The sequence below is a fragment of the Bidens hawaiensis genome, unplaced genomic scaffold (genome assembly GCF_021521415.1).
Source record: "Bidens hawaiensis isolate Kalapana, Puna unplaced genomic scaffold, B.hawaiensis_p1.1 tig00000820_1, whole genome shotgun sequence".
In the NCBI taxonomy this organism is placed as follows: Eukaryota; Viridiplantae; Streptophyta; class Magnoliopsida; order Asterales; family Asteraceae; genus Bidens; species Bidens hawaiensis.
In genome coordinates, this window is record NW_027491048.1 from 2,146,094 (window position 1) to 2,218,182 (window position 72,089).

General features: G+C 35.0%; 3 protein-coding genes and 1 pseudogene across 5 annotated transcripts; 2 read left to right on the forward strand and 2 right to left on the reverse strand.

The window, feature by feature from the left end:
• The first annotated feature begins 5,180 nt into the window (after nucleotides 1-5,180).
• On the forward strand, nucleotides 5,181-7,961 carry LOC143539892 (large ribosomal RNA subunit accumulation protein YCED homolog 1, chloroplastic-like). The gene is made up of 3 exons (XM_077033081.1): nucleotides 5,181-5,233; nucleotides 6,308-6,989; nucleotides 7,083-7,961. Exons 2-3 carry the CDS (start codon nucleotides 6,448-6,450, stop codon nucleotides 7,459-7,461), a joined length of 921 nt encoding a protein of 306 aa, XP_076889196.1. The 5' UTR covers nucleotides 5,181-5,233; nucleotides 6,308-6,447; the 3' UTR covers nucleotides 7,462-7,961.
• Nucleotides 7,962-17,016: 9,055 nt separating this feature from the next.
• On the forward strand, nucleotides 17,017-19,707 carry LOC143542412 (delta(24)-sterol reductase-like). The gene is made up of 2 exons (XM_077035005.1): nucleotides 17,017-18,274; nucleotides 19,240-19,707. Exons 1-2 carry the CDS (start codon nucleotides 17,030-17,032, stop codon nucleotides 19,684-19,686), a joined length of 1,692 nt encoding a protein of 563 aa, XP_076891120.1. The 5' UTR covers nucleotides 17,017-17,029; the 3' UTR covers nucleotides 19,687-19,707.
• Nucleotides 19,708-19,937: 230 nt separating this feature from the next.
• LOC143539903 (transcription initiation factor TFIID subunit 15-like) lies at nucleotides 19,938-21,855 on the reverse strand. Of its 2 annotated transcripts, none has more exons than XM_077033100.1 (7): nucleotides 21,712-21,855; nucleotides 21,242-21,603; nucleotides 20,923-21,120; nucleotides 20,760-20,843; nucleotides 20,592-20,673; nucleotides 20,394-20,520; nucleotides 19,938-20,298 (listed from the first exon to the last, which is right to left on the reverse strand). In XM_077033100.1, the coding sequence occupies exons 1-7, from the start codon at nucleotides 21,829-21,831 to the stop codon at nucleotides 20,102-20,104; spliced, it is 1,170 nt and encodes a 389-aa protein (XP_076889215.1). In that variant the 5' UTR covers nucleotides 21,832-21,855; the 3' UTR covers nucleotides 19,938-20,101. The 2 variants fall into 2 exon arrangements, with proteins under 2 accessions (XP_076889215.1, XP_076889207.1); XM_077033092.1 differs by having other exon boundaries at nucleotides 19,938-20,301.
• Nucleotides 21,856-25,192: 3,337 nt separating this feature from the next.
• On the reverse strand, nucleotides 25,193-27,631 carry LOC143542402 (small ribosomal subunit protein uS3z-like; annotated as a pseudogene). The gene is made up of 6 exons (XR_013136897.1): nucleotides 27,546-27,631; nucleotides 27,309-27,456; nucleotides 25,995-26,166; nucleotides 25,858-25,912; nucleotides 25,640-25,771; nucleotides 25,193-25,546 (listed from the first exon to the last, which is right to left on the reverse strand). The product of XR_013136897.1 is annotated as a small ribosomal subunit protein uS3z-like (transcript).
• Nucleotides 27,632-72,089: the final 44,458 nt, after the last annotated feature.

The following is a 72,089-nucleotide window of genomic DNA, read 5'->3' on the forward strand; positions in this document are numbered from 1 at the left end:
TTTTAGTTTCATTGCAGGCGGTGTACTTTAAACTTTTTTTTTCTACACGTTATGTCCTTTACGCTAACTGGGTTAGAAAAACTCAGTTAAATGCTCTCACGTGAGGCGCATGTGAGGGCATTTTTGTCTTTTCGTCTACCCTGCAACTTCTTCTTCCTCTTTTCTTCTTCATTTTTGTATGACTCTCTCTCTTTCTCCCCCCCCCCCTCTCTCTGTTTAAACCACCACCACACCACTAACGGCCACCGGAGACCATGTTAATCGCCACCACCACACCAAATCAACCACCACGCCTCCACCATATACCTAGCACCTGCAACCTGGCTACCCAACCCATGCAACCTGCCCCCCCCCCCCCCCCCGGTGATCCCCTCCACGTCATCTACATCATCGTCACCACCACAACCGATTTTTCGACAAGGAGATCGATGATTGCACTGGTGGTGGTCACGGCGACGGTGACGGTGAGTATTCCGGCGACCGGAACAAAGCTCCAGATCTAACTCGCAGAAATTTACAGTTAATTTGAAGTCCAAACCAGCGATAACGGTGCCCTAACCACAGGAAAAAGTCCGTCGTGTATCACCACCTCTTTACTGCACTCTCTCCACGACCACTTCACGGCCGCCGCCACCACCGCCGGAAACCACCTCCTCTCCACCCTAACTGATATCCAGAGAAGTGATTCAAGTGTGAGCATTTTAGGATCCGGTAATTGGGGATTTGGATGCTAGATCCGCAATTTATGAAAGCTCTAAAACGGAATTAAGTCGTCGGAAAACAGATTGTGACGGAGATTGATTCATCGGCCCGACCTAACTCGTTTCGACTCCCCAGGTCTGACCCAGGTATTGTTGGCCGGAAAATCGATTGTGATGGAGAGGGTTTGATTCCGGTGAAGTAGAAGATAGGGGGACGGTAGTGATGGCTTCTTTTTAAAGTGTTAATGATGGCATGTGGTGGTGTAGGGCGGTTGGTGATGGTGGTGGCGTGTGAGTGTGGGTGATGTTGGTGGTGGGTTGTTTGGGAAGAGAAAGGGCTGAGGTGTAGGTTAAGTTATATCTTATTAATTGAGATCTGCAAAAATGAAATAGAAAAGAGGAAGAAGAAGTTGCAGGGTAAACGAAAAGACAAAAATGCCCTCACATGCGTCTCATGTGAGGGCATTTAACTGAGTTTTTCTAACCCAGTTAGCGTAAAGGATATAACGTGTAGAAAAAAAAAGTTTAAAGTACACCGCCTGCAAGAAAACTAAAAAAAAAGACATGAACCGTAATTTGGCTTCTTTTAAAAGACAAAATTTGTAATTCTTTCGTCTACAAATTGATAAAATAAAAACAAAAACAAAAAAAAATGGTCCAATAACAACGCAAAGACGTGAATATGAATATACACAATGGATCAGTATTCGTACAATTTTACGTTGAGGCAGGCATATAACTTGGCATGGTCTCCATCAGCGCACTAGACAACAAAACAAAACAAAACACAGTCACAGTTTATTCTTTAATTTCTCCGGCAATGAGAAGCCATCTCCGCCGTTGTTCATCATCATGCAGCTACTTCTGCTGCTTCTCCTCATCTCCTTTATAACATGTTCAAATTCCAAACCCTACACTAACACCACTGAATTAGAAGAAGTTGAAGAACCACCACTTCAATGGCAGATTCTCACTAATTCCATCTCTTGAACCTCAACTGAATTAAGTTGTTTATTTATTAATTGGATTTAACGTACACCTGCATGGTTGTATCTGGCATATTTTATAATTTAGGGATTTATGTTGCTATGTGGAAGTTAAGTTTACTCTCACTATGTATATATATCTATTGATTTCATATCAGATAACTAATGAGAACCTATAGTATGAACAGAACAGTACGTTAATGCGACAGATCGATTTTATGTATTAAGTGTACGCAGGGCCATTTAGGTCTTTTATTTGTTATCAGTTTGTTGTTGAGAGTAGGGGTGTAAACGAGCCGAGACGAGCTCGACTAGACTCATTTTGACTTGCAAGAGCTCGAGCTCAGGCTCAACTTGTTTCGAGCTCTTTTTCTATAGCTCGAGCTCGGCTCTCGTGAATCATTTTTTCAAACTCGAGTTTGGCTCGTTTATTATTTATTAAAATGTACATGTTTAATTATTTTATATATTTTGAGAAAAAAACCTGAACGAGGCTAAGTTTGGCTTGAGCTCGTGTGTCGTGCTTAAACGAGCCAAAGCTTGGTTCGAGCTTGGCTGGTGGAGTGTGTAAATAATTGCATAGAAGTACAAAAGAGATACAACTTGAGAATACACTAGGCTCGACGAGCCTAAACAATCTTCCCAGGCTATGCTTGAGCTCGGGCTCGATAACTAAAAGAGCTTTATTTGAGGCTCATGCTAATTGGCTTTGGCTCGTTTTGAGTTTTTTATCGATTCGATCTCAAGTAGCTTGTGAGCGTCTCGGCTCGTTTGCACCACTAGTTAAGGGTTAGTGAAAGAATATTATTTTCACAATATCATTGTGAAAATAATATTCTTTTAATTAGTTTGTATCTATTCTTTGCAGATCCATTATATATTGAGGCCTACTTTGTATTGTAAATTGATTTGATTGATTATATTTTTAAGCATACCTTGTAATAATATTATGCAACCTACATTAAACTAAGGATTTGTTGGATATCTGCTTAATGTCTATGGAAACAGATAGCCTGTGTATTATTGTTGGCACAAAATGAGGATTTAGAATAGTCCAAATGTTGCAGGTGTATATAATAACACATACATGTTCCATACTTCCATTTAGCTTTTTATAACTTTTATGATGTAGATACCTTATGGAGTGAAGCTGAACATGGAGCTAGGAACGAGAAACCAAAAAAGGATGCACCAGAACCCGAAAAGCAGAAGGAAAACCTTGAGATTTACATAATCCACACCCGAACCAGCCAGGCGTATACCCAAAAGTTAGCAACCGAGAATGTGCCTCATACGCCATACGATTCCAGTGGACCTAGACCAGAAATAACGCCCGGTTCCATGCTCACTGCAACAGAAAAACTTACTGATGTAAGTCCATTAGAAGGATCCAAAATTCTCATAGTGAAAGCGGACAAGACCAACGGATTTCAGGGTCTGATAATCAACAGGCTTCTCATTTGGGACATCATGGAACCGATAGAACAGGGGTTGGATCCCCTGAAAGATGCACCGCTGTCTTACGGTGGTTTTCTCATGGCACCTAAACTTCCTCTTGTCGCTTTAACTCGTGTCAGAGACCAACACCCTGAAGTTTTACCAGGCGTTTACTTCCTTGACCCGTTGGCTACACTCAACTTAAGGCAAAATTTAGAATCACATGACTGGCCTGTGACTGCATACTGGTTTTTCTTTGGGTACTCGAGATGGGGCTGGAATCAGTTGTTTGATGAGATTGCTGATGGATCATGGAATTTATTCAATGGAACAGTGGAGCAACTTGACTGGCCTGTGAGATGATGTAGAAGAGGTTAAATCTGCACAAGTTTTTCTTGGTTAAAAATGACTACTTGTTACATGTACATAAGATCAAAAAGGTGTCACTTTTAAATGATTAAAAAGGTTGTTTCTGACTTTTGACTTTCGACTTTATGAGTTAGATTACAAATAGTTTAAAATGCTGAATCTTTGGTTGTTGAAAAGTTACTTTGGAATTTGTCACCATAATTAAATTTATCAAGTGAGTCCAATTTGTTAAAATTGCTATTTTAACTAAAATTATCATTCTTGCAGTGTAATCACGTAGATTCAAAATCCTTATCATAGTGATTTTAGTATGTTTCCTGTGATGGCTGTAACTTCATTTTGCACTAAATCCACATATTTTGTTATGAGTTCTAACAACTTTTATAATCATATACAACGATTATATACTAATAACTCTAATTTGTTCACATCTGAAGTACATAAAAAACAAACAAACAAACAAACAAATATGCATACATAGTAAAATCCCACTCGTTGAAGTAGAATCCGGAAAGAGTAAGACGAAGACAATCAGACATACATTTCCGTATCTCATTGTTTCAATGTTTGATTTTGGATTATGTTTCATTTTCAATCTTTTTTATCGGGTTATGGTTTGTATTTATGAACTCTGATATCTGGTCTTTCGTTAATTTATATATATACATTTTGTAGGGAGTTGTGCAATAGAGTCTGCACCTTCTGCTTTATTACTTGTAACATCTTATTGTGTTCGGTATCTGTTTGGCCAATGCCCACCTACTTTTACACGTGTAATTACTAATTTAACATTTATTTGTTTTTTGATAATAATTATTGAGATTGCCTATTTTACCTCCAATGAGGTAACAAGCAACCCAAATTACTGTATTGATGTAGCTGATTAACAAGAGTTAATCATGCATGCCATTATAAACCCGATCAATCTATTCTAACATTAAAGTTTGGATAAAATAGTTAAAAAGTTTGTAAATAAATGAATACCATCTAACATCCATCATGGATCATAAGCCCATTAGTTATGGCCCAAACATCTCATTAGCACCCTGCTTGGGTACATGATTTCTCAAACCATTAAGGATTGTTCATGAGCCGAGTCAAATCGAGCGAAGACTTGCTTGTTATTTGGCTGGTTTACAACTGAACTAAATCAAACGGTTGAAATTCGAATCAAGCGATTTTCGAGCATTATTTATTTCTTATCCACTCTAAATATCAATAAGAAAGAAGTTTGAAGGCTGTAAATAATATATTTTGTAAACAAATTAGTAGTTTTTAGACAAGCATACAAGAAATTGTAAATTTTTAGGAGAAATAAGTTTTAAGTGAAATATAATGAATATGTAAACAAATTTCTAGTATTCTGAAAACTTGAAGCGAACTAACGAAACTATAAAATTGACAATAGGAATATTTTAAACATGTTTAAAAAATGTATACTTATATTTTATGTGTATTGTCTATATATATATTTATATATTTGTTAATATATAATTATATATATAATAATAAATTAAAAATATTCGAGTCGAACCGAATCAAGCAGATCTTTACTCGTTGCTTAGCTTGTTTACAAACCGAAACAAGCAGAGCGACTCATTTACAATCGAGCGAAAAAACGAGCAAACATTTTCCAAACAATTTCCGACGTACCGCACTAAACCATATCATTATTACTACTTATTGGGGTTTTACAATCCAATCTCCTAAAACCTTTCCTTGCTACATCACCAATTGCAGGTACTCTCGCTCTCTATCTATATCTATCTGTTTCTCGTTATCTCTAATATTAACATCTCAGTTCTAGGGTTTCTTTCATTACAACGACGGTTATATACTTACATCAATGTATCGAACGTTATTTACTCCATCTTATTAGTTTGTTTTAACGATTAGTGGTATAATTTATACAAATTTAGCTCCAATTGCAATCGTTTCGTTCTGTTTTTATGTTAATTTCGTCGGATTTAGGAAATTAGTGAAAATTGTAGCGAGTTTTTGAAATTTGTATGTATAAATGGAATCTGCTTTGAGTTTGAAGTATGTAGACGTTAGGTTTCTGATGAAGTTCATGTCAATTTGAATTTGGAAAGTCTAGGTGTGTAAAAGAGCCAAGCCTGAGGCCCCGAGCTCCGCTCGTTTTGACTTAGTTTGAGCTCATTTTCTAAAGCTCGAGCTCGGCTCGTGAGTAGTTTTTTCAAGCTCAGGCTTTGCTCGTTTTGAATTACGAGAGCTTGAGTTCGGCTCATTTTGAGTTCTTTTTCTAAAGCTCGAGCTCGGCTCATTTATTATGTATTAGTTAACTTGTATACGTTTTTTTATTATTTATATCTATTTTGAGAGAAAAATAATATTAAATAAGCTTAAGCTCGGCTCGGGCTCGTGTACCTTAAACGAGCCAAATCTCATCTAGAGCTCGGTTGTGCAGTGAGAGATTAATACATAGAAATCCAGAAAAGGTAAAACTTAAAAATAAACACAAGGCTCGATGAGCCTAAACGAGCTTTATTTGAGGTTTGGGCTCGGCTCAAGCTCGGAGAAAAGCTCGGCTCATTTTGAGCTTTTTATTGATTCGATCTCGAGTAGCTCGCGAGCAGCTCAACTTGTTTGCACCCCTAGTCATAAGTCATAAATATATTAAAAGGCTATAATTGCATAGAGTTTTGAACAGATATGTCGTACTGTTGCTTCTGTTCTGCATGCTTTTAGGTTTACAAAAGTTAATCATGTGTCGGTGTATCTACATAACACATATGTTTTGCTTTTTTTTCATATGATTTATATTTTAATTATCTGAGCTGAATCATCTTACAGGGGCTGCTTGTTATCATTGGCAACATGACTTTCACCTTGGTTCCAGTTTCGTAAAGTTTCAGTAGACTTTAGTCAGTTGCATACTGAACAAAATTATTAGTTACTTAAAGGTTAGGAGTTAAGTATAAGTAAAGTCAAGAATGCCTCTAATTCTATCTTCTTCCGTCTTGACCCCTTGCTTTTGTTTAAATAATGTCAAAGCATCAGTATCACTCCCGCATTACAATTCTACCATCCGCTGCAACATTCTTCAGAAACAGTTAGTTGCTAATAAGCATACATCAACGGGTTTGAAACATAAGTCACATTTAGAATTTGTTACAAGAGATTCATTCAACTCCAACTTTGAGCTAGCCGGTGACGAGAATTTTATGGAAGACGATTGGATAGATCAAGATGACGATGATCTAGATTCACCTTGGGAAGGAGCTATTATGTACCAAAGAAACCCTTCAATCTCTCACCTTGAGTATTGTACAACCTTAGAAAGATTAGGACTAGGTCATCTTTCAACCCAAGTTTCGAAATCCCGGGCCTCTTTAATGGGCTTACGCGTCACAAAGTCTGTTAAAGATTTTCCAGACGGAACACCTGTCTTCATATCCGTTGATGTAACGAGGAAGAAACATAACTTGAAGCTTGATGGGATCATACGCACGGTCCTAACCCTCGGATGCAATAGGTAACCTTTGGTTCTTGAAATTATTCAATTATGTTAATATAATCATGGCTACATGTTTAAGGATTAATAAGTTAGTGTTTTGTTTGATTTAAGGTGTGGTGGACCGGCTGCAGATTGCGTGTTTTCAAATTTCTCGCTTGTACTAACTGAAGAGCCGATAGAAGAACCTGAAGTTATAAACATGGGAGTGATTTATGGTCAAAGTGAACAAGGAGACGACGAAGAGTCGGTTGACTTAGATGACTGGCTGTATTTTCCACCTGAAGAGAAACAGATAGATATATCTAAGCATATAAGAGATATGGTTCATTTGGAGATAAAGATCAATGCTATATGTGACCCAATGTGCAAAGGTTTGTGTCTAAACTGTGGTCAAAATCGTAATAATAGTAGTTGTAATTGTAGTCAACAGGGGTCAAAGTCAAAAAGTTATGGGCCTCTTGGAGGTCTGAAAGAGAAAATGCAACAATAGGGCTGAAACATTCTTTAATTTTGTTTTTTTTTTATGTATGGTTGTAAGAATTTTGTAAACTTTGGATCTTGTTGATATGTAATTTAATAGTGTGTTTGTGTCGTACGAGGAATGATCTTTAAACTGTTTTTTTTAAAACGACGGTTAAAGTTATAGATATAAACATAACAATTTGCAAAATCTTACCGAATAGCAATAAACATAAGATTTCAGGTATTTTAAAAAAGATATACATAATATCGGGAATTTCTTAAAACTTTTGTGCTCCTGAAATAAACATTCTCCTGCCAGGTGCGCACATTGTCCGCTCTCATAGCCTCTTCTGCTCACAAGGTAATAAACTAATAATCAGTGGGTACTCGGACCTTATCAATAAGACTTGTGAATTGAAAATGCCAACCAAGTCATGATGAGGCATTACTTGCAATGTCATCGTTAGAGACATCAATTTCTTCGGAAGGTTGCGAAGAACTTGATATATTTGTTTTCAATAAGTTATTCTATTTTAAGGAATTCGTAAGAAAAAGAAATCGATAAGAGTTGCTCCAGAGATTCATATGGAATCGCTTTAAATGACAGACATCCAAAGACTATGTGATTCGATTTTTTTTCTCATGTTCATGCCACCTTTATAGAGTTTCCCTAACTCATTCAAAATTTCTTTAAATGACAAGGTCGGAGACCTGGTCGTTGAACAAATGCATAGATGCTCTGTTTGATCTTCTAAAGTATATTTTTCTTGTATGCTTGACCGGATATATATGGATCCCTAACCCATTCCATAAAACCTCAAACCTAGCATCAATAACCCGTTATCTACTTAGACCAATATTTATTTTAACTCATAACGGTTCATGCATAGTAATGTTATGACTCAAAGATTTACCAATGTAGTTTTTAAAAGATTAAGTTTTCTAATTTAAAAGGGCTTGCGGCGCAACTTGTTGCTCGTTTGTCTTCTGTCTTGATATATAAACACTATATTTTAGTAGATTCAAATTACCTCATATACCCATAATTAAATCATCCACCATCAGTTTGAATTAGGGCGGTTCAAAAAGCCCGCGGCTCGTGGCTCGCTCGAAAATAGCTCGAAAAAAGCTCGGCTCGAAAAAGCTCGATTCTAAATGAGCTCGACTCAACTCGGCTCGATTTTTAAACGAGCCGAGCTCGAGCCAGGGTCAACTCGGCTCGTGGCTCGATCTTGGCTCAACTCGTTGGCTCGTTTATATTAAACCCTAAATTTTAATATCTATATATAATAATATTATACCAAGAAAGAAATAAATAAAAATTCTACATATATTATGTTACTCGATACCTAAAACCTTATAAAAAAGTAACGGAAATAAAGCAAATAAATTTATAAATTCTCTAGTTTATAAATTTTACATAATATGTATGTTAAAATTATATCTTTTGTATTTTATATATCAAAATTTGTAAAATATAAATAAAAAATAATAAATAAAAAATTAAAAAAAAATTAAAAAAATTAAAGGAGTCCTACTCGACGAGCTCGATTTTTCAGCTCGATAAAGAAAACGAGCTGAGCTCGAGCCAGCTCGATTAAGTTCGAGCTCGAGCTCGAGCACACTCTGGCTCGACTCGACTCGACTCGACTCGTTTGCAGCCCTAGTTTGAATAACTAAATTCATTTCACAATAAATTGGATTTTATGACAACGTACATGGCTCACAATACATTAGTCGTCTCACCAATTTAGTTACTGATTAACCCAGTTAATAATTATATGCTTAAATTGTAAAACAAAGAGTCCATGTGTCACACCCCGACCAAAGGCGGCAGAACATGCCGGGGTGCAACGATTGCCCATAAGCGCATGACACTATTTAAAGCGACAATATTTAACAAACTCATTTCATTTCATAACATCGAAAATGTCACATAACCAAATATTCATAAGTCAAATACAACAAAATATAACAAAATTTAGCAAGTTAAATATTGTTCATTTTTGCTAATAACTTAGAGGTCTTGACGTTCGTTTTCACCACAAGCATCGAATCAACCAAGATGTAAACCTGTAACATTTCATAAAATAAAGTTTGTCAATACAAAGGTTGGTGAGCAATTCATAAGTTTGAGCAACAATAGTATATAGTAAGAAAAGCCACAAAACTAGTATACGAAACATAAATAAAATCAACAACTTGGATAAATTGACAATCGCTAATAGAATTACGTTAGCGCCACCTAGCTACAAGGGGTTGCCAAGTAGTCTAGGATTTAATAGATTATCGTTAATTGCATTACGTTAACGACACCTTGCTACAAGGGGATGCCAAGTAGTCTAGGATTCATAGATTCAACCAACCGAAATCGATAAACACATAGGCATATAAGCATAGAACACCAAATCGAGCAAGTATTTAAGTAAAGTATACAACAACGTTTGTGGTTTAAGACCCAAGTATAAAACATTTAGTTTAGATAAGATGAAATGTCACCCCCAAAACAAAAGATAGAAAACGGGGTATGAAGTTACTCACGTTCAAGTAATAAAACTTGAAAGATTGATTATTTGTAGATTTTCCGGAAGGATAAGTTAACGGATGAAGCCTAAAATAAAAGAAGTCTTGGATTTAGAAAGGTTGCCTTGAAGATCTTTAAATAAAATAATTGTTGCAAAAAGTAAACAATTTAAAGTTCAAGGTTAAAATGTAACTATTTAAGAATTTATAATAATACCCTTTAAAAATGTAAGTTTGCTCGAAACCGGGTTAAAGTATCTAACCTTATATTTACTTAACCAATGTTAAGTAATAAGGTGGGGAAATGCTAAAATGCAAGTTCCATTGGGCTAAAGATACTAAAACGGGTCTATAACGAGTGTTCGGGTTGTTGGTTCGGGTCTTGACGAATGGTCAAACCCAAAGTCAACTTTCCAAAATATTAATTGTTATGAGATAACTCACAAAAACTTTATAGGACTTAACCAAGTATGTAGATCTATTGTTTAGAACTAACAACGTACATTAAGCAAGTGTTCGGTTTTGTCGGTCCAAACTTAGTTATGAGATCAAGTTGGATCTAACATTTCCAAGTACTTAAGAAAATAATAAAAATCAGTTTGTAAACTATTTTTAAAGAAATATACAAGTCTTGATAGCTAAAAACACACTTGTGTGTCTTAAGCGAGTAAAAAAATCGGATCGGTTCGGTTTCCATCTCACAACAAGTTCATAGATGGATTCCACATACCCATATATCATAGATCTTGTATAATAATGTACAAATGAAAATATTTAAGTTCTACTACTAAAAAGTCAACAACAAGTCTTTTTAACAAAAGTTCGGTTTGGTTCGGTTTCCATCTCACAATGAGTTCATAGATGGTCTCCACATACCCAAGACTTGTAAATGTGACTAACAAACTAAAATGAGTAGAAGTTAGACATAAATAATATGTATAGATAAGTTATGTGTGTGTATATATATATCAAGAACTCGAAGTCCTCCATGAAGTCTTGCCTTATGACGTTCGAAACTCAACCAACCGGAGTCGGTGAAGTAACTAACAAAGGTAACAAGGGGTGTGTATTATATATATGTTGTACCACCATATTCAAGAGTTAGTAATGTTAGATGAACAAGTTAGAATTAAAGATAAAACTTAGTTTGACTTTTAGAAGTCAAACCTTCAAGAACACAATGAAAATAACCTTAAGATCTTTGAATTTGTGAGAGAAATTTGGAGTTGTAGCAGAGATTAATGGATGGAAAGGGTGGTGTATATATAGGGTAAGTTGAAATGGTCAAGCATAAAGGGTCTTGTATAAAAATGGGGTGTTTTGATCACATGTATGCATAAAAATAACCAAAAAAACGTGCAGCTGCAGACCTGCCTTCGCGCCCCGCGACCATTTCGTCGCGCCCCGCGAAGGGGTTATTTCCTTTTTCAAAAATGGCAGTTTTGGTCCCCGAAGTTCGTTTTAAGTGATTTTTAAGCGTTTTAAAGACCGGAATGAATGTTTTCAAGACCCAACAAGTGTAAAACAATATTGTAGCATAAAATCCATCATTTTTATTATATCAAAGGTTTCGGTTTACAAAACGGGTCGGTTTACATCAATAAAGTTTACAAAACGAATACGAATTGAGACCCGAAATTGACGAATGTCACACCATGCTAATAATTCATAAAAGTTAATTTGGTCACTATGCAAATATGAAAGCAAGTAAATTTTAGCATGCATGATTTGTTGGGTTATTTTAAGGTTTTTAATATAAACATTTAATACACAATTTTAGGTGAAGAATTTTGTTGCCATCAATTATAGGTATCTACAGCAACAAGTTAATGAATGGACGAAACGATCAACTAATGACATGTTAATTTATTTACAAGTTTTATAGTTTTAAATTTATTATGTACTTTTTTATATGGGTCATTATATTCAAACACGACCCTCATGGTATATGCTTTGAGGGTTTTTTTTTTACTTATTATTTGTTCTAGGAGATGGACATAGAGAAGGATGGAAATGATTCTTGGTAATAATATTTAGAGTAAACTGCGGTTTTTGTCCATGTGGTTTATTCAAATCTGTGGTTTTAGTTCAATAGTTTCAAATTTACAATTTCCGTCCCTGTGGTTTCATTTCACTTGCATTTAAACCCAAATTCATTAACCCCGTTAAATCTGGTCGTTAAACCCATCAGTGTGCCCCTCACATGAGAGACAACTTTGTCATTCTTCTTTCCAAATAAACCCCAGTTGTAATTCGCAAGCCCCCTCACATGAGGGCTGGGGTGTATTTGGGGAAAAAAGGGCAAAACTGGCCTTCATGTGAAGGGCAAGCTGATGTGTTTAACGACCAGACTTAACAGGGTTAATGAATTCGGGTTTAATTGCAAGTGAAATGAAACCACAATGATGAAAATCACAAATTTGAAACTACTTGACTAAAACCGCATATTTGAACAAACCATAGGAACAAAAATCGTAGTTTACTATTATATTTATAAGACTTTGGTACTCATGTCATGTGGAAGCTCTCTTAGAACTTGGTTGACAAGAATTTTATTAGCCACAACCCATTATACTGGAATTACAAGGTGAATTATGGTTTCACAACACATTATATAACAATAATAAACTAAATACACACTTTATTTCATGATAACTTAAAAACATTACAAGGGTTTGGGCTCTAGGCCACCTTTTACATATACAAAACCTATCAACCAAGTCTTTCTGTCATAGATAAGTCCACTTACTATTGCTCCAGACCTAAAAATACGAGATTGGAACGGTTAACTATGAAGTTGGTGAGTTCGCTTGTGTTAAACATTTACAAAGAGGCCGCGGTACTCACTTTCGTACGAAGCCGGTGGATGAACCGAGAACGTTTTGAATACCAGGATCCTACTCTACAAATATGATCTAATTAGATTTTGGATCTAACTCAACTTTCGTTGGTTTTAAAGAATTTGGTTTGTTCGGTTCGATTTGTAAAAGTTAATTTCAACATAGGTATTTTGAAAACTAACTTAATAACAATTACTAAAAAACATCCTTTATAACCATGATTTGGATCAAAAAGTAGTATTTATAAAACTAACTTTATAGCATCCATTAGTGTTGTAGTTTGAAAATATTTTTATATCTATAATTAAAAAAGAAAAAAAAAATCACATGTAATCTGAGATTTTGATGATCTAAACATGGCTTGATCTTGAAATCCACCCTCTAATGTCATTTAGTATCATTGTTGATCCAAGTGTATGTTTACAAGATCATTCATGCATTTTAAATACCACGATTTTTTTAACCAAGCTGTAAAGAAAAACAAAGAAATAAAACACTATTTTGGATGTGTCATTGACATTTGATCATTTGAAAGGCTTAAAGAACATGATGAATGACTTTTAATACAAGCAATGATCATAGGCCACTAACACTCAACAAGTAGCAAATGTCTCAACTAGGTGAGTTATGACACTTTAAATAGGCTTAATGGTGAAACGAGGTGGTTAAACTATGCTTACCATTTGAAGGAGATTAGGATTAGTGGCACTTAGGTGGTCCAGTGACATTAAAGTGAACTGATGATTAAGCCTTGAAATTTTAAGATTTTATGTTCGAAACCTGATTCAAATGGGTTTTCTAGCATGTGTAAGTTTCCTTCTTGATAAGATAATTGAATCCTCATAACTGGATCTATCAAAGTAGTATATATAATAATTTGATAAATTACCTTAAAGATAAAAGTTAGCTATTATTTATATATGTGTTTAAGGTCATGTGTAATGGGGGGACTACAAAATGAGGCGTTTTGTATCATGTGACGCTCATTTAGCAAATGATGAGTTTTTGTTTTAAGAGTGTGATGGTGTTGTAGCTCTACACACACACAATATATATATAAGAATAATAAAAACAAAACACAACCGGCGACAAATAACCCCCTCCCCTATTGTCGTCTCATTTATCGGCCGGAGAGGGGGGGGGGGGGCTCACTTCAAAAATCGCCCTTCTCACCCCACAAATTCGATCAACTACAAATAGCCTAATTAGTAGATCAATAGGATGATATAATTTCAAAACTTAGATTTTTAATTCTTTTTACATAATTTACTAATATCTATATCTATACTATATATAAATATAAAGAGAATCCTAAAGACCTCTTAAATTTTAAGAGGTACCATCAATCACGCAAATAATACAACACATGATGCATGAAATTATAAGATATTAAGGGCATTTTTGTCTTTACCATATCAATGAACAGTTACTTCAACTTGTTAAAAATAAATTGCAACTTTTAGTCCTTCAACTTTAATTAGTTTTTGTTAATTTATATAATACCTACACTTTTACCCCTTATTCTAAACAAACTACCCCCACGACTTTTAAACAACAATAACTTTTTCACACGTTAATATTTATTTAAAAAAAATACACAATAACCATGAGCATTTTATTATCTTTAATTTGAGTATCATATTACTATAATTTATTAATTTAAAAAAAATTAGCATGTTACATGATTATCAATTAGTACCGGGAAAAGGTCGGACATGTTCGGCTCATGGGTCATAACAAATTAAGTTCAAAACATGTCGATACAAATAAATGGTTAATTTGGTTCGGTTCTCGATGGGTTCAGATCGAAAGGCCAAGTCAAAGCGAGCTTTGGGTTAAAACGATATTAGGTTGGAATGGGTTTCGCGTCAAAACGGGTTGGGTTAAAAAGTGGTCTACTTGAAATTACTATACATTTCATTTTTGCTTCTTGATTTTCGTCACCGGTTACACGCGTTATGGCATTAGTTACGCGGATGACTTTGTTTATGCGTACCAGATTACCCGCGTGTAGGCGTTGTGTGACGTGCTTACCGACACCGGTTACGCGTCTGATGTCACGTTAAGCACACACCATCATCGGGATACGCGCGTATTGTTGCGAGGAACGTACTGACACCGATAACGTTCGTGCGTATCCCGCTGCATCACGCGGGTACCTGACTAGTATTTTATTATGTAAAAAGAGATTATAAAACACATGCAAATTAATTTGTTTATTTAAACGTACTGAAAAGTTCTTATCATACTATATTTGATAAAACGGATTTCATTGTGTTGAACATTAAAAAAAACCCATTATATCAATTTCAACAGTGGTCCAAATAGACAGCAATTATAAAACAACAAAGCACATTTAATTTTATTTGGCTCCAAGCTTCGTACTTGAGTCGGTTTTAACATATCCACAGTTTATAAAACAAAATTTTAATTTGTTTTATGAAGCATCTATAATTGACTGTACACGAGCCATGATGTTGGTGGTACTGAATAAGCATGCCTGGCAGCCCACATATGAACAATAAAGTTGGATTACCGAAATAATTTACAGAATGACAATGGGCCGGGCAAATACACGTCAGGTATTTGTTCTGTAGTTATATGTCAGGTATCGGGTATACGTATTTTATCATTACTCACTGGATTTCCGTGAACATTTTTTTTATCGTTATACTTAACGATCTTTATCTGAGGTGGTTAAGGTGAGGCACACAGACTTGGACTTCATTTAAAAATGTGACAAATACCATAAAAAACCAGTATGCTTTTTTTCTTTACCCTTAAAAGCCCCTTAATAATTTGTTACATATAAAAAACCAACATATTTTATGTTTTGAACGTAAAATTGCATTAACAGTATTTTGCACCTAAAAACCATTTGCTTTCTTATTTTTAATCATAAAAGTCCATTAACATGTTAAACTATATATACTAATAATAAATTACTAAAAAACTTATATTAATAAATTATGTCTTTTAATAATATCAACCTAAGTTATATTACAAGTTTAACACAAATCCCAACCCTATTTCTTCCCCACTTTGTTTCCCTGTTCATTATTTAAAATATATAATTTAACATGTTAATGAACTCTTATGATTAAAATAATTGTATAGTTTTTTTATGCGTAAAATATTGTTAAGAGACTTTTACGTGTAAACATAAAGTATGTTGATTTTTTATGTGCAAAAAATTGTTGAGAGACTTTTATGAGGAAAAACAAAAGGTATGTTGGTTTTGTATGGTACTTGCCCAATTAAAAATTTTTCAGGTATATGGTCAGGTAAACGTCTATGTGATAGTAATCGGGCCAAGTATCATCTAGTCTCATACTCATCTCACACCCACAAAAACTTTTAAAACTAATTCCATACCGAACCCAATACCCATCAGGTTACCCGTCGGGCATGGTTTTTTTTCATCTCTGTAAAGAACCATGCTGACATGAGCCATGATTACAAGGGCCATACTTGGTATATACATATTCATATTATATACCTATATATATATGTGTGTGTTTCTTCATGAAATGTACCACCAAACTCAAAAGTGTTTTCTTAATGAGTTAACAATACACCATCATTGCCCTTAAACGAGAAGGTACGTTAGCAAGTTCTTTTTAATTAATCCAACTGTAATTATAAACAAGCTTATCATATCCATATAATGAATAAAGATTTTGTACACATATATTATGAATGCATATATATTTACACCGTGTGTGTTGATTTATACCCAAATGACGCCGCTTTTAGCGATCATAATTCGTCTAAAGAATTCTTTTGCCTTGTTTTTTCGCTGAAAATGGACACTTACGCGTTGTGGATGCTCTAAGTGTCGTCATTTTGGTCGGTGTGTAGCAGTCATGATAGGTGCACGCATTCCTTGTTTTCATCACAATAATAATCATAAAGAAAGTGTATATAAAAAGGTCGTTTTCGAGGATTTAAATATCTTGGCCGAGCTGAATGAAAATGCCCGTAGGCCCTAACGAGTAACGAAATATATAAGTTAATTTTTTGAAACGGCGATTAACATTATAAGAAAAAACATGGCAAAAATATAATAATAAATTCAAATACCGTAATAGCTCATGACTGACCGTAATAGCTCAAATACCGTAATAACATGATTGTGTTAATAATGAAGTCAACTTGTTGGTTTGTAGATCAACACTCAAAGATTACTTGACCAAAACTAATTATTATTATAACGTTAGATTATCTACCAGAATGTCTGTTCCTGTCACTCCACTGGTCAGACCAAAGAGAACGAAGGTGTGGGTCGATTATCTAGTCCAGTTCCGATGGATTTTAATCATCTTTCTCGTACTTCCACTGTCTCTCACATTATACCTCCTCGACTATCACCGCGAAGTTAAATCAAACCGAAAGTCATACAAGCAACGCCAAACAGAACACGAAGAAAACATCCTAAAAGTGATCAAAAGACTAAAGAAAAGAAACCCATCAAAAGACGGTCTCATATGTACCGCCCGAAGCCCATGGGTTACAGTTGGCATGCGCAACGTCGACTACAAACGAGCTCATCGTTTCGAAGTAGACCTTTCGGCCTTTTGCAACATTCTTGAAATAGACAAAAAAAGAATGATTGTAAAATGTGAGCCATTAGTCAACATGGGTCAACTCACTAGACTCATTGTCCCAATGAACCTTTCACTCCCTATAGTACCAGAGCTTGATGATCTAACCATTGGTGGGCTCATTAACGGTAGCGGGCTCGAAGGAAGCTCGCATATTTATGGTCTTTTCGCTGACACTGTCATGGCTTACGAGATTATTCTTGCAGACGGGCGAGTTGTACGCGCTACAAAAGATAACGAGTATTCTGATCTTTTCTATGCTATCCCATGGTCCCAAGGGACTTTGGGTTTGCTTACATGTGCTGAAATTAAACTCGTACCGATTAAAGAATATATTAAGTTAACGTATAAACCCGTAAAGGGTGACACGTTAAACGATCTCACAAACGGATATATTGATTCTTTCGCACCCGAATTTGATGATGATAAAAAGGTTGTGGATTTTGTGGAGACATTAATATACAATCCTCATGAAGCTGTTTGCATGACTGGTAACTTTGCTTCTAGATGTGAAGCGGAGAGTAACCGAACGAAGATTAATCGCATCGGGTGGTGGTTTAAGCCGTGGTTTTATCAGCATGCTCGGATGGCTTTAGAAAAAGGTGAATTTGTCGAGTATGTACCGACTCGTGAGTATTATCATCGACATACTCGAAGTTACTTCTGGGAAGTGAAGCTTTTGCTTCCTTTTGCGGATCAATGGTGGTTTCGGTTTGTTCTTGGTTGGATGATGCCTCCGAAAATATCTTTACTTAAGGCGACACAAGTCGAAGCTATACGAAACTATCATCATGATATGCATGTTCTACAAGACTTGCTTGTTCCTCTTTACAAGGTTTCAGATGCTTTAGAATGGGCACATTATGAAATGGAGGTGCGTGTGGTGCGGTTCGGTGCGATTTTTGACTAAAACCGAACTGAAAACCAGACTTTCGGTTTCTCGGTTCGGTTTTAGGTTTTTGGGTTTCGGTTCGGTTTTGGATTCGGTTTTTTCGGTTTTGCTACTCGAGTCAAAACTTTTTGGGCCAAAAAAAAAAAGTTGACCGAAGATATTGAAATTGGGCATTATATTTTTTTCTTTAAATTAATAACTAATAGAATATTGAATATTTGGATTTCAAATATTAAATGCTTATAAAAAATACATTTAAAATCAAAACTAAAATACCATTATTATTAGTTATTAACCATATGTAAAAACCAAAATATAATTGTTATTAACCATATGTTAAAACTAAACAGATAGTCGTCAGTAGATTTTGTTTTAATGGTTACGGTTAAGATATTATGGTTATTTTGATTATTTTTGTTATTTCGGTGTGGTTCGGTTTTTCCGGTTCTTAACAGTATACAAAACCGAACCAAAACCAATATTTCGGTTTTTGCTAAAGTTCAAAACCGAACCACCGGTTTCTAATTCGGTTCGGTTTAGTTGGGTTTTTCGGTTTCGATCAATTTTTTCGATTTTATGCACACCCAAAGTCATATTATAGCTACATCACCACCATCTGATTTCACACCATCAAACGACCGTCAACAAAACATTCAGACGGTCATTTTGACCCAAAAGGTCAAACTTTGAAAGTTTTTGGTTAGTATGGCCGTCCAGCTAACATCAGACGGTTGTTCTGACTATAAATGGTCTAACTTTGAAAGTTTTTGGTCAAAACGGATGTTCTGACAATAGATGGTTGAACTTTTAACGTCTTTTGGTGTTAACAGTCATCTAACGTATATATGGGTGGCCGTTTGAAACGGTGTGGCATTATATATCAGACGGTGTGTGTATAGTAGACCCCAAAATTAAATGTTTTGTTAAAATAAATGTTTGTAAAACAGGTATATCCCATTTGGCTTTGTCCACATAGACTATACAAACACCCATACAAGACAATGGTGTATCCCGAGGCAGGGTTCGAGCAAGAACACAGACGCAGTGACACTGCACACGCGCAGATGTACACTGATATCGGACTCTACTATGCACCAGGAGCGGTGTTGAGGGGTGAAGCCTTTGACGGGTCCGTTTCAGTTAGCCGGATGGAGCAATGGTTGATCGAGAACCATGGGTTCGAGACACAGTATGCTGTTAGTGAGCTCAGTGAGAAGGACTTTTGGAGGATGTTTGATGGTGAGCTTTATGAGAAGTGTAGAAGGAAGTATGGAGGTGTTGGGAACTTTATGAGTGTTTACTACAAAAGCAAGAAAGGTAGGAAGACTGAGAAGGAGGTTCAAGAAGCCGAAAGCGTGCAGGTCGAAAGCTTAAATGATCAGCCAACAAATTAGTGGTATTCATACTTGCAGCCTGGAAATTAGTGGTGTGTTTCTTAAGATGAGTTTTTCTTAATAATCAAAGTACTTAAATACAAGTATATGCTTGATAAATAAGTTCTTAAAACTGAAGTTGTCTCTGTATTATGTAAGCTATATAGTTATAAAAACATTATATAATTAGTTGTATGGTCATACCAATAAAAGTTGGTCTTCATAGAAATATTTTTCAACACAGTTATACCTGGTTTACAAAAATCAATAATAATAATATCAAAATGTTTCATCATAAATCTTTGCAAAACAAACCAAAAGATTGTCCAAGAAAGAGTGCCAGGATACAAGTACTTCACCATGCAAACACAGAACCGAAAAGATACCGAATGCTTAAAAACCCTCCAAAAACACAAGTTTTATAAACTAATAATAATCAATGATGATACCTGTGACGATCCCGATCCCTCTCCCGGCCATATTCTCGGTCTCTTTCATAACTATAATCCCGATCCCGCTCTCTTTCCCGACCTCTATCCCTCTCACGACTTCTGCTCCTTCGTCTGTTCTTGCTGCTTTCTCTTTCCTCCCTTCTGTCTCTGCTTCTTTCTCTTCTATCTTTATCATTCATCCCTGCTGAAATAAAACAGTTAATTCTATATTTCACTATTTTCACATGCTAATGAATAACTTTAAATAAATTTAATTCACAGAAATAAAAGGACTACCTATCTCCTCGACCTCCCAGCCTGCCCGCCCTGTTCCAGGCAACACCTGACCGACTTCAGTTTGTTGTGCTTTGACACGAAACTTCTTCTTCAGGTTTCCGAATTCATCATACATCTCTCCATCATCCTGAAAATTTCATGGTAATAAGTAAAAACGTAAACTCGTGTAATATAAAATAACATTAATAGTAATCTTACTTCTTCAGCTTCCCGCCTTCGTCTCTTTGTTTCCTCTAACTCTTCTTCATCAAGTTCTTTATACCCGCCAGCACGCCCTCCTCTAATTACACAAGTCACAAAAATAATATATTCAACATGTGAATGTAAAAGAAATACGTTATTGAAATGACTTGTATAGCATCATACCTCACACCCCCTTCAGTAACACCAGGTTTATTCGTGTTGCAGATGTTGCATTTCAACCGTTTTGCCCAGTTGATGTTAGCACACCTGGAGAAATAGTTTTAAGTATTTGTTTACTAGTAAAATGCTTGAAAAATAATGTTTATCTAACTACTTATGAACTTACATTGGACAAGACCAATCATTAGGACCAAAAAGACCAGTAGGCCCACCGACTCCACCTCGACCGCCACCTGAATCAGAACCACCACCACGACCTCTACCCCGACCACCACCTCCCGCACCACCACCGCCTGCACCAGCGGGTCTTGCACTTCCACAACGGTTGCATACACCGCGAAACGCAAAGTTTACATTTGTACAGCTGTCACCAAAACAGCATGTACATAATAATTAACAAACATAACTGTTTGCATGATAATAACAAATTCTAAATAGATTTGAATTATGAAGTATGAGCTGCTCACCAATGTCATATCACAGACCTTGTATTCGGACACACCCAGTCACCATCCTGCTGCCATGCTTTTGGTGGAATGTTTCCGGAAGCATCACCGCGTCCTCTACCTCGGGCCCCGCTTTCATTAACATCAGAACCACTCTCATCAGGTCCCACGTCATTGACTAAACTTGAGTCAACAAACGGTGCTACCAAACTATTTGAACTTTTTGACTCGGCCATGAGAACTTCAATAACATTTCCATGAAACTCCTTATTATGAAACCATTCTACAGCAGCTAATGCAGCATACGGATCCTCATACGTCACTGTAGCATCTCCCTTAGGCTCGTCTGTTACTTTGTCCCGATACAACCATATTTTTGGTCGGCCTGTTCTTTTATCTTTCTGTGTTGTAGAAACAAAAAAAGTAAAATATCAACAAGCGATATATATATATAAAGTAAAGTAGTAAACAAATACGCGGGTAAAGAAATACCTTTTAAGAACCCATACCTTTAGCAAGCCAATTGTCCCAAAGAATTCAGATAACATATCTTCATCTGTTCCAGGTGGCAAGTTACAAACATACACGGATCCATTTGAAGGGGCTCCTTTTGCTGAATAATTTGCCATCGTACTCAAGGAACATCAAACACTACAAAAGAATAGAAAAGAAAAGAGATTAATAATTTACTAACGGACGTAATTGTGACCAACCTTAGGGGTCTGATTTGTAACAAGATAAACTGATAACCTACTAAAACTTAATCATAGTCGGAATATGTGGGCGTTCTTCAAACATTTAGCTTTTAGACTATAAGTTATAAAGTAAATAAACTATTTCAATATATAAGCATTTAAAGCCACAACTTCCGTGTTGTTAACTTGTAATATATGTCAAACAATCATCATATTTGCATCTACTGATATAATAGTCTATATCATCCCTGCTAGAATATTGTACTGTTTCCAGGTTTCATACTTACTGATATAGACTATTAAAACACAAATATAAGATGAAATTACGATTCTTTAGTTTTTAACAAGCTCAAGTCAATAAATTGAAATAGAAATCAAAACAATATGAATAACAAAAAATAAAAAATAAATAAAACAACACAAAATTCTCCTTTTGCTTGCTGTTTGAACTCAGAATGCGATCTTCCTGATCCCCAATTTTGTGCTGCAGCTTTTACTTAATGACATTATTATTTTACATATATTTTTTTATCAAAAGTGCCAATTTTAGCTTTGTTTTAAGTAGTCAGTAGCATCATGTTATCAACGTGTTTTCATATTATTATTAGTAGCCCAGCATCATAGCATCATGTAACAGGCATTTCTAGTTGCTAAAAATCAATTCTCATTTCGATAGTCTGCTCGATGTTTGTTAAACGTCAATATCAATGTTATCATTACCAACCGGTGAAATAATCTACTTCAATTCAATAAATTCTTCGGCAGGCAGTCGATCTAAGATAAATTTAACCAGCAAAGGTCATGTGTTTTGTTAAATTTATCTTACAACGAAGTATCTATTAAACAGAAGGAAATCATTTCACATGTATGAAACAATAACATTGATATTGACGTTTAACAAACATCGATTAAACTACCAAAATAAAACCGATTTTTAACAGTTAAACAAGCATGTTACACGACGCTAGGCTACCGATGATAATAACATGAAAATACATTGAGAATATAATGCTACCAGCTAACTAAAAGTCTAAAACAAAGCTAAAATTCGTAACTTTGAATTTTGATAAAGCATATGTAAAATATAATAATATTATTAAGTAAAAGCTACATCCAAAATTAAACATCGATTCTAAACCCTAATTTTGTTTCCGCCTCAATGAGGTTAATAATAATAATAATTATATAGGGAAAGTAGATTAAATGGAAATTAAAACAGGAATATGAGAACAAGAGATGACCGGAATATATTATATATACTTACCAGAGACAAACGGTAATGCGAGATCGGAGACACGGTGTCGATGAGTCGGCCGTCGTTGTTTGATGATTGAGCAAAACTAAGCTTCATCCAGAATCGATATTACTTGTGTGGGCTTATAGTTTTGGGCCTTGTTGTGATAATAGGCTTTCTAGGGCGCGAAAAAACCCGGAACCGGTTTTCTTATACCAGGGTTTTTAATACCCGAACCTATACCCGTAGGGTACGGATAGGGTATACATTTTAGTATCAAAACCCGTACCCGAACCGGACCCGATTGTACCCGGTAATACCTGAAAACCCGAACCGGTTCCATACCCGGAACCGGGTTTTTCCAATAAGCGAAACCGGGTTTTTCAAATACCCGAAGAATAACTTGAAAATACGCGTAAATACCCCTAAAAAGTGCAACCCTTAAAAAATTTCAATCTATACCTGAAAAAGACCCGAAAAAACCCTGAAAACACCCAAAAATATGGTTTTTTCAATACCTGGAAATAGGGTATTCAAATACCCAGTTTTATACCCGACCTGGACCCGATACATAGGGTATGGTTTTTAGAGGCAATACACCATACCCGAACCTGACCCCGGGTATTACTAATACCCGATTTTTAAATACCTGATCATACCCGAACCCGGGTTTTTCTAATACTCGCTTTGTGCACCTCTAGCGTAAACCAGGTTGAGTTATAGGGGTTCGTATTTGGGTCAACAAAAGTGAAAACCGGTTTTTGTTGAAAGTTGTTCGGGTCAACATGGTTGAGCGGGTTTCAAAATGACTATATTTGATCAGGCTTGACTGGTTTGAAATGAAATAGATTAGATTAAAATATCGATGGTCTGGTTTCAATATTTTTAACAGCGTTTGGACATTTCTAAGACGGAATGTTAACTGTCCATACTGATTTAGTGATTTTGAATCAGGTTTCAAACATGAAACCTTATACTCAAGTTATAAATGTTTTTAATAAACAAATTTTGTGGTTCAGTTATGGCTATATCTTCAAACTTGAAATATTATACCCGGGCTATAAATGTTTTTGACACACATATTTTATGGTTCATTTAGCTATACATGCACAGATAACCGAATTATCCAAACCCAACTAGCTTTATAAATATCCTTTATTTTCTATTTTTTTTACATGTAATATGTTAGTCATTGATAACTCTTTTTTGAAATGCTTTTTAATATTTTATTTAGCTTAAGACATAATGTGATTTATCAATTGAAGTTAGCTTGAAACATTGTGTGTTCGGTTTTAGCTCATAACCAAATCGAACAAACTATTGTGCATGGTTTATCCTGAGTGTTTCGGATTTCAGATTTATTTCTAGTTGAATTTTAAAAATAAAACACAAGATCAAACTGAACTAACCAGAAATTAGTTTACATGAATGGTGGTTCTTTTATATTAGTTGTTTCAACGTACAATCCAAACTATTATGATCTTCTTGTAGTTATCAATTTCATTTGAACTAAATAGTTTGGATTGTACGTTGAAACACTTATGTAATAAAACATGTACCTATCCTTGATCCGTTTTTATAAAGAGTAAGGTTTTAAGTTTTCGCAATTCATTTTTTGTGTAACTTAGTCTTTTATTTAAACTCGAGAGACTCTTTGTTTGGTCTATCTCTCAATCGTGAAATATTCTTGTTTTTTTTTGTGTAGCTTCATCTTTTATTTCACACTCGACACACATTTTTGTTTGATACGCCTCTCGAGCATGAAATAATCTTGCTTGAACCCATTTTTAGTAAAAAAATATAAAACTTTGTATAAACAGAGAAGCAACATATTTACCCAACACAAAACCCTTACCAAAAACCACTACCCAACTCAATGGCACTGGGGTTGCCAGAAAACCCGAAGGAACCCTATCCCAACCCGAGCTCAACCCCAATAACCCTAAGTCGCGTAAAAGTTACAGATTACTTTTAACACTTTCAAATTTGAGATCATTAGGTGCTTAGTTGGCCAAACAAAGATCAATTAATCTATCACCACATTCTATCTCATATCGAGTATCCTCAAAAATAATACTGATCATAAACATAAATTTTTAGAATTCAACATCAGTTCAAAAAAAACACTTGTTCACAAAAACTCAACAGAAGACGAAGAAGAAAATTGCTCTCCCATAATCTTGGAAGTCCAATAAAACAAAGATTTCTAACTGAACCTTAAACAGATATCGGCATAGGCAAAGGCTCATCGGCAACAAGTGGTGGTCTATATTCCTCAACCTCTTTAGGCGGAAGTGCAACAACGTCATCCTTGGGCATGTGAATAACAACATTGTCAGGCAACGGTGTCTTGGGGCCGAGCTTGCCCGTTGGGTCCCAGTCGAGCATGATCTTAACCTTGATACCAAGAACACCCTGCAAACAGTTTACATAAGTTTAGTTATTTATTAATATCAAGCATGAAAAAAAAATAAAAATCAACTAAAATCAGAAAACGAATCATTTTACCTGTCTGAGAAGCACATGTCTCACAGCAGAGTCGATGTATTCTTTGACCGGTTGGCCAGATGACACCATGTAACCATCCTTGAACTTCATTGCCTTGGCACGTTAAGCTCTAAGCTTTCCACTAACAATCACCTGAGATAAATAGGCATTGCTCAAGAAACTAAGTAACAAACTTTTGTATACAAGACCAGGGAGATAACTATCACATAGTTACATACCTCACACCCTTTCGCTCCATTTTCCATAACAAATCTCAGAACACCATAGCAGGCCCTGAAACAGTTGAATGGAGGCTAACATGTTATCATGATGTTAACAGATTAGATATTAAATAGAAAGGGGCACATTTAGAAACCTCCTAACAGCAAGCCTTCCAAGAAGCTTGTAACGCAAAGACTCAGCCTGTGCAATGGCACAGAGACCCCTGCTGTTGACTCTCTCAGCATAAAGCTCAACACTGTTTTCAGGGAACTTAAATCGCTTCTGAACAAGCGATGTCAATTCTCTTATCCTCCTTCCCTTCTCACCTGAAAAACAAGGTTCAAATGTTAAATAAGCAAATAACCATTCTTTTAACATGTCTAATGACAATTGTATAGGTTAAACATTCAAAAAGTACAACAACACAATGAACAAAAAAACTGGTATTTATCATAGTAAGCTGTTAATGGTGCAAGTTTAACAACGGCTATCCTTCAACACATGCCCTCTACTTAGTCTACAACACAACACCAACAGACCCTTGCCGTCTTAATGTTCTTACTTTGGTATAGTAGTAAACACCACAAAAAAAATAATAACTGTTAACAATCGGCTGTTTTTCTAAATTACAAAATCTAAGAACCCAAGTGCTTCAATACAAACCACAGAACAAAAGCATTTTGTCATCATAATAGTGCATTTCATGTCCACCAAAAAAAACTTTTCATTTGTAAATCCATATAATATAACTTAACCTATTTAGTAATTTAAACGTTGCAACACACAAGTCTCAAATCCACTACCTAAATGTTAAAACTTAAAACTGACCCTTACCATCTTAATTAACATTCTTACTTCGGCATAGTGTTAAACATCATGAGAATAATAACTGTTAATCATCGATCACTTTTCTCGATTATTGAACTAAGAAACAAAAGGCATCAACGCCAATCATAAAACAAAAACATTTGTCTTCAAAATAATGCATTTTTTGTCCACCACCTAAAAAAAACAATTTTTCATAAGTAAATCTTTATAATTTAACTTAACCTTTTATTAATCTTAATGTCGAAATACGCAAAGTCTCAAGTCCACTACCTAACTGTTACAACTAATCACAAATAATTAATTGACAAAAAAAATATACCACAAGCCACAAACTAATGTTATGTGAACAAATAAAACAATATCAGAAATGATATCACAGATCCACAGACCTCAACTTAATAATCCAGCTTCTAGAACATATGCAGAATGCAAATTTACAGTATAATCAGTTAAATACAACACAACCAGATTACCAAATCACTATACCTATTAAGATTTACTTTCAAGTACATATGCAGAATGCAACTTTATATTATAATTAGCTAACTACAATAAAAACAAATCATCAAATCACTAATTATATTAATATTTACTCTTCAAAAGCATCATTTAATTAAAATCACTCCAATTAAACGTATACCTAAAACATTTTGAGTACGCGTAGCTCTGATAATAATCTCAGTCCGCATAGGCGTAACCCTAACTTCCACACCGGAGTAACCGTCTTCCGCTAGCTCTCTGGTAAGCACTTCATTCAACTCGGCGAAGAACACGCCGTCAGCTACAAACTGTACGGAATAATAATAATAATAATAATATATTATTATAGTGAGATTTGTGAAAAATTACATAAATGAGATGTGTTGTATGGACTGACCTTTCGCTTTTTGCTCAATTGAGTTGCCATTGTCACCGGTTGTTGGATGCACTGGCCGCAGCAGCTGGTGTTAATTGAGGTGGAGTTGGAGGTTTGGGAATTAGGGTTATGGATGTATTTATTGGGATGAGTTTGGAGGGTGGAGTTATTTGGGCTGTCTAGGCCCATATCTTATTGCGAGTCCGGATTTATGCATTACATGAACTTCTCCAAGTTTTGTATCAATGTAATTTCAACTAGAGATAGGCCGAGCCGAGCCGAGCCGAACCGAGCGGAGGCTTGCTCGTTGCTTGGCTCGTTTACAACCAAACCGAAGAACGGCTGAAATTCGAACTGAGCGAAAACCGAAACGAGCGAAAATCGAGTTGAGCATTTTTCGATCGAACATCGAGCGATTTCGAGCATTATTTTATTTCCTTTTCACTTGTAATTTTTAAATAAGAAACAAATTTGAAGGTTGTAAATAATATATTTTAGAAATAAAATAGTACTTTTTAAACATATGTGTAATATATTGTAATTTCGTATTAAAAATAAGTTTAAAGTGTGATATAATAATCATGCATACAAACTTCTAGTATTCTAAAAACTTGAAACGAACAAATAAAACTATAAAATTGACGAAATATGAAGATTTAAAGGGGTAAAAATGATTGTAAGCTTATATTTATGTATTTTTCTATATATTTATATATTTGTTCATATATAATTATATATAAAATAAATTAAAAATATTCGAGCCGAACCGAACCGAGCAGACCTTTGCTCGTTGCTTGGCTTGTTTACAAACCGAACCGAGCAGAGCGACTCGTTTTCAATCAAGCGATAAAACGAGCGAGCATTTTCCGAGCAATTTCTGAGCGAGCGGAGAGCGAGTTCGAGTGACGAGCGGTTTGGACGGCCCTAACTAGAGATGTATTTGGTCAAAGCCAGTTTGGTTTAGAAACCGGTTGAAGAGCAAGAAGGGTCAACCTGGTCCAGCTTGGTTCAGGTCGGTTTGGAACTCGTTGATTCAAGGAAATAGACAAGGAAAGTGAAGATGAGTTTAAGGGAGAAGACGAAGACAGGTTATTTGATGTTGGCTTTTAATTTAATGTAAATTTTAGTTATTTAATAATGAAATGTTACTTGTATTATTTTAAATAAAAAATAAAAAAATAATTAGATAATGATCGGAAGTATTCATTCACATCTCTTTTAGTAAAAAAAAAAACCCATGATGATGTGGCACCACATGGCGTTAAACGCGACTACGTCCGCTACACACGATGTAAGTGAAAACTATACTCTTTCCAATTGAAGGTGGTTGACTTGAAATCCTATAAGCCGGAGTTGACTCACCGCGTTCAATTGTTTATATAATTTGTTCTGTGTATTTCTACATGGTATATTTTTTAGAACTCAAACGGAAAACTAAATGAAAATAAGGCCTCTAAATTGAAATAATACAACTTATATTGAACGGAACTACGTTCTAATTTTATGACATTAGGCCTCTAAATTGAAATAATACAACTTATTTATTTTAAGTTGCTTTTATTAGACCGATAATAAGTGGGATCATTTAAGGTGTGCCGGTGGATCTAGCGATTCATTGACATACATGTAACCGGTTTAGACTCTAGAAGATCCACAAGTTCAAGCATATCCCGTGCATACTTGGACTGACTGACTCACTTAAGAAACGGCCATTAGTAGCGTGTGTAACCTCCAGTCCGAGAAAACAGTTTCCTATAGTTTGTACCAAATACAATCATATACATGTATGTCAAATGAAATAAACACAGTAATCGGAAATATAATACACATAAATTGCAAAAACATCAAAATGAGAAGCAGAAGTAAAACACACATGTCGTGCATTTTGAATCATTATTACCTTGACATATCCATATGAAAGACCATGAATTCTAAGGGTGCCCCAAATGAAGACGCCACTCGTCGATATATGCCATTTTATCTTGATCCATGCTCGGTGCATGATTTTTTAGTTTTTCTATTATCTTGGTTGTCTGTCCAAGAAGGTCGACTGCAGCCGCAACACTAGCCTCTCGTTTTTCTATTTCACTTTCATGGCATCTCATTGTTATGGCGTGTGGTATGTTGGTGAGGCAAGCTGCTAATATGTCTGCAACCATGCCAGATAGTCGTGTAAACAACTCGTCTTCAATAATGGCTACATCATTGCTTTCGTAAGTATGCATGATTGTTTTTGCAATACGATACATTGAATTGGCAGCGATTACCTTTGGAGGAAGGTTCTCCTTCTCCACAATTTCTCCATTGGTAGATGTGTTAAATTCAATCACAATTCCTTCTGCTATATGAGCAAATGATTTAACAATCTCTCTCGGTGTTTTCCCTTCATAAGCATTTCTATCCAAAGTGGTATCCATCCACTTATAGTTCTCTTCAACCTCACGCCACAATGCCACAGTTGCCTTTCGAATATTCACGTACACAGGTTCCCTATTTAGACTTTTCTCCACTAGATGAGTGCACAAAAGACCCTCACCAACACTTTTGAACATGTTATCTACTTTGTCCCTGTGGATATTCGGGATAACAGCAATGATGCATGTTAAGCTTATTATTGGTAAGCTCCAGCTATTAACATGTTCAGCAGAAAGTTGTGAGTGAAATTGATCATTGTCAAACGTCACCACTCCGTTGGATGCGGCACCGGCCCTCCGACATTCTTCGAGAAGCTTGAGAATATTGTTATGTTGTTTCTTCTCGGCTTCTTGAATCAAGCGCTTCATAGAATCTAAAAATCTTTTTACTGTTTTTTTAGCAAGTTGCGTATTATCTTCAACTAACAAAACATATTTGCTAAGGTCTTCATTTGTGTTGACATTGCTTGAACTAGTGGACTTGAAATAATTCAGACAACATATGACAAAAATCATAACCACAATGGGAAGGAGCCCGATCATTTTGCATGATACCACAATTGCCTTCTGAAATCCAATACAAAGGCTTAGAATGCAGTTTTTAAGATTATAAAGATGAGCTCTTAATCGAGGACCACTTGAAGAAAAGCTTACACGGCTGTCTTTCCACTCATACAACTTTTGAGTCCAAATAATGTCTACTTTAAACACCAAAAAGAATTTCAGTTTCTGTTCAGAAAGCGATTTGAAGCTCAATACAGTAAAACATCTACATATTGGGGCAATGGAACCCAATACAACTCCGATGGTTTGTGTAACGACAATGGGTATCATTGACTGCTTATACACGGATTTACAATTATCGAGATTGGACAGTAAATTTGTTTGGCATTGATTATAAGTGAACCCCCCAGTCACCCACATAGAATATATCATAGATAGGTACATGAGCATACTAACTGCACAAATTATGCCTGACGCAGAGGATAATGGAGTGCTAGCCATCACAAACTGAGGACTACCAGTTTCTGCCATGATCCAATATCTTTCTACGAGTTGTCTCAGCTTCTCAACAACAGATATTGGGCTTTCTTGTTGATATTGATCATTCAAAGCTGTTTTGCTTACGGCATGATACTTGACATCTAAAATCTTCTTTGAGGATGGAATTGTTATAGCAGAAGAGATTAAAATTACAAGAAAGAAGAGTAGCATACCTATATAGATGTATGCTACCATCTTCGTGGAGTAAGAAAAGGCATCTGGGCCAATATCTAGCCAAATAAAAGGATCAATTACAAGAGTCCCAACCTGAATGAAACTATTTACAATAAGTGTAATAACAAGAATGGATAAACCTGTGACATTTGCAAGAAGGGTCATGTTGTCCATGGACGCCAAAGAAGGCATAAAGTTAGACATCATCGTGCACATAAAGGCCAAGCTCCCGATCTTGGCAAGTTGGTCCAACACATGTGGCATAGGACTAGTCAAATCAACAGGTAGTTTCATAGCCACAGTGATCACAGTGATAGAAGCGGCGTTGAGAGAAAAATATTTAGTTGGAAACCAAAACTTTCTGTTTCTAAAACCATTCAACAAATCAAGATCCATGGCAAGAACGCAAAATAAGGATGCTATTGAGATGTAGATCCCAATTAACACCATAGGTTTGCTATACTTATCCTCGGTTTCTGAATTATATTCACAATTGCGAATATCACTACAGAATTGCCACAAAGAGTTGACATCAAGCTTGGTGATGTTAACATATGAACCTTGATACGGCCACGATGGCAAGAGATTCGTGTAACAATACCTAGATGAAGTAAATGAACCCATGTTTGAGAGACTTAGCCAGGTAATAGAAAAGAAGTATCTCTTTTGTGGCAATATATATGTCGTTAATTACATACGGAAAATTTCTAGGATGTTGCAAATGAAGTTGAGTGGACGTGGACTTGTTATATAAATAAACCATAGACTGGCTTTCATGCAATAACATCCGAATTTTATATAATAAACGATTATCAAACTACATGTAAAGAAAGAGAATTTTGGGTTTCTTTAAACAAGTCAAAATTAGTTATTTTAGTAGGAACTTTAATTCCTTCCTTAGAACCGTCAACTCTTTTTATCAAAGAATGATAGTGAATATTTTTCCTCGCTTGTGACACAGAAAATATGGTTCTAAGAGCATTCTCCACACATTCCATATATTTTTCCCTGTATTTTATCTAAAAAACATCATTTCATAAATTTATATACTTATTTTTAAAAATTTTTCACATTTTATTTCCTATTCATATCCATAAATTCTTTTTTTATATTTTTTTTCTCTTTTGTCTTGTTACATAGTATATGATGATTGTGCATTATAGTTTGATATATTACATGGTATGGATCAAAAGTGAGACCCTTATTTAGGTTTTTACTTTAGTTGTCATATTAATAGGGAATGGATTGAAGATGTGATTTTGATGGTTTTCTCAAAATTTAACCTAAATTATATGGGTTTGATAACTTTATAGAATGAGTTGGGAATGCTGTAAGTAATAAAAATGTTGATAGATCGTTAGAGATATCAGAAGGTGTTATGAATTAATAATTATTATATATAAGAGAATGTTAACATACAAATAAAATTAACGTGCTAAACGTGGTAATTAAGTAGAGTAATTATGTAATTACATCATAAAGTAATTATCATAGAGTCATTACATAATTACTCTAGTTGCATATATAATTAGTCTACTTGATTCTCACGTTTAGCACGTTAATTTCATTTATATTTGATCCAAACTCATTATATATAATACATTAAAGTAGCTTGAAAAAAAATAAAGTTTTCATGTTAGTTCCACGAATATAAAAATATAAGAAAAGACGACCTCCAATTCACGCAATTATCACATCACACGTCACACTATCAGAAATAAACAAAATTATAGAGCTTTGAGACTACGATTAACATTGGTTTCAAAATTGAGAGTTGGACAATCACTAGTTAGATTATTAATAGTATTGAATTATTGATATTGATCAATGGTAAATACTTTCGATTATCGAAATCCAATTTTCTAAAATTTAAGTTAGGGCCCAGTTATTAATAATGACACAGCATAGCATATGTTTGGTTAATAAAGGCAACACAATACTCATGACTAATTGGTCTGGTGGTATAATGTTTCTCCTTATAAATATGAGGTTATGTGTTTAAATTATTGCAAGCACAAGGTAAAGAAAGAAAGGCAACTCAATTTTTGCATGTATTTCATTCAATCTTCGAACGTTGAATACTTGAATTACAAACCAATGAACTATTGACAACATTTCAACGGCTATGGTCCAATGGATTCACGTTAATAACGAAACGTCAAGAGGAACAAATTAACAGGGGACCACTTTTTAAACGACAAATTATGAGAAAACTGTTGATAATGTTTTAAAGGCTATGGATATACGTTGATTTTGAAAATTCTAGAGGGACAAGTATTTGAGAAGGGACAAACTCACGAGGGCCCAACTTATCGACGTAACATGTCTGGTCCTAAAAATCAAACAATTATAATAATATTTAAATTACTAGATTATAAACTCATGTACTACAATGGATTGAGTATCAAATATTTTGAAAAGAAGGATAAGGATAATTTGTAATAAATAAATACGAATTATATTTAATAACATTTTATTTACAACTTAACATTAGTTTCACTTGAATAGACATGTAAATCTTATTTACTTCTATACACTCATTCAAGACCTAAAAGTAGTAAGCAATTATAACTCCGGTAGGTTAGAACCCGTAAATCACACGCGGTGATAATAAAACAATAACAAAATATAATATTATAAATTTCTTATCTACTTCTAAACATTCATTCAAGACCTAAAAGTAGTAACCAATTATAACTCTAGTAGGTTAGAACTCGTGAACCACACGTGATGATAATAAATCAATAACAAAATATAATATTGTAAATTTTAATTCATACAACTAAAATTAAGAAATACAGTGTAATAAGTGGAAATGAAAATCCATATGAAATTAAATTAGATATTACATATACAATTCATGATTTCTAAATAACTGTTTGTAAACAACATTTCTAGATATTCAACGCATTAGCAAGTTTGGTGTTTGTCAATGATGCTAGCAGTTAGACACCATTAGAGACCCCTTCTTGGGTTTTGTTTCTGAAAAGACACACATTAGTATGCCTTTACAAGTTAAAGTAAACATATTATTGATAGTGGTCTTTCAAATAACTCATTGGAAGGGGAAAAAAAACTATATGTCATCGTTGTTTATATAAACAAATTAATTTGAATTAAGGATTATTATAAAAAGACAAACATCATGTCAAATATAACTAAAAATGTTAATCATCTTCTAACACTATAGAAGTAACTTCCAAAGAGATTCTTTCTAACCAATCAACACCAATAATACAATATATATCAAAAAACTATATTTACTTCTTTTTTTGCTACCTTCGTATCCCAAAACAAAACATTTGGATACTCTTCGTAAAAAAGCTTACTAAATGACTGAGAAGAAAATAAATATTATAAAAGTTAGACATGGATATTGATATTACTACCTCAAGCTCGATTTTGTTTTAGAAGCAAGTCTTTTTTCCTTTTTTTTTTCTTTTTTGCATCACCATTATCTCATTTTAATATGCGTATTAAGTTGCTAACAATGTTAGCATTATTTGGTCGTGGTGACAAAATGTCCAGCATGGACATAATGAGGAAAAGTGACACGGGCAGTAACATAGGAAATGCCATTATTTTGTAATGCACATTTTGCATCTCTTCAATACAACCGACTCCAAAGTCATTGGAAGTAGCTGCCGACGCAAATGCTATATTCCTCAAGGTGTTCATTCACTTATGTACCCAACACCTGAAGTGTAAAAGTATTCCATTTTAAGAAAAATAAACATTATTATAGTTATTGAAATTTTCTTTTTGTTTTTTCCTAAAGGAAGTAACCGTGTTTTTCAATAGTAAGAACGTCTGCAATAACAAACTTTAACAAACCGTCACATCAACTTCACGTCATATTCCAAACTTTTCTTAAAAATCTCCATTTATTTCACAATAACAAACATTCACAAATCCGACTCGGCAAATGTTACGTGTCTTGAGAGGAAGATCTTGCCGGTAGAAATTTCTTGACACAATGCTAACCAGGTAGTCGGCCGGATAGCCAAGAAAAATGCATAATGTGGAACGAGGGCAAGTTTGTGCGGGCGAGTGGAAGAGGTGTTAGGGTAACATGCACATCCAAAAACACGAAGGTGTTCATATGATGGATTTCGTTTGTATAAGGCTGCTGTAGGGGTTAGGAAATTATGAATTTTGGTGGGCAAGATGTTATGAAGGTAGCGTGTGGCGTGTAATGCCTCAACCCAATACGTAGGTGGTATTGAGGCGTGTGTGAGAAGGGCAAGCATGATTTCATTTCGTCGGCGAATCATGCGTTCGGATTTACCATTTTGTTGAGATGTTTGGGGACATGAAAAACGAAATTGGAGACCATTTGTTGTTGCAAGAGATTTAAATTGGTGATTATCAAATTCACCCCCTAAGTCACATTGAAATGTCTTAATTGAGACATTAAATTGTGTGTTAATATATTTGTGGAATTTAGAGAACTTGGAAAACGTTTCAGACTTGAATTTAAAGGGGGGGGGGGACCATGTGTATTGAGTGTAATCATCAACAAGGACCATATAATATTTGTAGCCGTTTTTACTCGTGATTGGAGAGGTCCATAAATCACAATGCACAATGTCAAATGGTAAAATAATACGTGAAGTAGAAGTTAAAAACGGTAAGCGTTTATGTTTAGATAATTGACATGAATTTCAATTTAAAGTTCTAGCACGTTTATTACACGAAATTAACTTTTTAGAAACAAGGAAATAAAAAACAGGATGGCCGGGGTGGCCCAAACGATCGTTCCAGAATTCTTCAAATATGGAAGCGAGAGCGGCGGATGCATTTTGAGATAAAACTGGATACGTGAACGGGTAGAGCTGACTTGAGATATCATGGCGAGAAAGAATTTTCCCACTCTGGTATTCCTTCACAGAAAAACCGCAAGGGCCAAATTCAACTGAAATAGAATTATCAATAGAAAATTTTCTAACAGATATGAGGTTATTAATAACATTTGGTGTGTAAAGGATAATGTTTAGGTGTAGGTCTCGGGTGGTGGTAGGTACGGTTGAGTCGCCCGATCCAAGTACCGGCATTCGTGCGCCATTACCTACAAATATTGAACCAAGAGGACAAGATAACAATAAATCATTAATTTTACTTTCATCACCAGTGAGATGGTCAGTTGCACCTGAGTCCATAAACCACGGGTCATCGCCATTATTATTGGTCTGTTAATGTTCATTGCATGCATAGCCTCACCAAAATGATACCATGTAAAGTGATATAATTCAAAATGATACTTTACATTCAAAAGTTTACTGGTATATATACACAAGTATATCTTTCAGTTACCTAACTAGAAGGTTATCATTGAAGAGGCTAACTAAAAGGCTATGATTGAGGAGACTCAATCAAACTAAAATATATAAAAGGAATACAATATTTTACAATATTTTATAGTTAATAAATTTTAGTGATGAAGGAAAGTTAACGATTGTGAAATCATTTGGGGGTGTTGGCGTGTTGCTAATAATGAGTGCTTCATTAGTGTTAGAGCATCTATAATAACAAACTTTCAAAAACCGTCATATCATCGTCACATCAGTTTCCAAACTTTTCTTAAAAACACCAACTGTTTCCACAACAACAAGCCTCCACAAACCTACACATTATCACATACTACTTTATATTTAATAATCAAGAAAAGTACTTTTCTTATATATTTAATTATTATATTAATACTAATCACCTAATAAATTATTATATCTACCACCTAATAAATATGGCTTTCGAAAAACAAAAAAAAAAGGAAAAACAGCCTAATATTAATTATATTTTACCACATTGAACCCACCGGCCACTGCTCCTCCTCCTCTTCATCTCAGATCTGAGCAATTATCACCATCAAGAAAAAGAATAAGCCCATGTTCGTCAGAGATTCAACCGCCCGTCATCAAATTAAACAACAACCAATGAAATAACGGTTAGTCTCCTTCAGATCAATTAGATCAAAAGCCCCATCATGGAAGTTAAAATACATTTTGAGGGTTCGATCGATTGTTAAACTAAATATGTTTAAAGCTGCTTTTTTATTAATTAATATATGAAGGGCCCCACATATATCCGTCCTTCTCACGTTTGCAGAGCCAAACTTCTTCACCGAACTTTGGCTCTACAATGGTAACGTCCGGTTGATATACGTCCGTCGCTTGCCAGTTGTGTATGGACCTTGGGTCACTCACACCGTTGTAGATGCTCTTTAGGCCATTTGAGTGATGAATTTATAGTAGGTGATGTGTGGCCTTTTATTTGGAAAAGCAGCGGAAAAAAATACAACCATTCTTGTGTGTCTCTAGTTTGACTAAAATAACTCCCGTTAAGCGATAAAACCATTCTCGTTACTTTGACAGTTTAACCAAACCCACGGACCACCCCACCCTGCTAAAACTTTAAATAATATTAAACGCACAATATATATACGGTACCCCATTTTTTGAAAGACAATTTTTTGTTATTTCTCTTGACTTGAACACATAATCCAATACCAGCCCTATCATGAATATAGGTACGTGAATTCTTAGGATCGGCCTTTATATGGGCTGCGAGGAAATAACTAGGTAGTGTTATTCATCATTAAAGTCGAACGTAGAGGTCACTTTCATGAATGTATTACTCTACTTGATTATCACTATTAACACGTTAATTTTATTTGTATTTGATCCAAACCCTTAACTTATTATCTCTAATGAATGAAAAGCCTTTCTTTTTAACTCGAAAGTCATCAAAGATGTATATTAATATAATGAATAAATCCTTCTAGCTCAATTATTTATGCATAAAGTTGCGGGATCCATTCATCGTCCAACTAACATACAACTACTAAGATGTTGCGTTCGCCCCTCAATGAAGTCACTGGAGGGATATGCGCAAGCATTTTGTGTCGGAGTTTTTGGGTCCTAAAAAAGCTCGATTGTTTAATCATGTTTTGATGATAGAGATTGAGAGCATAGTTCGTTTCATAGAGTTACATATATCAAACTCAAAAGTTGTGGTAAACTTAAACGAGTTGTTCTTAGCAATCGTAAAGGGGATGATGTGCAAGGTGGCTTTTGGTAACAACTATAGACAACAACCACTTAAGGGTCCGTCATGGGAGGATATGGTTCATGAAACCCAACGAATGTTCGGTGGATCGCTTGGTGATAATTTTCCAGGTTTGTTAGGACGACTTATTGACAAATTAAGTGGATGGGATCGTAAGGTGGAGGCAGCCTTCAGTACTCTTGATGCGTATATTGACATGATTATCGATGATCATCGCAATCAAGGCTTGAAGAAGTAAGTGATGATGATAAGGATTTTGTAAATGTTTTGCTTGAGTTATCTATGAAAGAGAATATTTCTGGCTATCAGTTGGGTAAAGAAGACGTGAAAGCCCTTATAGTGGTACATATCTACTTCCTTTATTCCAAACAAATATCTACTATTTATTAATACTTTTTAAATAGTTTTTGTTGTAAAGAACGTTTTTTATCCAAAACAAAGTTGCTACTTTTTAAACAAGTAGCTCAAACAAACACAAAGCAAATAAGATGTACATAACTAATGTTTACAAGGTTTCTAGGATGTCATTATCGGTGGAGTTGATACGGTCATCGTGACGCTGGTGTGGGCAATGTCCCATATTGCCCACAACCGTTCAAATTTATCATTGGTTACGAATCTAAGACCTGGTTCCACTGCATTTCATCTTCTTTTTTTCTCTACATTTCACCGCCGTCTTTATAGGTGGTACCATGTTGTGGATGATCACAAAAACACGCAGGTATTGTATTCAAATCATCATATTTTATTTTGATTTTAGGATTTCGAACTTGGGTATGTATTAGGGTTCTTAGATTTTTTTTTATGAATTACTTTTGATTTGGGTTAAATTAGTGTTGGTGCTCATTATCACCTTGGACTCCATGAAAGTTAAGTCGGCTGAATTAGCAAAATATTTGGTTATGCAACAACTGTTAAGCTATCTGCTAATATGATTCTTGTGGTTGTATTCAAGTTATTTGATAATATGATCTTGTCATTGTGGTTGTAAGCATTAAGAATGGACTTTGAGTAACTTTTAACTCCATTTCACACTTTTGTATTTTTGTTCAATGTGCTCTAATAAAATGCTTTAATTCCTTTTTATTGTAGTGGTTTTGTGATGAAGGCGACTCACAGAAATCCCAACATCAACGCGTTTGGCAAAGGCTTTAATCCATGTACGCGTGCAAGTGTTTGATATTTGTTTTTGTTTTTCCTCTTCCTGATATTTGTCTATATTTTTATTATTATTATTTGTTAAATATGCAGTTTCGGAATCAGTGAGAGGTAGTGGGCAGAAGATCAAGTTGAAAACACTAAACAACAAGCTATTCTGGCAACACTTGAAGGTTAAGTGGATTCAGATGAAGCTCATATTCATCTTAACAGTTTGAACTGAGTTGGGAGCTGGCCGCTCAACTACAAAACACATACATTCTGCAAGGTAGATATTTAAATATTAAAGTTTTAAATGTGCTTATAAAGTTTGAAGTATTTTTTGTCTATTACGATGGTATAATGAGAATATATATCGATCTTAAATCAGGTGAATACGGCATAAAGGTCATTCGACAAAAATATATTTGAAAACTGTTTTGTGTTGGTTTTTCGGTTTTAAGAATGCTTTGAAGATGGGTGCCATTCAGTATCAGTTTTTTTTTTGTTTATGTTTTCAGTTTTTACAATGGGTTCGGTTTGGTTTTGTTTTTTGTTTTGCTTTTAAGTTTTTGGTTTTCACAATGCGTTCTGTTTTGTTTCATTTTAACAATGGGTTCAATTAGGTTATGGGTTGATTTTCACGTTGTGTTCGGTTTGGTTCTTGAAATCTTTGGGATAAAAATGGCCCAAAATAATGAAGTCGGGCATGAAACATTTAGTTTTAGTTTTAATTTTTTTAAATTAATGATAAAATAGTTATTACATCTTTTGGCTTAAAACATTTTGGGCTTCACTGTCTATTTCATGCCAGGTTTAGTTTTTTTTTTGTTTGGTTCGATTGAGTATTTTCACAGATGATTACATGCGAAACCGAAAATGAACAGGAAAGTTGGTTATTGAGAAAATAAAACTAAACCATCATGGGTTGGGTTCAGTTAGTTCAGTTCCGTAATGCTGGTTAATTCAGATTCGACGTTAGTTTTTTTAAAATTATAACACTTTATCAAACGAGTTGCATAGTGTTTATGGTTGTATCTGAATTTTAACTTATTATTTGTAGTTGATGATGATGCCATAAAGCAACAGAATTTTACTTATCGAGCTGCCATTTAGCTTTCATTTGAACATAAACGGGGTGATGGGCTTGGCTCTTTTAAAAACCGAGCCGAGGCGACATGGCGTGTCCCATTATTGAAAAGTTGTGGGCTAAAATGGTAATTTGTTGAATTATTATTCTTAAGCTTTAATATATGGTTATGTAAATGAACTGAATGAACACGATGGGGCTTGTTCGTGTTCGTTCGGTTAATGTTAACTGAATAAACGAACGAACATGGATACTTAGTTTGACAAATTTGTTATTAGTGTTCGTTCGGTAAGAAGATGAACTTCTCGTGTTCATTCGTTAGTACTTCAAACGAACGAGCTCCCGAACATAAGCGAACACAAAAGAATATAAATTATAAAGGTAATTTCAATAATTTTTTTTATAAAAAAAATTGAGGGCCGAAACAAAATAAACCAACTCTTGAAGGTCTGAAAGTTATTATAATTTTTAAAGTTTTCTTGTGCAAACTCACTGGACTTGCAGGAGAGACCAATGCTAATAGAAGTTGAAGAAACATGTTTATGGCAATTAATAAGAACATGCCAAAGAGGGTCACTGATCCGCTGCATTCGCATATAACATTAGCAACTGTTTCATCCTATCACGATTAAGGAGATCACAATCGGTCGTTTGAGTTTTATGTATTTGACCTTGGAAGTCAAATGCAAACTTTTTAAAGGTTAGTTCTACTATATTTGCGTGATTGCTTCTGGGTAACCTTTTACTAATGATTAGCTTAAGTCATCTAATTTGTGAAATTGAAAAACAAGTTGTTTGACTTGGACTTTTTGGGAGTCAACTAATGTGTTTATTACACTACATTTATAAAGAAATTTTTCTCTTTTTTGGAACTTACTAATTTGTGTTTAGGATTTAGTGTTGGTATCATAGCAAAGCTTATCGATACCAACCGAATTTCAGATATGCTATTTTTTTTGTACGACTACTAATTTATTTTCAGGACGGTTACTTATTTTTGTTTAGGATTTTGTCTTTTTTAAAGACACTTTATTTTATGGGCTGTTACTAATTTATTTTTAGGATATTGTTTCTTTGGGCGTCTACTAATTTATTTTTAAGGTTTAGTGGCATTAACGTATCAAAGTTAACTGATACCGATCAAATTCGTGTGGTTTGCATAAACAAATATGTTATTTTTTGGTTTAAAATACGAAGACTGGCTGACAGTTATTTTTTTTAAGTGTTGAATGATGTGCGGGACCCATCTGTTGTTAGGGCCGATAAAATGTTGACAGTCCAAGCCTTTTTAAGCTCTGTGTTTAGAATACATCAATTTGTATCATCTATTTATTAGTTTCTTACTTTGCATCTATTCGCTTTACAAAGAATCTGAACTTAGTTTCGAAAGTGTCTTTGGTATTGAAAAAAAATACATAATTATATTGATATGAAAATTATCATATTAAATGACAAAAGTGCCCAAAACTAACTGGCCCGTTTAACTTAATATGCAGCGTTACTTTTTGAATACCAGAATGGGTCAACGGACAGATATAGTAATTTGTCACATTATTTCAGGCTCTGGAATCGTTGATGGATTGAAAGTAAAGGTCTAACTATTTGACTTTTTTCTTGTCTGGACACTATATGAAAGGGGTTGACCAATTTAAGCTGTTAACTTTGCTCCAATAGATTACTCACTTGCAGCTGCAAAGATTGTAGAGTAACATTCTGATTTTGTTATCGGGGTTCATCTCGGTCAACCTGGCTTCATGGTCCACCGGCTCATTTAACCCGACTTTTATCCAGGCGTCACCGGGTGTTCATTTGGCCAAAAGTGATGATGCATCGATCCAACAATATAACACTCCAAATAATGTAAGTTTTGAGTACCTTTGATTATTTGAAGTTAATAGTTGACTTTTTGAAGTTTTATGATTTATATGTGAAAGCTAATGATTGATTTTACTATTTTAGGTAATATGTGAAAGAGGTAGTGAAATGATTAGTGGGTTGTGGGATTAAATTCGGTCATCATATTGATGTAGCTTGGGAGTATCATGCAAACATGAACAAGGTTGGAACATGTATTTAGCTAATTGCAAGAGAGTTGAAAGTGTTTTTTCTATGTATAATAGTGGTAGATTTTGGCTATGCCTGTTGTCAACATGTGTTGAAATTGTCATCAAATATGTTGTACTATTTTGATGGATTGCATGAACCTAAGATTCTCTATTTTTTTTCCAAATATTTAGTGGAAGTTTTCATTGCAAAAAAAGGGACAAATCTTGTGATTTAGTGACTCCAAATAGGGGTGTAGTTGAGCTTGAGCTTGAGCTTGAGCTTGGTTAGTTAACATAACATTGTTCGAGTTCTGCCTGTTAGTGTTTTATGTTTAAACTGAGGTTAGCCCGTGAGTAATTTTCAAGTTGACTAAGACAATAGCACTAATTAAATGTTATGAAATGTCTTATAAGTTTAAACCGTTAAACCAACCCGGATAAACCATTATGTGTGTCTGTTATTATTTAACTGAGATCTATATGGCTCATGGTGTGGATAAACGACAATGTTATGAGTAAGAAAACTAACAGAAGTACAATATAACATATTATGAGAGAATTGATAAACTAACAAAATACGAATAACGCGCTGTGAGTGTTGTTGCCGCCGCATTGCGCGAGTTTTTACTAGTACTCCTAAATATGTATAGATGAATACAAGCAGTTAGAAAATAATTTTAAAACATCTAACGAACGTGTTAGGTAACATGTCAAAACAGATAATTTTGGGCCTATAGTACATGTTCAGGTTGGTGGGTTTGCTTAATGCACTTTTTGTTAAAAAAGTGAACTTTTTATATATATCAGTCTTCAATATTATTGGTCTCAGAAAAGTCTAAGCACATTTTAATTTGTTAAGCAAATTGGTAGTGGAAGACTGGGATTCACACAAATCAATTATTGACGGTTGTAGCATGTATATATAAATCAGAAAAGATTATTTATTTCATTCCATTTATTCATCATAGTAGCTCGTGTGTTTACTGATATTATCCTTTAATTTAGCTGCAAAACCTACATGAATTACGATAGAGACCCGTAGAGTGGGTTAGGCTCCAAGAACTAAAGAGAAGAAACGCATAAGAACTTTGAAACAATTTTATGATATTAATTCTCAAAGCACGAATACAGTTTATAGAAAAACAAATGCATAAAAGTAGGAAAAGATAAACAAAATAACAGTAAGGAAACTAAATATTAATTAAACAATTTAAACTTAATGAATTACTTGACTTGAAAGTAAACTCTTCCATCTTATTAGTCCATTAAACGTTTAGGAGTCCATTTAACCGGATTTGATTTCCGGTTGGGTTGTTCTTCGGTTTAGAACTGAAAAGTGAACACCCTTGTCGACCATTAGAAATGTAATACACGTAATTTGCGTACAACATAAAAAAGGAGAAAGAGAAGTACAACAAACATTCCCAAAGAAATAAACCATATGGCAACCATGATTTATGATAGAATAATACTTGAAGCTCATAGACACAAGTGATCTTCCATGAAGCAGTCGAATGCTTGACCTACAACTCCTTTCAAACGAAAAAGAAGACAAAAGATAGAAAAGAAGAAAAAGAAAAAGATTAGAGCAAACAAAGTTGAAGAAAGATACCTTGGCTTCACTCGAAAGGCAGTGAATTCTATGGTTGCTTCAAATGAAGACGCCACTCGTCAATAAATCCCATCTTATCAGAATCCATATTCGGTGGCTCATGATGTGTTTCAAGTCTTTTTATTATCTCAGTGGTCCGCCCAAGAAGGTCAATTGCAGCCAAAACACTCGCCTCTCGTTTTTCTATTGCACCTTCATGGCATCTCATTGTTACAACTTGTGGTATATTGGTAAGGCAAGCAACTAATATGTCTGCAATAATGTGGGATAGTCGTGTAAACAACTCGTCTCCAATGATCTCCAAGTTGTTGGCCTCGTATGTATGCAAGATCGTTTGTGCAATACGATGCATTGAGTTTGCAACGATTAACTTCATAGGAAGGTTGTCCTCTTCTACCCGTTCTCCGTTGGTACTTGTGGTGATTTCATTTACAATTTCTTCTGCATTATGCACAAACAATGTAATAATCTCTTTTGGCGTTTTCCCTTCATACACACTTCTTTCCAAAGTGATCCCCAACCAGTTGCAGTTGTCTTCAACCTCATGCCATAGTGTCACGGTTGCCCTTCGAATGTTCACATACACAGATTCCCTATTTAGGCTTTCCTCCACTAGATGAGTGAACAGAAGACCTTCGCCAACACTTTTGAACAAGTTGTCAACTCTTTCCTTATGAAGATTTGGAATTGCTATGGCGATGCATGTCAAGCTTATTATCGGTAAGCTCCAAGTATTAACATGTTCAACCATAAGTAGAGATGGAACTTGATCGGTGTCAAATGCCTCTACTCCGTCGAATGCAACTGAATGCTCAAGAAGCTTCAGAAGATTATTATGTTGTTTCTTCTCAGCTTTCTGAATCAAGTGATTCATGGATTCCGAAATTCCTTTCAATGTCTTTTCAGATAGTTGTGTATTATCTTCCAGTAACAAAACATAATTGCTAAGGTCTTCAATTGTATCGTCAGTGCTTGAGGCAGCAGGCGCAGTAAACAACTTTGCACTCAGTGACTTGAAATGGCCCAAACAGTATATGACAAAGGTTATAACCAGAATGGGAAGGAGCCCTGTTATTTTGCATGATACTACAATTACCTTCTGAAATCCAATGCAAATGCTTAGAAAGCGGTTTTTCAATTTATGAAGAAAAGCTCTTAGTCTACGACTACTTGACAAGAAGCTTATACGACTTTCTTTCCACTCCCTCAGCTTTTGAGTCCAATACGTTTCTACTTTAAACACCAAAAAATGGTTTCTGTTCTCGTTAGCAAACCTTTTGAAGCTTAAGACTACAAAACATCTAAATATTGGGGCAATGGAACCCACTACAACTCCAATGGACTGCATAATGACAATGCCAATCATTGACCTTTTATACACAGATTCGTATGCTTGTCTATCGCGCCACAAAAATAGCGGCCACACCATGAATATGTACATGATCATACTAATTACGCAAATTATTCCTGATGCAGTGGATAATGGATTACTGGTCATCAGAAACTGAGGACTACTAGTTTCTGCCATAATCAAGTATCTTTTCACATATTGTTTTAGTTTCACAACGGTGGATATTAAGTTTCCTTGTGGATGTTGATAATTCATTATTGTTGTGCTAGTGGCTTGATACTTGGATTCCAAAACCTTTTTTGAGGTTGGATTTGTTATAGCTAAAGAGATCACAATCATCAGTAAGAAGAGTAACATAACAATATAGATGCATGATAACATCGTGGAGGAAGGCATTAGATAAAGGAGGACCTGTTCTCGATCAATTACGCGAGTACTAACCTGGATAAAAATATTTGCAGTCACTGTGATAACAAGAATGGATAAGCCTATGACATTTGCAATAAGTGACTTGTTATCCATAGACGCCAAAGAAGGCATTAAGTTAGATATCATTGTGCACATAAAGGCCAGCCCTCCAACCTTGGCAACTTGGTCCACCACATTTGGCATTGGACTACTCAAGTCCACAGGCAGTTTCATGGCCACAGTTATTACTGTGACAGAAGCCGCATTAAGAGAAAAGTATTTAGTTGGAAACCAAAACTTTCTTGTTCTGAAACCATTCAACAAATCAAGTGCCATGGCAAGAACACAAATTAAGGATGCTATTGAGATGTAGATCCCAACTAACACCATAGGTGAGCTGTACTTACCCTCGGTTTCTAAATTCCATGAAAGAGATAGTACTTCAGAGCATCTATCCAAAAAAAATTGCTCTGCATCCCGAGAACTCAAATTTTGTTGTATCACGAGTTGCACGCAGAAGTCAAATTTATCATGCGAATCCATGCTTGAAATTTTTGGCCAAGAATACGCAAACTGATGATAATTGTTATTTGTTTATGAATGTATTTGTATCAACTTGTTTGATGTTGTAAATGTAGAGGGGGCACGGTATTTATGGTCCAATGGACGACACTTAATTAATGACTCGGCCAACTTGTTTGATGTATTAATGGACGGCACTTAATGTATTAATGACTCGCACAATTTGACCTTTTGTAAGCACTATCAATTTCACGTGTCTGATATGTTAAACTTTAGACAAGTGAATCAAAAACACTAAACACGATATTACATAAAACGTTTATGCGACTCTTTTTATCTATAATCTATCTATCTATAATATATATAAACGAAAACATAAAAATCTTAGGTGTCGCGATGTGGTCGCTTCCCCTTTTTTGGAGTCACCAGATTTGCTTGATTTTTAAATGGAGGCTTCTCATGCATTTGACCCGAATTCATGCGTATGAGTCTTACCAAACCCAAATATTCTGTAAATGGGTTATAACATCTTATTAAATAAAGAATTATTCTCACCAAATTATTGATGTAAAAATCCTATAAAATAGGATATACTAAAAGTTAATATCTTATTTATTTTAAAAAATATATATATTATTTAACTTAAAAAACCAATTTTTTAGTAAAAAAAATAAACGGGCTTTGGGTTTCATCAAACCATAAGTATATAATTAACTTTCATATATATTATTTATAATTAAAAAAAACCAATTTTATAGTAAAAAAATAAACGGGTCTTGGGTCTCATCAAAACCATATAGCTTTTAAACCGGGTTATGACATCTCATTTATTTGTGAAACAATTTATCATCAAAACATAAGTATATTATTAACTTTCATACGATAAAAAAAATATAAATGCAAAAAATAAATAAATATTAGAACAAATAATATAAAACAACCCCGTAATACGGGAGATAAAAACTAGTAACATATATAAACGAAAGCTTTAAAAGCTCTCAGGTTGCTCCATACATTCTCTCAAGTCACCATATTACATTATTTATAAATGGAGGTTTCTCATGCATTTGACCTGAATTCACGGGTACGGGTCTTACCAAACCCAAATATTCCTTGAACGAATTATAACATCTCTAAAATTAAAAACTAATCTCATCAAATATTTGATATGAAAATCCTATAAAATAAGGATATACTAAAAAGTAATATATTATTTATTTAAAAAAAGACATATTATTTATAATTAAAAAAAATTATAGTTAAAATATAAACGGGTCATAAGTCTCACCAAACCTAGATAGCTTTTAAACCGGATTATAACATCTCATTTATTCTTGAAACTCTTTCATCATCAAATACTAAGTATATTATTAACTTCTGAAAATTAAAATCCAAAAAACATGTAAATATTATAAACGAATAATAAAAAACAACCCCTGTAATAAGGGGGATAAAATTTAGTTAATAATAAACAAGAATATAATTCGTACTACTAACTACAAATAAAACTTTTGATGAATTTATATAATACCCATAATTCTAACCCTACACAGACTAGGAAACGTAATCAAACTAAACTTCTAATTTATTTAATAATAAATAAAAGATAACTTTAGTATCAAGTTGATTATTCAACTTGGTCTATTAACTTTAGATCTCCACCAAACCACCCATTGAGATTTTCCGTACCACCCTTAACTATTCGGGTCCTTCAAGTGGGTTTTGCTCCAAGTTTTACACTCCCTCTCAATACCAACTTTCATTGTTCATCCAAGATCCTCACACCTAATGCTTGCATTTCCTTGAGCTTAATTCTTGGATTCAACATCATAACACTATCTGCATGACTCTTGTTGCTGGTTACAAATGAGCAAGTTTCGAGATCACCACTTCTTAGAATCGTATCACCTGATTTCATATTGGAATTTCTTAACTTCATGACCAACTATCATGGTACTCAAAGCAATTCTTCTATCCCCACTCGATGCATGCTCCCTCTCAAACTTAACGCCTTCATTCGGATCACCCGAACTTTGCATGAACCTCATGCAAAATGCAACGTCAACTTTGTTGGTTTGTTAATCTTCAACATTTTCTATTCCATCATGACAACTCGTAACATGAGACATAACTATCTCCTCATGCACTTCATCTAGCACGATTTCTTTCTCGCCTTGTTTGGTTATAGTCATGGTTACGTCTTGATCAATCATACTTTATTCTTCAACCACAATTTCCGCATAATCTAGATTCAAAATAACAATAGATGATTTCAAGGTTACATTCAACTTATTCGACTCTGGCACTGCTTCCGGACTTGTCCACCCACATGAGCCTACTTCAAACCATTCATTTACCAGGTTCGATTTGAATTCGGCGTCAACTCTGTATTTTCCTTGAATCTTGGCCATATTAGCCTCCACGTCCCACGGTTCTTCTTATTAACAACAGCTGCATTACCTTCCTCCATAGGTTCTCAACAATAATTTTCCATATGCCCTTTACGTCCACAGTTATTGCACCTAAAAGGAAGCTCCTTTGGTTGGTACCTTGAGTCCTTGTCTCGGTCCTCTTCGTCTGACGAATCTTCTTCAGAGTTGTCATGTAACATCCTAAAATTTATAATGTTGAATAAAGAAAGTTACGTTTAGTGATTTCGCGTTATTAAATAATTAATGTCGAGTAAAGAACGGATCATGGACTTAGATTAATTGAGATGGGTTAAATGAGAATGGGCCTTAGGTCCATGGGCTTTAAGGGATATAAATATCCCCTAAACCCTAAACCATCATTCATTTCCATCTTATTCTCTAACACACTCCAAAACACACACGACCCGAACCAAGATCCAAAGACGAGGACCCGAGCTTGTTGGTGCTAGATCGTCGTGACGAACCAAAGCAGCAAGACCAGCTCGTGTTTGTAGTTCGACTCATTTACGGTACGTTTATATCGAGAACTTGTTCGTTTAGGTTTGGATTAGTATAGAAATGATAGATCTGTGTTTGTATGGTAAAAACGAATCCAACAAAGCTAAACTTACTGAAAATGGTTATGATTTGATGGGTTAATCGATTGATAAAAGAACCCGTAACCTATATGCCTAAATCGCACCCTTTAAACATCGATGTTAGGTCGATTTGATGGTTGGGGTTTGTAGGCGCTGGTCAGACGATTCCGTGGATACCTAAATCGAGTTATTTGGTTAAGAAACGAAGATGATTAAGGGATTTAAGAACGAACAGTACCGCAGCTGGACAACTTCGCCTGCAAGCTAAGTTCGCCTGATGAACTTCGCCTGCAAAGCTAAGTTCGCCTGATGACAACTTCGCTGCAAAGCTAAGTTCGCCTGATGACAACTTCGCCTGCAAAGCTAAGTTCGCCTGATGACAACTTCGCCTAAAGCTAAGTTCGCCTAAGGTTAACTTCGCCTCAAGCTAAGTTCGCCTGATGACAACTTCGCCTAAAGCTAAGTTCGCCTAAGGTTAACTTCGCCTAAAGCTAAGTTCGCCTGATGACAACTTCGCCTAAAGCTAAGTTCGCCTAAGGTTTAACTTCGCCTAAAGCTACTAGCCTAAGGTTTAACTTCGCCTAAAGTCAAGTTCGATTAGAAAATAAATTAAAAACCTAATGAAAAATGTGTTAAGACAGTTAATGGAAATAAAAATGTGGCCGAGTCAGCTCGACCCCAGCCAGGGGCTCTGCCCCTTGGACCCTGCTAGGGGCTGCCGCCCCTAGACCCCGCTGCCAGGGGCGCTGCCCCCGGACCCCCGTTCGTTGTGGGTAGTAATTAAGACTAGAAAGATGATATGAGTAGTGATAGTTAATTGATATGTATACTTGTTATACAGTCAGCCGTGCACAACTGAAGAAAGGGATTACGATTAACGGTGAACGTAACCGCGTTCAGGTGAGTTTCTAGCCCCATTTATGTGTTATGTTTTCGGGGCTGTGTGCATACTCGATATGTTTGTTAATACGCTTATCCTAAGAGATAAGTGTATGCCTTATGTGAATGATGTGATATGTATGAATGATGGCTTGACGGTACGTGAACGATCTTCGGATATTGCACGTACTGTCAGGTTGTAACGCTAAGTATAAGGTAAGTATGATATGTATGCTTATGTGTATGAATGTGATAAAGTTAACAAAAGAAGGAAAGGGTGGTTGTATGGTAATGAAGAGGGAATCGAACCCTACTAATATTCGAGAACTAGGGAACCGAACCCTACTAATATTCGAGGAAAGAGGGTATCGAGCCCTAATAATACTCGAGGAAGGAGGGTACCGAGCCCTAATAATACTCGAGGAAGGAGGGTACCGAGCCCTAATAATACTCGAGGAAGAGGGTACCGAGCCCTAATAATACTCGAGGAAGGTAGGGCGTAATGCTCTTTATAACGTAAGATATGAAAGTAAGTTAATACAAAAGAAAGTATGAAAGTATGAATGAAAGAAAATAAGTTTTTGTGTATTGTATAGTGTATGATTAACTAGAACTCACTCAGCGTAGCTGACTTTTAGTATGCACGCAGATGAGTAGGATGAGGCAGCTCGCTTGAGGAGACACGTGACACTGAATAAGAGGCTGGCATCGGAAGACCCAAGACGTTTAAGTTTAATGTTTCGTTTATTTTGAAAGACAAAATGATGTTTTAAGACAAGACGTGTTTTGTTATGAAATATTTTATGAAAGCTTTTAAATTCCGCGAATGTTTTAAATAACTCTGATATTTAGAACTGCGTTTATGAGTAAATCCAACACAAAAGTAGGGCTACCGACAACGGGGCCTTACATGTCATCTCGGCTCTTTCGGTTCCATTCTTTCTTCTTTGGTTGTTCACGTTTCTCGTTCTCCAATTACTTACTCTTGCCTTTCTCGCCGTTACGATTTTGATTTTTATTGAACCGATGCTTCTCCTTTCTTCCTACATACAAGGCTTCGGCTCGGGTTTAATCGACACATCGGCTAACTGTTTTGCCAAGGTTTCTTGTCCATCAAGAATATTCTCGTACTCGTTATACTCAGTTTGGTCGCCCACCCTTGGATAGCGGTAACGAAGCTACGATACTCCAGACTTAAACCATGGACGAGTATCTGCTTCATACGAGCATCGCTAACCTGAGACTGTGGATCGAGTTCTCCAATCTCGTGAAAAAAATTCGTAACTTTATGAAAATATTGTGAAATCGGAAGATCACCTTGGGAAAGCGTCATCAACTCAACTTTGACTAGTTTCAATCGAGCATCGTCTTCTTCATAAATTAGGTCTCCAGCATATCCCACGATTGCTTTGGGTATTCGAGATCTTGAATGTGATTAAGAACATCATCATCATCGACTGTTGTCTTGATGATAAACATCGCCCAACCAGCTTTCACGATCTGATCCTAGCTTGAAGAACAGACTTGGTGGCCCAGATTTTTGATTCGTTGGTAGCATGGGTCACCTCCTCTTCCAACTGAGCTTCAATTAAGGATGCGTGTTCCTCAGCCTGCTTCTTTTCCTTGGCCAGCTTGGAGATGGTCTTGTCCTTAGCAGCAGCCATAGACCTCATTCCAGTCTCATCATAATCCTTGACCATCTTGTCATAGTAGCTTTTGGCAGAATCCATGGCCTGTATATTACAAAAAAAATAACTTCAAGAGGGTTTGGGATACACAACATTAAATAAAGAGGATAAAGGATCCTTACAGTGGTGATGAGGTACTTTCCAGCCTCAAACGGGTCTTCCGGTACAGCAGTCTTCTTCTCTTTGAGGCTCCAGACTTGGCACAAGTTGTTACTGGACGCGGTTCATGGACTGGTGTGTTCTTTGGAGTTTATCTCTTCACAATGAAACAGTTAATGTCATCCAAAGAGAACTGGGAAGCGGATTTACCAGATTTCTGAGCGCCTACAACATACAATATAAAGATAAGTCTTCTCTAATTTCAATTAATACCAACTAATATTATTAAAATTCTTGCTTAACATGTTGTTTGTTGATTCTGAAATCGACTCTTGAAAAGCTTCGGTGAACTTGGCTTGAAAGGTCCTAATCTCAAGATCCAGCGAAAGGAATTTCTTCACTCTTTCTTTTACTCCATGAAGCTCGGCCAGCAAAGCGAAATTATCAACTGAGAAACAAAAACAAAATCATTAGACAAAGAATCCATTATTCTTTTCGAGTCAACTGAGGATCTGGGATCATACCCTTATTGATCCACATTTTGGGTAAATCTAACCCACCAAGAATAGAGTCCCTTTTTATTAAAATAAACTGATTTTTCCAGAAAGCACCATTCTAGGTGGCTTTGGAGATGGGAGTTGGTTGGTGTGGCTTTGATATCAAGACAAAATGATTAGAACCATGGGTGACTAAGGTATAGAGATACGACAGCTTCGACAATCCAAATTCGATATCTTCCTCTTCAATGTTTCTCTCTATGGTGTGCAACACTCTCCAAAGTATCGGCATTGCTTGGATATAGCTAGTGCCGATTAAGGTGAAAAAGTTTTGGGTCAATGCTGGAAAGGGGTATGAATAGCCGATGAAAAAGGGTTGTGCCGGAAAGCAAACCAAGGTTTTGGAAGAGCAATCACTTCGAATAGTGTAGTCGAACGGTCGAAAAACTGTGCCGGCGGGGAACAATGAGTGAAGGTCATCAATTTCTGGTCGGTGAACTTACAAATCTCTGATGAGGGGTTAGTAAGAAAACCTTGGGGTCGGAGATCGCTTGATTCCCACTGCTCGGAAGAAGATGAAACGAAAATTGCAGACATTATAAAAAGAAAATGAAAAGAAGGGAGGGGAAATGATACCTGTTTAATCGCCGAATTGTGATTATAAATGAATAATGGTGATTGCATTTATAGGCGGGAGGTATTAAATTAGGATAGATGATAATTGCGTCTGACCTATCACGTCTAACCTATTTTTGTTAAGCAATTTGAATTTCAAAATGACAGCTGTTATCCATTTACAACTGCCATTTTGGGGGGCAATTCTTAGGGCACATATTTTTGTGTTGAGGATATGTTATCCTTATGTGACTTTAGGATCAGTTATCCTTATGAAATGTTCCAGGTTACGCAGGATCAAGGATCTTTAGTACTAATTGTTTACTAACAGTTGTATTATTTGAATGGTGTTGTGATTAACAGATTTAACGGCTAAAGAGACCAAGTCTACCTATTTATTCGCCGGTCTATGATGTTTAGCACGTGGTCAAAGTATGGCAATGAATCATGGAGAAGTGGCGGAATTGTAGGAGTTTTAGTTAACTTATATTTTGTATATAATGAGCTTATGATCGGCATAGAGACACACACATCTTACACATAACTTCCACAGTATACTCACAGAGATTATTTAGCAGTTATTACTTACACTTAGCTACATCTGTAATCATCGATCATTAGCTCTACCATTGTAACACTTTTCTTAATTAATATAGTGGTGATAAACGATTTGTCATCACCCGAGGTTTTTGTGCCGGCGATCCTATTACGATCGAGAGCTTTTCCTCGTAACAAATCTATGTGTTCATCCTTAATTCGTTTACATAATTACCATTGATATACAAGCACACTACCTCACAAATTCAGATTTGGTAACATTATCCGTAAACCGATTTTTGACCAAAACAGTACTCAACATGTATAATTGGGAAGATTAGTGTTACGTTTGAATAAGATATTTCAGGTTAGTGTTATGTTAATTTCCTTTTCTTTTTAGTTTAATAAAAAATACTAAAGTCATAACATTACTAATAATTACAAATTAAAGCATAACTATACTAATCTGCAACATGATTCGAACATTTCAGGCTAGTGTTATGTTTCTTTTTCTTTTTTGTTAAATAAATACTAAAGTCATAACATTACTTATAATTACAAATTAAAACATAACTATGCTAATCTACAACATGAACGAAACTACGTTATAGTTTTACAATACTAAGCCTTTAACTTAAAAATAATATGGCAATTAATATCTTGAAGATGGCCATGAATTCTAAGGTTGCTTTAAATGAAAACGCCACTCGTCAATAAATCCCATCTTATCTCGATTCATGATAGGAAGTTCACGCGTTTCAAGTTTTCTCATTATGTCGGTGGTCTGTCCAAAAAGGTTGATTGCAGCCACGACACTAGCCTCTCGTTTCTCTATTGTACTTTCATGGCATCTCATTGTTATGACTCGTGGTAAGTTGGTAAAGCAAGCAGCTAATATGTCTGCGATCATGGTAGATAGTCGTGTAAACAACTCATCTTCAACAATCTCTAAGTTGTTGCTTTTGTATGTATGCATGATTGTTTGTGCAATACGATACATTGAGTCTGCAGCGATTAAATTCAAGGGAAGGTTCTCTTTATCAACTAGTTCTCCCTTAGTACCTGTGTTAAAATCAATAACAATTTCCTTTGCTTTTTGGGAAAACAAACTGATAATCTCTTTTGGTGTTTTCCCTTCATAACCACTTCTTTTCAAAGTGTTTCCTAACCACTTTTGGTTGTTTTCGACCTCATGCCACAATGTTACCGCTGCCCTTTGAATATTCACATACTCGGATTCCTTATTTAAGCTTTCCTCTACTAGATTAGTGTAAGAAAGACCTTCACAAACACTTTTGAACAAGTTGTCAACTTTGTCCTTATGAATATTTGGGATAACAATGGCGATGCATGTTAAGCTTATTATTGGTAAGCTCCAACTGTTAGCAAGTTCAACAGGAAGCAGAGATTGAATTTGATCGGTGTCAAACATCTCTACTCCGTCAAATGCAACAGATTTTTCAAGAAGCTTTAGAAGATTGTTATGTTGTTTCTTCTCAGCTTTCTGAATCAAGCGATTCATAGAATCTGAAATTCCTTTCATTGTTTTTTCGGCAAGTTGCATATTATCTTCAAGTGACAAAACATAAAGGCTAAGGTCTTCATATGTATCGTCATCAGTGGAGAGAGTAAACATCATCGCCTTCATTGACTTGAAATAATACGAAAATTGTACGATGATGATTATAACCACAACAGGAATGAGGCCTATTATTTTGCATGATACAACAATTATCTTCTGAAATCCAATGCAAAAGCTTAGAATGAGGTTTTTCAAATTGTGTAGAAGGGCTCTTGATCTATGATTACTTGACAAAATGCTTATATGACTTTCTTTCCACTCACTCAATTTTTGAATCCAATACTTCTCTACTTTAAACACCAAAAAATGGTTCGTATTATCATTAGCGAAAGATTTAAAGCTCAACAGTGTAAAACATCGAAATATTGGGGCAATGGAACCCGCTACAACTCCAAATGACTGTGTAATAACAATGAGAATCGTTGACTGCTTATACACTGAGAATGTACTAAAATCGGCCCAGAGGACAACGTTACACATCAAAAACATGTGCATAGCGGTACTAATTACACAAATTATGCTGCATGCCGAGGATAATGGACTACTAACCATCACAAATTGAGGGCTACCGGTTTCTGTCATGATCCAATGTCCTTTCACAAGTTGTCTTAGCTTATCAACAGTAGATGTTAGGTTTTCTTGTGGAAATTGATCATTCAAAGTTTTTTGCTAATGGCTTGATACTTCAAATCTAAAATATTTTTTGAGGTTGGAATTGTTATAGCAGAAGAAATGAATATTAGTAGTAAGAGGAGTAACAGAACCATATAGATGTATGCTAGCATCTTGAAAGAAAAAAAATAGTAAAGGATGTCACCATTAATCAGGAGAGTCCTAACCTCAATGAATACATTTACAATTATTGTGATAACAAGAATGGATATACCTGCGACATTTGCGATAAGTGACTTGTTGTCCATAGACGCCAAAGAAGGCATCAAGTTAGCCATCATTGTGCACATAAAGGCCAAGCTTCCAACCTTGGCAACTTGGTCCATCGCACCTAGCATTGGACTAGTCAAATCAACAGGCAGTTTCATAGCCACGGTTATCACTGTAATAGACGCCGCATTGAGAGAAAAAAATTTAGTTGGAAACCAAAATTTTCTGTTTCTGAAGCCGTCCAACAAATCGAGCACCATAGCAAGAATGCAAAATAACGATGCTACTGAGATGTAGATCCCAATTAACACCATAGGTGCGCTATACTTACCCTCCATTTCTGAACTGCCTTTATAACGCTCCATGTCACCTTCTAATATGGATAAATTGACGCAAGCATACTGGAGAGATGGAAAATGAGAATATAGATATGAGCAGGCATCCGAAGAAGAGGATAAATTAGAATATAGATCGAAACAATCGTGAGATGCAGCATATGGATTCATGTTTAGCCAAGTAATATGTAAAGTGGTGCAAATTGAGTAGAAAACCGAATTAGAGCATCTCTTTATAACAATATGTTGTTTATGTACATATGTTCAGAGTGAAAACATGGGCACTACTATATTGAAATAAACTATAAACATATTGACTCATGTGCTTTAACAACTAAATTTTATATATTTTAATTTTGATTTGATTTGATTTCTTAAAGTTAAAAGCATAAAATAAATTAAGCAGTTTTTAAGGTAAAAAGGAATGAAGACATCGCATGTAGCTCTACTGCCCAATTTGAATAGAATCAAATCTGTTGACTTGGTCTACAAAGCACATGTAAGGAATGATTAATTAAAAAATATATAAAACTAAAATATTAACATGATTTCAATTATAAGATCTCATAAGCAACTAACTGAATAAAAAATACAATAAGAAACTAAATAACTAAAACCTAATGTTCATCGGGCTAGGGAATTAAACTTACCATCTTTCAACAAAAATCCTAATTTATAAGAAGACATATTAATTTAATAATGACACAAGTATTTATTATTTGTATTTTAACAAAAACATTAGCCAAATTAGCATTGACATGCTAACTTATTAAGTTATTATAACTAAACATATTGTCGTTTTCTAAAGTTTTCTACTACTAGATAAGCCCATAATGGCCTTCCTAAAAGAATGTAAAAACCAAACCCCATAGCATACACTTTTTTTTTAGTTTGGCATGCATTCAAACTAAAACTTTACATGACTTGAGCAACAGATGGGATATAATTAGACAGCTCTAGGTTCGTAATTTGCATACGGGTATCTACATGATTACATGTATAAAGCACCAACGTTAGGTGATGTTATAAAAAGATATAAACGACACAAACGTCTTAACATTATTGGTTTAGACATAGCCCAGTTTGGTCAGTTTCAAGTCAAACCCACAAACACTCTAACTAAACGAGTTGGGTCATGGTCACTTTTGATTAATATAACACCTTCCGTGCCGCCACTTTTGATTGTTGTATGTTCTTGGCACGTGTACAAACCTGAAATCGAAATAGCATATTGTTGAACATGCATCTTAGTAATTTTCAAAATCTGTGGTTGTGTTCATTTGCTGGTTTTATTCTCACTACCAAAATAATTTGATGCCTATGAAGTACTAACAAATATACTGACAATGGGTCAAAACGGACTGGGTCGGATCTAACTAAAAACACTTTTCGTTCACTGGTTCATATGGTACGAATATATTTCACGGTAATTAATTAAAGAGAGCGGAGAGGAGAGAATAGGCCAACACATATCAAAGATACGTAATAAAAACGAATGTGCGAATTTTTTTTGTCCATTGCAGTATCTGTTTCGAATGCTAAAAAAACGAATGTTTTTTTTGTCCAATTCCATTTCAATGATCTGCCTATTATAAAAATCAGAACCATCACACCTAAATATCACTAACCGAAAGCACTCTCACTACAGAAATTGCTGAACAAACTCACTCAGACAACAATCCATTTTACCCTTTGATGCACCCATGTATTAAGTTTAGAATAAATGTTTTCTACAGCAAATCTTGCCCAATATTAATAATCAACAAAGAGTAAACTTAAAACTAAACCGGAATTCGACCTATAATTCCAGCTACCCAAAACCCCGATCTCAATAAACCCTATTCAAGAACATCAACCATTGAAGATTACTGAACAAATTATCACTTTCAGTACAAAGAACAGCAACTGAAGAATCCACAACGCACTAAAACATTACAGATTACATTACACTGTATTTGAACACCTGCTAACATCTAAATCAAGATCTAAACTATCACTTGAAGCACCAACTAAAGCAATAGAAGTGTACGTAGAATAGATATACTCCATTTATTAAGAGTAATCCATACTTTTCATCTACAGATGATAATACTCGTAACGATATCCTAAGAACACAGTTTAACGTATCTTGAAGAATGACATGAACAATAAACTACTGTCCAAGCTCTTTGCAGAAAATGGACGGATTGCACTTGAACTCATCGGTATTTTCGCATGTTATTGATCCACTTTCTCGAACAGATTGCATTCCTTTACTCTTCACTTTCGAATAGGCATGGTCCATTAGTTTGTTGTGTTTTCGGTGTATGCCAATTGGGCTTTGATGGAGATAACTCCAAAACTTGCATCAGTAAGCATCACTTCCAGCATCTAAAACTTGCAACTGCACTTGTCTTTATAGAGAATAAATCTAAATCTTTAAGAGCATCTTTTGAACCCAATAAGCCCAACCCACAAAGAAAATACACACACACCACACAAAACGAACACACGAACAGAAAGTACTTCATCACAAACACCCACACTATTAAACACAACAAACTCACACCGAACACACGCACACCCCACCCACAGTTTGTGATGATACAACACCAAAACACACACACCCCAATGAGCCCGGCCCGCCCATACCCAATGAAAAAAGCCTCGAACAGAAGTTACAACCATTTCTTAATCCTTTACGGGATAACCAGCTTGCAAAACCTTGATATGTGCCTTCTAATTCCACCATCTCCAAGATTATCTTTTCCAACTTTTCAAAATTTCATTTATTTTTTCTTTCCTCTCTTTTTTCCCCTTTTTTTCTTTTCTTTTTTTTTTCTGTTTTATATATTTTTTTTCTTTCACACAACATTACTTGCCATGAGATCCTTGTAACGCAAAGGATCCTAGAACCCAAAAACTATACACTCTTGACATAGAGAATTGTCGTGAATACCACTTCTTAGAGTTTTCACCATTTCTTAATCCTTTACGGGATAACCAACTTGCAAAATCTTGATATGCGCCTTCCAATTCCATTGCCATGTTTCCTTTCATCTCCAAGATTATCTTTTCTTATTTATCAAAATTTCTTCTTTTTTTCATTTTTTTTTCTCTTTTCTTTTTTCACTTTTCCTTTTTTCCCCTTTTTTTCTTTCCTTTTTTCTTTTTATTTTTCTGTTTTTTTTAATATTTTTTTCTCTTTTTTTTTCAAACAACATTACTTGCCATGAGATCCTTGTACCAAAAAGGAGCTCAGAACCCGAAAACTATACACTCTTGACATATCACGGAGCAACGACCCCCTAGACCTATACTAGCAAGACAAGGAAACTCCAATCTACGCTAATACTCCGAGTTGTTACAAATACCAACATGAAAACAACACAAGGATGCACGGCTAATGAATGAAGACCCAAAGACACAAGATACCAAGAAACGACAAACACATACTAGAAGTAGACTACACCAAACACGACAAACATTTAACCGACACATGCACCATGCAATACCAAACACGACAAACATTAAACCGATCGAGCCTAGACTCCCACCCCACCCACATCACAGAAAAGGTAGCAAAACACCAAAATAGAAGGAAAAACCAACCACACACACAATAGATGACAAACTCTAACCTAAGACCCAATCTTACTCACACTAAAGCCCACTCACAGTTGTATCCCAAAGGATCAACCCAACCCAAAATCCACCCCGCCAACCACCCTCACCGTCCTACCCACACCTCCAAATCCATTAACAAATCATTCGCACCCAAGCCCGCTCCCACAAAGTATCGATCGGAACCCCCTCTGGTCAACCAACCTCATTGCCGTTCCTTCAACACCCCCCCCCCCCCCACACACACACACACAAAAAAAAAAAGTTAACAAATCGTTTCTATCAAATACTTTCACTTCTCCCAAGGAATTCCATCATATTCACCCATAGGTTTACCCCTTGACATCATTAATGATACTATGCCATTCCACAATCTATTGCTGTTGTATTTGGTTATATTGCCTCCAACATGTGCATGTTTTACTGTATTGAGCTTCAATTCAGAATATGAAACATTTTTTTTGTCTAAAGTAGACAATTAGTGGACTCTAAATATGTATGAGTGGAAAGACAGATGTATAAGCTTTTTCTCAAGTGGTCCTCAGTCAATAGCTTATCTTTGTATTTTGTAAAAACCGCATTCTAAGCCTTTGTATTGGATTTCAGAAGCCAGTTATGGTATCATGCAGAGTTACCGGGCTCCTTCCCATTGTGGTTGTAAACTTTGTCCAATTTTGTTTGAATTATTTTAAGTTTGCTCGCTCAAGCAATGTCAGTACAAACGAAGACCTAAACAAATACGTTTTGCTAATTGAAGATAATACGCAGCTCGCTAAAAGAACAACGAAAAGAATTACGGATCTATAAAGCGTTTGAATCAGAAAGCTGAAAAAAACAGCACAACAATCTTTTGAATCTTCTTGAAGAACTCGTTGGAGAACTTGATACATCAAACGGAGAAGCGACGTTTGACAATGATAAGTTTCACTCTCAACTTCTTGTTGAACTTGTTAATAGTTGAAGCTTGCCAAGAATAAGCTTAACATTCATCATTGTTGCTATCCCGAATATCCACATGGACAAAGTAAATAACATGTTCAAAAGCGTTGGTGAGGTCTTTTGTACCCTCATCTAATGGAGGAATGTCAAAATAGGGAAGCCATGAACATGAATATTCGAAAAGCAGCCGTGGAATTGTGGCATGAGGTTGAAGAGAACTACAAGTGGTTGGATACCACTCTAAAAAGAAGTGCTTATGAAGGAAAAACACCAAGAGATGTTGTTAAATCATTTGATGATATAAAAGAAGAAATTGTGACTAAATTTAACACATCTACCAATGGAGAAATTGTGGAGAAGGAGAACCTTCCTCCGAAGGTAATCGTTGCCAACACAATGTATCGTATTGCAAAAACAATCATGCATCTCTTACGTAAGCAACGACGTGGCCATTAATGAAGGCGAGTTGTTTAAACGACTATCTGAAATGATTGCAGACATACTAACAGCTTGCCTCACCAACATACCACACATCATAATAGTGAGATGCCATGAAAGTGCAATCGAAAAACGTGAGGCTAGTATTGTGGCTGCAATCGACCTTCTTGGACAGACTACCAAAATAATAGAAAAACTTGAAAAACGTGCACCAAGCATGGATCAAGATAAGATGGCATTTACCTTCATCGCCTTGTGAAACCACCTTGTAACCTATAAAAAAGACCATGAATTCTAAGGTTGTACTAATGAAGACATCATTCTTCGATATATGCTATCTTATCTTGATCCTTGCTCAGTGCACGCTTTTCAAGTTTTTCTATTATCTTCATGGTCTGTCCAATAAGGCCGAATGCAGCCACAACACTAGTCTCACGTTTTTCTATCGCACTTTCACTGGATCTCACTGTTATAACGTGTGGTGTATTGGTGAGGTAAGTCGTTAGTATGTCTACAATCATTTCAGATAGTCGTGTAAACAACTCGCCTTCAATAATGGCATCGTCCTTGCTTTCATAAGAAATGCATGATCATTTTTGCAATATGATGCATTGAGTTGGCAGCCATTACCTTCGGAGGAAGGTTCTCCTTCTCTACAATTACTCCATTGGTAGATGTATTAAATTTAATTGCAATTTTTTATGTTATAAATCAAATGATTTAACAACCTCTCTTAGTGGTTTCCCTTCATAAGCACTTCTTTTTAAAGTGGTATCCAACCACTTCTGGTTCTCTTCATCCTCATGCCACAATTCCACGGTTGTCTTTCAAATATTCACAAACACAACTTCCATATATAGACTTTCCTCCAATAGATGAGTGTACAAAGACCCTCACCAATGCTTTTGAACATGTTATCTACCTTCTCCATGTGGATATTCGGGATAACAACAGCTATGCATGTTAAGCTTATTCTTGGTAAGCTCCAACTATTAATAAGTTCAACAGAAAGTCGAGAGTGAAACAGATCATTGTAAAACGTTACTACTCCATTTGTTGCATCAAGTTCTCCAATGAGTTCTTCAAGAAGACTCAGAAGATTATCATGATGTTTCTTTTCAGATTTCTGATTCAAACACTTTATAGAATCTACGATTCTTTTCGTTGTTCTCTTAGCTAGTTATGTATTATCTTCAATTAACAAAACATATTTGCTAAGGGTCTTCATTTGTAATGACATTGCTTGAGCGAGTGGACTTGAAATAATTCAAACAATATTGGATAATGTTTACAACCACATTGGAAAGGAGCCCGTTAACTTCGCATGATACCACAATTGGCTTCTGAAATCCAATACAGAGGCTTAGAATCTACCACAACCTCCTGTAGCCTGCACCACCCCCACCGCCATCAACTGCAGCATCAATCACCCACCTCTAAAGCCAACACCTACTACAACCTCCGTCACCAACCGTGACACACTGGTAAGGTTTGACCTTCATCACCTCGGTCACCTTCGTAGCCGGCAAGGTCTAAGTTTCGTCACTACTATCACAACTGCGTTTTAGTGCTTCACTGTAGTGAGCGTCACGTCTAACTCCATCATCGCTTCATTAACCTCGCTGGCAATTAGTCCGTCACGGTTTTCAAACGAACGTTTTTATGGGAACTCGGACGGGGAACAACTGTCGGGTTAGTGCTTCGCTATTTGTCGCGTCTTCTCCACCTTTGCTTTGTTAACCTTGCCGACAACCTCCCCGTCACAGTTTTTCGACGAACTCGAATTGTAATGACTATGATGGATTGACAGTGGTGAATGTTGGTGCAGTGGCAGAGATGGTAGGTTGTGGTGGTGAACGTTGGTGCAGTGGCAGAGATGGTAGGTTGTGGTGGTGAACGATGGTGATGATAGCGTTGGTGGATGTGGAGGTGGAGCGGTGACCATAGACGGATGTTAAATTACGTTAGGTGGCATTCATCCAAAGTAAACTATTTGGATGTTAAATTTATTGACAAGGTAGGTAAAGCGACTTTGATTTTATGGGTGAAAACGATAATTATTTGTCACATCTTCTCCACCATCGCTTTGTTAACCTCGCCGACAACTTCCCCATCATGGTTTTCTGACGAACTCAAATGGTGCTGACTATGATAGATTGATGGTGCATTAGCAGAGATGGAGGTTGTGGTGGTGAACGATGGTGGCAGCGTTGGTGGATGTGGCGGTGGAGCTGTGACCAGAGACAAGACCGTCGGCGAGTGTTATTCACCTTAGAAAAATAACACAACGATAAACATAATCGAAAAACACAATTTTGGTAAAACGTAATTTTGATAAAACACAACGAAGAAAAACACGATAAAGAAAAAAACACTGTGTACCTTCATATCCCTAACATCATTCTGTGTTTGATAAATTCCACCATTTTAATCTTAGCCATTTATTATAAAATCTAGTGACTATGATTATTCAATATCAACAAATCTAATTAATTTAATTTATCCAAAGTAATGTCATGTTCCTAGTAATACTTATATTATTAATATATGTTATTAGTAAGATTAATAATAATGTTAACAATAGTGTTAAAATGTGATGAGTTACTTTTTTTCTTTTTAAAAAATTGATCAAATTTTATAAAAGTTTATGGACATAAATATATATTTTTGTAACAATTATAATAGTTTCTGGCCTACTCAAAGTCCAGGCAATCTTACAAACAATTACCAAATGATATAATTATTTTAAAACATTAGCAGTAATCACAGTACGTATAAAATATTTTTATATATTTGTAGTGATGTATGAATTTATAACAAAACCCGAATGTATTCAACTAAAAATGTATGTATTTTGGTGACAAAAGTCCATCATAATTAATATGGTATATAATTAACTATAAAAACATTTATTATTTTTGTGACTAAACCTTATACGAAATTTCAGTTTAAACGTTGTGGTTCGTATGTTAATGTATTTTTTCTTGTGTCTCACGTTGTTATTATTATTATTAATATTATTATTATGGTCGAGTTTATGTTTATGGTTCAATAATATGATTATTTTTATAAAGTTACTCAACTCGTAATTTTTCTGAATACTTGGCTTAATTAGTTTACTACCGCCAAATCTCCTTTACCCCAAAGATGTTACTCGTTTATGTTAGCTTTTCGTTAAGTCAGTTAAAAGTCACTAATTATGACTAGTTAAAATGGAGGTGGGCAAACAAACCAGTTAACCGAACAGACCCGAAAATCAAACCGAAAACGAACCGGTTTGAAACCGATTATGTAGAAACCGGTTTGGAACCGATTGAAATCGGAGGTTTGGAACTAGTTTGTAGTTTTCTCCACCAAAACCGGTTTCAAACCGGTTAACTGAACCGAAACCGGTCAAAACTCAAACCGAAACCGATCGTAACATGGTAAGAAACCGGTTTCAACCCGAACCGAAACCGATCATAAACCAGTTTTGACTTTTGTTGACCAGAACGAACCGATTTTGAGTTTTAAACCGGTTTGTGCACCACTATTAAAATGTGTGTATACCTTTCCGTTCATTTTGTTTTGCAAACCGACACGTTGACCAAGTTTGACCATACATCTCCAAATCACCAGATCTGCAACAAACCACCACCGCTTCCGGAAGTCCTTGGCCACAGTGGCGGCGCCGCCGCACCACCGCCGTGAATGGTTGGCCGGAAATGCCGATCATCACTCTCTCTCTTGTTTTTGACTGTGTTGAGCTTGCTTTTGAAAAAAAGAAATGAGGAAGCCACGAAGTATAAATATGATACGATAGGATTAGAGAAGAGATAAAATGTAAATAATATATAATTAAATATTGTTTGAACGAACCTGTTTAAACGTTCAGTGTGTCATTCCCGAGTCAATATTATTATTCAGAGGTTCAGAAAACGTGGTTGTTAGGAGAGTTAGTGGGGGTTCAAATGGCTGGATTTGAAAAGGCAGTTAAGAGATATTGTTGTTGGGTGGGTAGTCTGGTTCTGGTTCAGAAGCTCTTATTTATAGGTAGCTTATGGAATTATTGGACTTTAGGTGTAGGCCAATATTATGTTTGGCTGTTAAAAAAATAAATAATAATAATAATTACTATTTTTTCTATCTTGGTTCTAGGAATGAGAGCAGGATGATATCGGTACCAAAAACTCAAAACTTGATAATAATTCGATACTGATAGTATTAAATCGGTACCAAATTTGGTACCGGTACAAGTAACTAAAACACTCATCTCTACTCGGTTCAGCTTGGTCTTTATATTATTTACATGAATTTTGCTTAGGACTATAAATAAGTGAAATAAAAGAATCTTGCTATATTATTAAAGTAATATAAGATATCTACATGGTTTTCAACTAGCATGTTCATATAGGCCTTCAACTAGCATGTCACATAATTCACTAATTTATGTTTCCTAAAATCATAACCTCACTAATTAATGTTTTCTATAATTAACCAATTATTTTCTTTCAATTGATTTAAAAGCCGATTTTAACTACAATTAATTTTTTATAATTGATTTTGTGTTTCCATTTTTTGTAGTCAGGACTATTATTTTAGCAATTCAATTATTTATATATTTATATAGGATCTAATTCCACAATTTATACATATTTTTCCTATATCTTATGGTTTTACAGAGAACGCTGTAAAGAATTCTTATGATATATATACATACTAGTTTTTACCCCTCGTATTACGGGGGTTGTTTTATATTATTCGTGTATAATATTTATATATTTTTTGAATCTTAATTTTATTTATTGTATGAAAGTTAATAGTGTACTTATGGTTTGATGATAAAAAGTTTCACAAATAAATGAGATGTTATAACCCGGTTTAAAAACTATCTGGGTTTGGTGAGACCCATGACCTGCTTATTTATTTTACTATAAAATTGTTTTTAATTATAAAAAATATTTATCTTTTTTAAAGAAATCGGATATTAATTTTTAGTATATTCCTATTTTATAAGATTTTTATATCAAATATTTGATGAGATTAAGTTTCAATTTAATGAGATGTTATAACCCGTTTAAGAAATATATGGGTTTGATAAGACTCATACCTGTGAATTCGGGTCAAAGGCATGAGAAGCCTCCATTTAAAAATCAAGCAAATCTGGTGACTCCTAAAAAAGGGGGGAGCGACCACATCGCGACACGTGGGATTTTTATGTTTTCATTTATATATATTGAAGATTTAAAGTAATATTAATTACATTGTCTGGTTCGTAAATCCGGTTCGACCGGTCCAACCTGTCAGACCAGTGAACCAGTAAGGCGTCCGGTTCTGTATCCAATCCGGTTATAAAAACATTGATTTTAATTGTCATTCATCGTGTATTATTTTAGTTGAGTTATAATAAGAAAATTAGTTTTTGTAGGAAGGATAAACAATAATCTTGTCCATTCATTTTAGTTTTTGAATGGTTGAGATTAGAATAGAGAGAAAATTAAGTGTAAAACAAGGGTAAGAGCATAATAGGGATGACACATTTGTTGGCTTATTCTCTCCACATGCAAGGCAATATCAAATTTTCCTATCATTTTAAAACGTCCATAACTTTTTATACCTTAATAACGAGTGTTCTTTTTACCTTTTATATGAGTACCATTGCTATATAAAAATAAAAAAAAAACTTCATGGGTTTTTTTACAAGTTGTGTTTTACCAAAATTGTGTTATACAATTGTGTTTTGTTTTTTCATATTGTTTTTTGCATTGTGTTTTTTACAAAGTGTTATTTTATTGTGTTTTTCACTGTGCTTTTATTTTCACAATGTTTTTTCCATTGTGCTTTTTCATAGTGTTTCCCATTGTGTTTTTTTCGGTGGCCATTTTCGGTAATTGTTTTTCAGCGAATTTTCATTAAATTTTTCGGCGATTTTTCCGGGATTGTTTACCAGTGACTCCGACGAATTTTCCGGCAAAATTTCTGAAGACTTTTCCGGCAATGTCGTGGCGGTGGGCGGTGGTGGTTGTAGGAGATGAGTGAAAATTTAAGTGAGTTTTTAAGATTAACCGAATTGGTTTTTGAAATTAAATTAAGTGAGTTTTCAATATTAATATAGTAAACTAAAATACCCTTCTTTTAACCTTCTCAGGAAATTTAAACTTCTCATGTGAACATTTCTCGTATTATTTATTTAAATCATTTACCGAATTGTATGGCCTCAGACTGTATGTAATTGGGCGATAAAATGGTGGGATGGGGACGATTTTGTGGTGGGGGGGGACACCGCCCCCTAGGCGATTTTCAGGCGATAAGGGGCGGGGGCGAGTTGTTCTCGTCGCCTGGAAAAAGGGGGAAGTAATAATATAATATTTAATATGTGTGTGTTATATATATGTATGTATATATATAGGGGATGGTTATCCTAAAAATAAGTAGTTTCCTATGAAGACTATGAATAGATCATAGCCATTGGATCATGTTAATCAATGGTTGAGATTTAAAATTACCAATAACCGACATAGTTTCCTAGAATTATTTTTTCATCTTTATAACCGTCATAGTTTTTTAGAATTGTTCTTTCACCATCATTTGTAATGCCAAATGTCAAAAATTTGTTGGTTCTTATCATTTCTAAAAAACTCCTTATTCTTATTTGAACCCTTATATATATATACACACACACACAGGGGAGGGTTATCCTAAAAATAAGTAGTTTTATAGGAAGGCTAAGAATAAATCATAGCCATTGGATCATATCAATCAATGGTTGAGATTTAAAATTACCAAAAACCGTCATAGTTTCCTAGAATGACTCTTTCACCATTATAACCAATATAGTTTTCTAGAATATTCTTTCACCATAGGTTTTAATGCCAAATATCAAAATTCTATTGGTTCTTACCATTTATAGGAAACAACTTCTTTTTATTTGAACCCTTTTCTATATATATATATATATAGAAAATGGTTCAAATAAAAAACAATTGTTTTGTAAGAAGTGTGAGAAGACTTTAAAATAAAATACACCACCTAAATAACCACTTAAATAGGACACTATACCATACAGATAGGAAACTATACAATTTTTAGAAAACTACCAATCTCAAACACTAGATCCTAGATCTAAGGGTATACATCTATTCTTATGCTTCTCACAAAACTATTGTTTTTTACGTTAACCCTACCATATATATATATATATATATATATATGGTTGAGTTATAATAAGAAGATTAGTTTTCCTAGGAAGGATATGAAATAATCTTGTCCATTCATTTTAAAATTGAATGGTTGAGATTAGATTAGAGAGATCATCAAGTGTAAAACAAGGGTAAGGGCATAATAGGGATAACACATTTGTTGACTTTCTCTCTCCACATGCAAAACACATGTCAAATACCCCCATCATTTAAAACGTCAATAACTTTTTTATACGACATTTTTTTTTCAAAACAATTTCACTATAATAACGAGTGTTTTTTAATCTTTTATATGAGTACCATATTGCTTTATAAAAATAAAAAAAAATTCGTGGGTTTTTACAATGTGTGTTTTTATCATAATTGTGTTTTATAAAATTGTGTTATACAAGTGTGTTTTATTTTTTCATAGTGTTTTTTGCATTGTATTTTTACATTGTGTTATTTAATTGTGTTTTCATTGTGTTTTTGTCATTGTGTTTTTATTTTCATAGTGTTTATTCCATTGTGTTTTTTACATTGTGTCTTTTTCATTGTGTTTTTCATAGTGTTTTATTTTATCGACAAAATTTCCGAAGACTTTTCCGGCAAGGTGGTGGCGGTGGGTGGCGGTGGGCGGTGGTAGTTGTAGGAGATGAGTGAAAAATTTAAGTGGGTTTTAATTAAGTGAGTTTTTGAAATTAAATTAAGTGGGTTTCAATACGAAGGTAGTAGACTAAAAATACTTTCCTTCCTAAGCTTCTTAGGAAAACCAAACTTCTTATTTGATCATTTCTCTCTCTCTCTATATATATATTATTATTTATAGCCCTTACATCATTACACCCCATAAACAAATTCTAAGCCCTTCCAGACTGGGCGCCAAACGACGCAAAACGCCTTAATTTGTAGCCCTCCGCTATGCATAGCCTCACGGAAATATTCTTTTAAACAAAATAATGATCGGAATTAATATGCAACTAACGGCAATTTTGTATGTAAAGGAAATAATAATGCTTTGTATGTAAAGTCCATGTGGGATCCACACCGGTTTTTCCGCCAAGGATTCTTTCAAATCAAAACTATAATTCCAAGGGTCAAACCGTCCTTATTTTGAAGTGTTATTTTGATAAATTTAACGGAAAGATTTAAATAAATCAAAGAAGCATAAAGTAAAAGGTATAAAAAAGTTTTGGATTTTAAAGCACTCAAATCAATTTCTTAATTTTCAGAAAAATATTGTACCAAAGCATAGAAATGGCTTGGGGCGTGCAAAAAAATTTCAAATTGAATCCGAACTATTCAAAAATTTTGGATAATTGAATTTTGAATTTGGATAGTAATTTTGAAATTTTCAAATATTCAGATATTCAAATTGAATTTTAGAATATTATTATATAATGAATAATTATTAGAAGTCCGGATATTTTAGATGATTTTAAGATATTTCTAATATTTGGATATTTTGAATAATTAGAATGTCTAAAATACATTTTTATAAAATTCTTAAATATTCAATTTAATATGTATTTGTAGAGATAGGGTACCAAATCCCCGGTACGACCATTTATTTATTACATTTATAATTGTTATGTTATTATTTGGTTACTAACTAAGGCTCAATGGGCCGAGGGTTGTGGAGGTAACCCCTAACCGGCCTTGGCCCAATAAGGTTAGGGTTCATGATGGTTGTCATGAGTCTTCTATATAAAGGACCTTCCTATCTCATTTGAAAGGATCCTCTCTGGGACTCTCATGGCCACCACCAATATTTTTGTGTCTGTAAAAAAGAGTTTACTCTTAGTAGTCACCTCCACTCCCCCGGTCTTTCCATGGCAGGTCTCCAGCAACCGGAGAAGAAGATCGAGATGAGGCTTCATTAGTTCCAAAACCGAAGAGCAACATCCATCTTACCCAGGAGGGGTGAGATCTCATGTTCCTTCAATAACCCATCGTGGGAAATACTTAACCATAACCCTCGGACTAACGTGTTAGACCTTGAAGGGTGGTTCTGTGTTTCTTCAGTATTTTATAATATATATAAACGAAAACTCAAAATTCCTATGTGTCGCGATGTGGTCGCTCCCCCCTTTTTTAAAAGCTACCAGATTGCTTGATTTTTAAATAAAGGCTTCTCATGCATTTGACCCGAATTCACGGGTATGAATCTTACCAAACCCATATATTCCCTAAACGGGTTATAACATCTTATTAAATTAAAAATCAATCTCAATAAATTATTGATGTGAAAATCTTATAAAATAGGGATATACTATAAATTATTATATGTTTTTTTAAAATATATTATTTATATTTAAGAAACAATTTTATAGTAAAAAAAAAATAAACGGGTCTTAGATCTCACAAAACCCGGATAACTTTTACACCGGGTTATAACATCTGAGTTATTTGTGAAATCTTTTATCATCAAACTTTAAAGATATTATTAATTTTCTTACAATAAATAAAATTAAGCTCCAAAAAAGTATATAAATATTATAAACGAATAATGTAAAACAGCCCCCGTAATACGGGGGACAAAAACTAGTTACATAATATAGTTTTTTTTATAAAGTCCACATACCATGTATCTTTTTGGATATACGAAATTTTTTTTGAATATATGAATTTGAACGCCTATAAAGATGGTAATAGCCAATGTTTAAATAATTCGGATTAGGGATGGTAACGGCCTGGGTTCGGGTCGGGTATTAGTAAAATAATGCCCACCCATTTGTAAAATCAGGTCCTATACTCGGCCCATTACCCGTCGAGTATCGGGCATACCCGTCGAGTATCGGGCATACCCGTTGGAACTTTCAAGTTCATTTTTTAATCATTATAGTTATTTTATACTTTTTATTCATACAACAATTATTATAAATTTAAAAATAATGCACTCCGGATAACTTTTACACCGGGTTATAACATCTGAGTTATTTGTGAAACCTTTTATCATCAAACTTTAAAGATATTATTAATTTTCTTACAATAAATAAAATTAAGCTCCAAAAAAGTATATAAATATTATAAACGAATAATGTAAAACAGCCCCCGTAATACGGGGGACAAAAACTAGTTACATAATATAGTTTTTTTTATAAAGTCCACATACCATGTATCTTTTTGGATATACGAAATTTTTTTTGAACATATGAATTTGAACGCCTATAAAGATGGTAATAGCCAATGTTTAAATAATCCGGATTAGGGATGGTAACGGCCTGGGTTCGGGTCGGGTATTAGTAAAATAATGCCCACCCGTTTGTAAAATCGTGTCCTATACTCGGCCCATTACCCGTCGAGTATCGGGCATACCCGTTGGAACTTTCAAGTTTATTTTTTAATCATTATAGTTATTTTATACTTTTTATTCATACAACAATTATTATAAATTTAAATATAATGCACTCTGTATATACAAGCGTAACAATAAATAAAT

Coding starts and splice junctions, on each gene's coding strand:
- LOC143539892 (XM_077033081.1), top strand. CDS start 6,448: ATGCCTCTAATTCTATCTTCTTCCGTCTTGACCCCTTGCTTTTGTTTA. Junction 6,990..7,082: donor CTAACCCTCGGATGCAATAG/GTAACCTTTGGT, acceptor GTTTGATTTAAG/GTGTGGTGGACCGGCTGCAG.
- LOC143542412 (XM_077035005.1), top strand. CDS start 17,030: ATGTCTGTTCCTGTCACTCCACTGGTCAGACCAAAGAGAACGAAGGTG. Junction 18,275..19,239: donor GGGCACATTATGAAATGGAG/GTGCGTGTGGTG, acceptor TTTGTAAAACAG/GTATATCCCATTTGGCTTTG.
- LOC143539903 (XM_077033092.1), bottom strand. CDS start 21,831: ATGGCAAATTATTCAGCAAAAGGAGCCCCTTCAAATGGATCCGTGTAT. Junction 21,604..21,711: donor GGACAATTGGCTTGCTAAAG/GTATGGGTTCTT, acceptor TCTACAACACAG/AAAGATAAAAGAACAGGCCG. Junction 20,844..20,922: donor AATGATTGGTCTTGTCCAAT/GTAAGTTCATAA, acceptor CTATTTCTCCAG/GTGTGCTAACATCAACTGGG.